Source organism: Canis lupus, chromosome 20 (assembly GCF_011100685.1).
Source record: "Canis lupus familiaris isolate Mischka breed German Shepherd chromosome 20, alternate assembly UU_Cfam_GSD_1.0, whole genome shotgun sequence".
NCBI lineage: Eukaryota > Metazoa > Chordata > Mammalia > Carnivora > Canidae > Canis > Canis lupus.
In genome coordinates, this window is record NC_049241.1 from 24,642,606 (window position 1) to 24,714,694 (window position 72,089).

Here is a 72,089-nt window from a genome sequence, read left to right on the forward strand (position 1 = left end):
TCTCTCTCTCTCTCTCTCTCTGTGTGTCTCTCATGAATAAATAAATAAAATCTTTTTAAAAAATTGAGCCTTAAAGAAACTAAGTTTTATATGGGAGACTATGCCAAGCCCAGTGAATAGGAATACTAATACTGCTAAAAGAGCTAACATCTGGTGAATTCTCACTCTGCACCTGACATTATGGCATCTCATTCTTATTGATAACCTATGGAGGAAAAGTCTGATTACTATCCTTATTTTTCTGGTGGGGAAACTGAGGCTCCGGTAGATGAGATCAGTTGCCCAAAGTTATATGGCTGATTAATGGCAAAGGCAGATTTCAGACTAACCTTTATGTGATTCCAGAGCAAAAGCTGGAAGATCATGCTGTAGGTACTAGAGAGGAGGGAAATTTTGCCGTGCACCTGCAGTAATACCAAATCACCTGGTTTGGATGAAGCATAGAGGGCATAAGGAGAGCCATAACGATGATAGTGATAATGACAGCTGTCCTTGGACTTAAAATCCCTTCCCATTGCCTGTCTTGCTTGATGGTGGTAATATGGATAGGCAACATTTACTGAGGACTTTATTGACGAAGCACCACACAAAGCACTTTTCATTGACCACCTATCTCATTTACTCCTCACCACAACCTCTAAATAGGTACAGTTATTATCTTCCTTTTGAAACAAAGAAAATAAGGCTTAGAAAAGAAAATGATAGTTGGGTAGCTACCAGAGCATAATTCCTAGAAAAACCTCTTCTTCCAGTTTCGTGAACACCATCCGAAGAGCAATAGCATGCAAACACACTCCTGTTGTGCCTGCCGCCCTCACGTGGACCTTCCAATCAAGCTTTTCAGTTGAAACCAGTTTCAGCCCATAGTGTGCCTGAAGGGAGCTTTCTCCTGAGATTCAAGATTCGGCATCTGAAAATAATTCAGCTTTATTTCTTTTCTTTCTTTCTTTCTTTCTTTCTTTCTTTCTTTCTTTCTTTCTTTCTTTCTTTCGTTCGGGAGGGGGAGGGAGGGAGCGGGGGGGAGGGAGGGGGCGGGGGGACTTTCGGGGCTTTTAGGTGCTTTTTTTTGGGGGAGGGAGGGAGGGGGGAGTTTTTTCTTTTTCTTTCTTTTTTCTCTCTTTTCTTTCTCTCTCTCTTTCTCTCTTTCTCTTTTTTTCTTTCTCTCTTTCTCTCTCTCTTTCTTTCGAGAGAGGTCCCCAGCACCTCCCCACCCCGACCCCCCATCGTGTGTCTCTTATTGACCTGGAGCTGCATTGCATGGTGACTCCGGATCTGCTAGACCAGAGAACACGGCTGTTCAGGTAGGTCCCTTTAGTGCGGGCTTCATCCTACCAGTCACATAAGCTGCAATGAACTTTCCAAAGAGTTGTATTTAGCTCACAGCAGTTTTCCTGTAATGCAGAGGCCACTTTTGGAACTTGGGTTGGTCTAAAGGCTTCTCTTTGAAAGCTTGGAGAAGGTGACAGGTGAGAGCAGCTCGAGCCAGAGCTGTCTGGAGAGCCTGCACGCCTGGCTGACTTTCTTCTGCCACCTAGCGTTGGTCGAAATTAAAGGTAAGGTCCCTGACTGTCTTCTCTTCCTTTTTTTTAAATAAAAATATTTATTTAGCAAACAGCACTATAAAGACCGAAAAGATACCACAGATATAGAGGAAATGTTTAAGATGTGTATACATCAACAACGGACTAGGATCTAGTCCTAATAAATAGTTCTACATAGTTCTATAAATAAGTTAGAATATAACAGATAACTAAATGGAAAAATGAACAAAAATTGAAACAAGCAGTTTCAAAATAAAGAAATAAAAGTACTAATGAGTGGTGCCTGGGTGGCTCACCCAGCTAAGCTTCCTACTCTTTTTTTCTTTTTCTTTTTTAAAATTTAAATTCAATTAGCCGGCATATAGTATATCATTATTTTCAGATGTAGTGTTCAATAATTTATCAGTTGCATTAAGCGCCTAGCACTCATCACATCACCCAATTACCCGATCCCTCCACCTGCCACCCCTCCAGCAACCCTCAGTTTGTTTCACATAGTTAAGAATCTCTCAGGTTTTTTCTCTCTCTCTGATGACTTCCCATTCAGTTTTCCCTCCCTTCCCCTATGATCTTCTGTGCTGTTTCTTATATTCCACATATGAGTGAAACCATATGATAATTGTCTTTCCCTAATTGACTTATTCCACTCAGCATAATACCCTCCAGTTCCACTCACCTCAATGTAAGTGGTAAGTATTCATCCTTTCTGATGGCTGAGAAATATAATATTTCAGTGTGTGTGTGTGTGTGTGTGCAATATCTTCTTTATCCATTCATCTGTTGATGGTCATCTTGGCTCTTTCCACAGTTTGACTATGTGGACATTGCTGCTATGAACATTGGAATTTAGGTACCCCTTTGGTTCACATGTGTATCTTTGGGGTGAATACCAAGTAGTGCAATTGCTGGGTCATAGTGTAGCTCTATTTTTAACTTCTTGAGAAATCTCCATACTCTTTCCCAGAGTGGCTGTACCAGCTTGCATTCCCACCAATGTGTAAGAGGGTTCCACTTTCTCTGCGTCCTTGCCAACATGTGTTGATTCCTGACTTGCTAATTTTAGCCATTCTGACTGGTGTAAGGCAGTATCTCGTTGTGGTTTGGATTTGTATTTCCCTGATGCCAAGTGATATAGAGGACTTTTTCATGTGTCTGTTGGCCATTTGTATATCTTCTTTGGAGAAATATCTTTTTATGTCTTCTGCCCATTTCTTGACGGGATTATTTGTTTGTGGGGTGTTGAGTTTGAAACATTCTTTTTTTTTTTTTTTTTAAAAAAGGATTTTATTTCTTTATTTGACAGAGAGAGAAGCACAAGTAGGGGAAATGGGAAAGGGAGAAGCAGGCTCCTGGCTGGGCAGGCTTGATCCCAGACCCCAGGATCGTGACTCAACCTGAAGGCAGACACCTAACCTGCTGAGCCGCCCAGGCACCCGATAAGTTCTTTATAGATCTTGGACACTAGCCCTTTATCTGATATGTCATTTGCAAATATCTTCTCCCATTCTGTAGGTTGCCTTTCAATTTTGTTGACTGCTTCCTTTGCTGTGCAGAAACTTTTTATCTTGATGAAGTCCTAAAAGTTCATTTTTGCTTTCGCTTCCCTTGCCTTTGGAAATGTATCTAGAAAGAATTTGCTGTGTCTGAGGTCGAAGAGGTTGCTGCCTGTGTTCTCCTCTAGGATTTTGATGGATTCCTGTCTCACATTTAGGGCTTTCGTCCATGTTGAGTTTATATTTGTGTATGGTGTAAGAAAACGGTCAATGGCCCAGTTTCATTCTTCTACATGTGGCTAATTTTCCCAACACCAATTGTTGAAAAGACTGTCCTTTTTCCATTGGATATTCTTTCCTGCTTTGTCAAAGATTAGTTGACCATAGAGTTGAGGGTCCATCTCTGGTTTCTCTATTCTGTTGCATTGATCTGTGTGTATGTTTTTGTGTCGGTACCATACTACCTTGATGATTACAGCTTTGTAATACAGCTTGAAGTCCAGTATTGTGATGCCATCAGCTTTGGTTTTCTTTTTCAACATTCCTCTGGCTATTTGAGGTCTTTTCTGGTTCCATACAAATTTTAAGATTAATTGTTCCAGCTATGTGAAAAATGCCTATGGTATTTTGATAGAGATTGCGTTGAATGTGTAGATTGTTCTGGGTGGCATAGACATTTTAACAATATTTATTCTTCTAATCCATGAGCATGGCATGTTTTTTCTATTTATTTTTTTAAAAGATTTTATTTATTTATTCATGAAAGACACACAGAGAGAGAGAGAGAGGCAGAGACACAGGCAGAGGGAGAAGCAGGCTCCATGTAGGGAGCCAGACATGGGACTCGATCCCTGGACTCCAGGATCATGCCCTGGGCCGAAGGCAGGAGCTAAACTGCTGAGCCACCCAGGGATTCCCCTGTTTTTCTATTTCTTTGTGTCAGTTTCTGAGGAAGCGTTCTGTAGTTTTTAGAATACAGGTCCTTTACCTCTTTGGTTAGGTTTATTGCCAGGTGTCTTATGGTTTTGAATGCAAATGTAAGTGGGATCAATTCCTTAGTTTCTCATTCTTCTGTCTCATTGTTAGTATGTGGAAATGCAACTGCTTTCTGTGCATTGATTTTATGTCTTGCCATGTTGCTAAATTCCTGTGTGAGTTCTAGCATTTTGGGGTGGAGTCTTTTGGGTTTTCCACATAAAGTATCATGTCATGTCTCACTGCAAAGAGTGAGAATTTGACTTCTGTTTGGCCAATATAAATGCCTTTTATTTCTTTTTGTTGTCTGATTGCTGAGGCTAGGACTTCTAGTATTATGTTGAACAACAGTGGTGAGAGTGGGCATCCCTGTCATGTTCCTGACCTTAGGGGGAAAGCTCTCAGTTTTTCCCCATTGAGAATGATATTTGCTGTGAGCTTTTTGTATATGGCTTTTATCATATCAAGGTATGTTCCCTCTATCCCTACACTGTGGAGAGTTTTAATCAAGAAAGAATGCTGTATTTCTTCAAATGCTTTTTCCTGACAGTGTCTCTTCTGCACAGTAGGAATCTAGTTGTCTTTTGCAAGGTGTATTCTTTGTGTTAGAGTAAAGGTTCATCAGCTCTAGGTGTTTTTCATGACTTTTGAAATGTAGCCATATCTCGATCATTCAGAAAATGGGTTTTGATACTCCAGTGCATCGAGAAATAAAACTAAACCGAGGTGGATTTCAGATATATTTGATGGATATGAGCTTCTTGGAATCCATTTCAGTTTCAGAGTCAGGTGTTTGACAATACAATGCAGGCTGCTTTGATAGAATTTTACCTGTGGTTTTTGTCATCTGGCTTTTCAGAAATCAATCCTTTTATACAGTAAGTATGATGTTGGACAAAAATGAAGTCAGAAAGCTCCAAGACATTTTTTGAACTTTGGCCTTCAGTCTTAGATACCTAGGTTCAGGGAGCATTTTGAGGAAAAAGATGATGTTCTCTACTTCAGTTGTTCCTTGGGAGAAATGACGAGAATATAGCCATTGTTCCTATTTACAGATACAGAAAAGCCCCTAAATTTCCATTTTCCCCTTACTGGAGTCTCTTAGTTTTCTGAGGGTGTGTGTGTGTGTGTGTGTGTGTGTGTGTGAGAGAGAGAGAGAGAGAGAGAGAGAGAAAGGGAAAGAGAGTTAGAGATTAAAGTCTCTGGAGGTTTGTTTCCTTGACCTCTGAGCTTTGCGAAGGAAAGGATGTATGTCTATGAAATCACTGTGATGATTATTATTGTCTATTTATATTTATTTAGGAAGCATGCCTTAAAAACCACAGTGTAAATCTTTATCTTTTGAATGCATTTTTTCAATCATTTTGAAGTGGCACAATGAACTTACTGTTATAATTAAGTATTCTAGTCACAAGTTAACATTTATAATAGATTTTTTAAAAAGTAATCTTTGGAACATTCAACTCATTTTCCTATGTTGACTTCATGTAAACTCCTTGAGATATAGTAATGCCTTGTAATTACCCCACAGCACAATAGATTTGGCCTAGCCATAACTAGCTGGTTGAAAGAGAAAATTCTAATGGGGTTATGGAGCTTCTAATGTTAACAAATGTCACTTCTTACAAGTGGGAACAATTTTATTGAACAACTTTATTGAAACATGGTTATCTGTACTTCAGTGGGGGAAGAAAAGCTTCCCAAATTATTAAGATTTTATATTAAAGAAAAATTAAAAATCATGTGTAAATGTCTCCAGAAAAGATCATCTAAAAATGATAGCCTTTAGAGATTCCAATAGGGCCAGCATCAGTTGCAGGTTCAAGAATTCAGCCAGGTGATGCTTATTACTACGTAAATGATGACAGCTGAAAAAAGATACTCAGTCTTCTAAGTCAGGGTGGATCTCATCCTGTAATTTTTCTTCCTGTAGATCTATTGTCATTTTATTTTATGGGCATATTGTGTAATTATGACAACAATAATTTTTCAGTTTTAAGTACATTGAAAGCATTAATTTGTTTTATAAAACCATTTGGTACATTTGTATTAAACAACAAAGAGATACATGAATTTATTTGGGATTTTAATTTAATTTTGTTTTGTTTGTCACATAGAATGAGTTCACCTGTTTGCTGTGTGGGATTGTAGAGCATTGATTCAATGTGGTATGGCTCTAAAGAAGCAGTCTCAAAATAATAATGATGATGATAGTAACAATAAGAAAGGTTTATTGGATGCATGGCACTATTCACAATATCTGTGTGCATTATCTTATTTAACTTGCATTCAATCCCATGAGGTGGGATTGTTCTTCTCTGCTTGACATATGCAGATTGAACTCCCTTTGACTTTAGTTGCAAGTGGTCAAGCAACTCCTAGATGATAAAGATGCATTCAGTCCTGCATGACAGGACCTTCTGGCTCTAGTGCTGTGCTATTCCTCTGCCATTTGACTTGCCTTTTTTGCCTGATGGTTAGTAACGAAGTTAACTAGAGCAGGTGATAATGAAGCCAGTCATTGGTTGGATCTTTAGCTTAATTTTTCTATCTTCTTATTTCATAAAGATAAGGAGTTCTTTCATTTACCTGAAAGAACCAAGATGCGTCAACATTGGCTGTGTATGTCCTCAGATACCACTCAGCTGCTTGGATTGGATGAGGCTGCACACTCCAGTTCCTCATGGTCTTTACTGCCTGCAGTCCCCCACATTACCTCCTTGGTCCTTGAAGACATTTTCTTTGGGACCCCAGCTTTATTGTAAGGCTTGCAGAAAAGCGAGTTAATTTAGCAGTGACCAGTTACATATTAGAGGTTTCTAATGTGTTAAAATTTGGTACATGACACATTGTTCATGGGATTTGCTCCTTTAATTATTGTTGTAAAATGGTTTTTTTAAAGATTTTATTTATTTATTCATGAAAGACACAGAGAGAGAGAAGCAGAGACACAGGCAGAGGGAGAAGCAGGCTCCATGCAGGGAGCCCAACGTGGGACTCGATTTCAGGTCTCCAGGATCACGCCCTGGGCTGAAGGCAGCACTAAATTGCTGAGCCACCCAGGCTGCCCTTAAATGGTTTTAAAAAAGAATGACAGAATGTTGGCAGGACATGTATAAACCTAAAACTTGGATTCAAAACTATTTTGAGATCAATAGTGAAATTCTTCCTCTCACCTTTCAATAAAGCAGACATTTTGAACTGCTTAATTTGAACTCAGGATACAGGAGAAATAGGTAAACACAAGGTTGTACACTCACGCCTGTGGACTCTCACACACATACACTCGTCATCCGTGTGTGTGTGCCAGAGACACCCCACATCTGAACCATAGAGGGGGCTCCAGTCTTGGCTTAGATACTGCTTGAAACAGGACCTTAAACCTCCAAAGTTATCTCAGATTAATATAATAATGTAATTGGTCTAAGTTATTTCTTTAAAATTCCCTTCCTACAACAGGGTGCTACAATTGTGGAGTTATGACATCTGTTTCTTTCATTATATCTCAAGAAGAAAAGGCAGCAGGATTCTTTTCATCAGAATTTTAGATGATAAGCAAAATGCTAAGCCTTCTTCCAAGGAAGGTCATATTAAAATGAAATGTAATGAATTCAGACGCTCAGAGTTTAAGTCTACAGGGTTTAGAAAAGCACCATCAGTACCTGAAGAGATGTAAGAATGAGTATGGTTATCATTCTTCATAATGGCACATGCAAGATTAAGTCTTCTACTCCATGTCTTAAAAATAGAGTTAAAAGACAACCCTAGAGAAATTTTAATATGTAGGAAAACTTCCAATGAAGATTAATATTTTATTTTACCCACACAAATTTAATTTTATTTTACTGGTAAGCAAAAAGAATTTTGTTATTCTTATAAACTACTGATAATTGCCTTAACTGCATTAGCTATGTTCAAATTTATATTGATCGAATAGACCTAAATAATTTTAATTCCATAAGCTTGGTTTTCTTATACCTAAGAGGAAATAGCGCAGAGTGTGTGTACTTTATTCTTTGCTTTCTGTGAGCTTTGTTGTTTTGAATATAAAATCTCGTTTTCCCTAAGGCAATGAAAATGTTTTTGGGTTTTTTTTTTTTTTTTTCTGTATGTGCTTTCATTTTTAAGGAAATTGGATGAGCCATGAAAATAGGCCAGGATCTTGATAACAAACGTGAATATATAACTTATTCTCACTATAGATAACTTTTTCATTAACTAGGAAAATTATTTTAGCTTTTGTTTTGAAGTGAATATTTTTATTAAATTCTTAAATTTGGTAGAGGAAGAGTGCTTTTCATTGTCACATTTTTGTTACCAGTATTAAGTGAATGGAAAATTAGGAGGAATGCAAATAAGGGAGGAAAGAGGAATGATTTGAATACCTGTTAACTGTCAGGCTTTTCCCAGACATTATCCCAGTTAGTCTGAGGAAGAATTCTCTATGGTAGATGTCACAATCCTTATTTTGCTAAAAATAAGAAGGCCAATACCAGGTCACAAGCTCCCCACTAGGCAGGATCTGACTTCAAGTGGCCTGGTTCCAAAGCTTGAGAGCTTTCCATTTCACCATCCTGCATGGAAGAAGTACATTTTTGTGTGAATACTATTTCCTATTTGTCTTCCCCATTAGACTGTAAGTTCCATGAGACCAGAGATGGAAATTGCTCTCTTCTATTCTCCAGCCCAGCACACTTCCTAAATCCCAAGGAAGTGCTCAGAAGAACACTGTGAATGCAAGAACACTAAGAGAAATAGAAGTTGAATGAATAAATCAGAGAAACAATGAACTAGAAACATAAATAATCATACAAACTTACTTCACTTCCTATCTTTTGAAATACTAATTTTTAGGCTGCTGCTTTCTCCTTACTAGAGAGAATGGCTGTAGAAGTTTAGGGCTAAGTCCAAGACTAATTTTAGTGAATATATGGAAAGGAATATGCGAGTAGCATTTAGAATAATTATCTTCTTTTTAGATCCTAAGTTTTAACGCCCAAAAAGCTAAGTGTATTACAACATCACTTATTAAAAAGGTTTGGAAATAAGACCTGTTGAACCACACAGTCTGTGCTGATTGAATTTCATCAAGTTAATTTGTAATAAAATAATGTACAACAGAATGTCTTCCCAAAATGGAGCACTACCTATGTGATAATAGCTTTTCGGCATTTCTTCTAAAACCAGGTGTCTTGTGTAGTCTTAGTGAACAAAATTGGTAACTAGAGAAAGGTTACTCAGCATCCTGAATATACTTATTTTATAATCATTGCACATATGCCAATGCCTTGGAGTCAGGAGCTGTGTTCCTAATACACAGGTTCTTGAACTGTCTTTGGATAAAACATTTTCACATTTTTTGTATATTCCAAGCTCGTTCAATTTATGGTAAGTAGCTCAGGGACTTAGTGTCTCAGTAAAAATATGCCTGTTTTGTACTTGGTTACTTTTAAGAAGAAGATTCTTGAAATTAATTGATTAAGTATATGCAGGATTAAAATAATATATACATATACTTCTGGCTTCTCTTACTCTTTAATTCAATGCAATCTAACTTTACAAATTATCACTTTAAATGGACCTCGTGTTGTGGTCAACAGCATTCCCTTTTTCTAACTACTGGGGCCACTGTTCATAAACTTTTAAAATTAGCATTTATGTTTTTTTCCTGAGAATTGTTTCTATTTCGTGGTTAATGCAGTCAGTGGAAAGACAGAGTACTGAATTGTGAATATTATATCCTTGTAATGATTACTATTTTAGCGTTTTGACTTGATGTTAGTTAGCTTCTTAGTTTTGTAATATTTCATACAAATGTATACAGACGAAACTGAAGGAATTTTGTTAAAACCCTGGCTCATGTGTGTTGAGGAGGATAAATTTATTTTACTCCACCCCCCAGAAAGAAATTACCTTATCCCACATCTCTTATTTGAGAATGTACCAATACTATACACTCTGTATTTCTAATACACAGGTGTTTAAATACACATTGCATTTTCCCTTCTAATTCTAGATTAGAACATGGAACATAACAGTTTTAGATCCTAATTATGTTATATTCTGCTAATTGTTATTAATCTGTCACCATAAAGATAATATAGAACCACTATAATCCACTTTTTAAAATTCCTACTTGAACTTTAGAGTCTTAGAGAAGTCACCTTTGATCTTAAGTGGTTAATCTCTTAGCCTTCTGTTTGACAAGTTTGTCTACTTTAATCATTTCCCTTATGTAAAAATAATTTATCTTTACTGCTAAGCCTTCTTACCTTACATCAGAGAATTCTATGTTCTGGGTCAATTTTGGAAAATTGAGTTTATATCTCAGAACCGTTTGGCATGATGTGCTTTTTATTACTGTTTTTAATATTCTTTTCATTAAATGTTATTTTTCATTGACATTTTAGCACAATGTTTATTCCCTGTATCCCATTACTTGGCATGATTAAAGATTATGGTTAGAAACTTTCTTACTAGGCAAAATATATATTTTTCCATTCCATCTTATACTTATCAGGTCCTGTGTAAGAGCTGAGGATCAAAGATGAATAACATACCAGCAGCCCTGGTGCCTAAATCTCCCTGAAAATAGTAATTACAGACTGAGACAAATGCAGATAGCATGGATGGCATGGGATAAGAACAGTGATAAGGATGTGATGAACATGCTCTATGGTCCAAGGGAGAGAAGGGACCAACTCTGTTTACTGTAGCTATGGAAGAATTCAGAGATGAAAATTGAGGCTTGACCTGAGGGAAGCATAGGGTCTTACTAGGTGGAGGGGGTGAAAAAGAATATTCAAATTGGGAGAGCTTTGCCAGTGGTACCTCTGAACCATGGAGGTCACACCATGTAGAAAGCCTGGAATCCAATGAGCAACCTCTTCAGCACTTAATGGCTCTCAACCCTTGAGTTGAGCACTTAATGTGCTTGAGCCTCAGTCTCCTCCTTGGTTGTGGGATTAAATGGGATACATACTAAACTGTCATCACAGTGAGTGACACATAATAGATGCTCATTAACTTTATTTTATTCTGTTACCTGGGTGTTCAGAAGTGATCAGTAGCTTCATGAAGTTGGAATATCATCAGATGATTGATGAGGAAGGACAGTGAGTGACCAAAGATAGAATGGAAAAGAGAGACTGGAGGCAGGGTTGCAAAGAGTCTTCTATTTATACTTCTATTTTATCTTAATGTCAATGAAAGTTGATGAAGTATCAGAGGGTGATGTGATCAGATCTATTGTTATAATTGCATTTCTTGGGGTAACTTGGAAGATGGACTAGAGGAAGATAAAGCATATTCTTCCCACCCATCAGGAATCCACTGAGCATCCATTTCGGTTGTCTTGGCTAAAGATGATGAGAAGTGGATTTCAGTTACCAGGAAGGGAAGGAAGGCTGCCAGGTGTACATACGCTGTTGCCTGAGGCATGGTGATTCCCAGGGGGCACAGAGCTAAAGAGGAGCAGCTGTGGGGTAGTCTCTGAGGCCTTGGGATCCTCATCAAAAGTTCCCATTAGCTGAGATAAGACAGGAGAATGCTTACCTCCAAAAAAATTGTATAATGCTCTAGAGAGGGAATACCTGTCTCAGTAATGTCCAGGGACAGAAATTCAGGGTTTATCCCATTATTTTGAACCTTCAAGCCTTTCAAACTAGAGAACTAGTCCTAATCTTGACAAGTAATGCTAGAGCCACATGTCATTGTAGGATTTTTTAAAATATGATTTTATCCCCCCACCCCCTCCCCTCAAGCAATCCTCAATTTGTTTCCTATGGTTGAGTCACTTTTGGTTTGTCTCCCTCTCTGATTTAATGAGCACTGGGTGTTATATACAACTGATGAATCACTGAATTCTGTCTCTGAAACTAATTATATACTATATGTTAATTGAGTGTAAATAAAGTCGAATTTTTAAAAAACCACTATGAGATACCACCTCACACCAGTCAGAATGGCTAAAATTAACAACCCAGGAAACAACAGGTGTTAGCAAGGATATGGAGAAAGGGAACCCTTTGCACTGTTGGTGGGAATGCAGACTGGTGCAGCCACTCAGGAAAACAATATGAAGTTTCCTCAAGAAGTAGAAAATAGTGCTACCCTACGACCCAGCAGTCACACTACTAGGTATTTATCCAAAGGATAGAAAAATGCTGATTCGAAGGGCCACATGCACCCCAAGATTTATAGCAGTACTAGCAACAATAGCCAAGTTATGGAAAGAACCCAAATGTCTGTGGACTACAAATGGAAAAAAAGATGTGGTATATGAGGTTTGCTGGCGGGGACGTATGTGAGGGGATGGGGTAACTGAGTGATGGGCATTAAGGAGGGCACTAGATATAATGAGCATTAGGTGTTATATGCAACTGATCAGACACTAAATTCTACCTCTGAAACTAATAATACACTGTATGTTAACTAAATTGAATTTAAATTAAAAATTGTTTTACTAATTTTATGTTTTTGTACTCTGAGTAACATGATATGATGCACACATGCTCTAACAGATTAAAAGAATGAAGAAATGATGCCACCCTGTTGCATCCAGTACTCCTACCTACCAATGCCTTTCCCTTTACAGCCACCCATCCTGAAAGAACATTCCACATTCACATTCTGTATCAGCAAGGGTTACAAGGAGGAAACAGATGGCACATTGAAATTGGGTCCTTTATCAGTAAAGGAATTATTTTGAATGTGTGGGCAGAAGAGAAAAAGACCACAAAGAATAGTGCCATCTCAAGTTGGTATATTGTGGAGTTGTAAAAAAAAAAAATTACTTTTTTTCTGTGCATACAGAAAATTGCACAGGTTACTTTTTCTGTGACATAAGAAAGAACTTCAGATATGTATTAAAAGCTTTTAGAATTTTGACAAATCTCCATTTTCATAAGTTGAAAGACCATAGTTATTTAGTTTCATTTGTTAAGTTGTTTTATAGCAATGGGTATTTTTCCTTGTGAGGGTATACTTTGTGTTTTATTCCTGTGTTATTTCTTTCCTCTGTATTTAGTTGAAACAAACATGTGATGAACAAAATAGTTAATAATTAATAGTGCTAATAGTTGCTAGTGTGATTTACAATAATGGGTAATTAATGCAATTCAAATATAACTGCTCAATTTCAGATTTCAGAAGAACTGATGGGAAATAACTTGACACATAAGAAAATATTTAAGGTTGAGGAGCAGAACAAGCCAAAGCTTTTGCTTTTCCCTTTTTCCCTGGTGTTTCCAAGTTTTTCTTATTCTCAATCTTAGCTGAGAAATTTACGTACCTCCATAAGGCTCCAATTTATCTGTTGCATCTTCTGCACCCTTGTGGCCTTTTCTCTCAATTCTTAAAAAGGTAATTTGCCCTTTTGAACTGTTTTTACCTTGCTTTCTTTTGCTTTGTCTTTTTATCCCCTTCCCTGCATGGCTTCATCTTTAAGGTCCTGTTTTCAGTTTTATCTTTATTGATCTTCCTCTTCCTTATTGATCTTGTCTTTCATTACATGTGATGTATTTGGGGATGATAAAGATAATTAAGTGTTGAAAACAAAGTCATTGATTTAATACTGGAAGACAAATAGAACAAGAGCAAAAAGTTTAACTAGATTTCAACTCTAGAGTCCCACTTATGTCCATGAGTAAACTGTACATCTGGGAATTTAAAGCCTCCATGAATGTGAGCAGTGTAATACCAGCTGAACTGCAGGTGACACTAAAAAAGATAGAGTATCATCGCCTATAGTTTGGGATTTTCCCCTCTGGTGTTTACACTTGGGTGGAACCCTGTTTGACTCCTGGGTGCTAGTACTGGTTTTGTCAATAAATTGCTTTGACTTTCCCTATCAAGCTTCCTTCATCTGCTCTAAAGAGAGATTTAGGTAGAATCTAGTGTTTGAATAAAATTGTTTTAACCTCTTTTTTTTTTAACCTTTTAACCTTACATTCAATGGCACAATACTAATTCATAGTTAAGATAGGATATGAGGACCTTCAAACAGTCTGCATTTCACATTCTTGTCTATTCAAACTACTTGATCTTAGGACTAAACTTTTAAAAATTGAAAATGTGGATAGACACATACCCAAAGATATTCCCATGTGGATGTACCTTGTAACATTGTTCACAAGAAGAAAATATCAAACAGCCTAAATTTCCATCAATAAAAGACTGATATCCATTCTTAATTTTTAAAATTCTTTTTTTGCAAGATTTTATTTATTTTAGAGAGTGTGTGCACAAGCAGGGGGAATGGCAGAGGTGGAGGGAGAGGGAGAAGCAGACTTTGTTCTGCCAGATGTGAGGCTCTGGGGCTCATCTCATGACCCATAGATCATGACCTGAGCCAAAATCAAGACTCAGTCACTTAACTGACGGAGTCACCCATGTGTTCCTGACCGGATATCCATTATTAATTCAAACAAAAATATTATGTGAGTATTAAAATAAATGTGTTATGCTGCTATATAAATAGCTCCAAAATATATTCAGTAGGAAAAGAGGAAAGGTATAGCGGTTAATATAGGATAATCTCATTTGTGTGTAAAAAAGAGGCTTGTGCTTGCATGTTTGTACAGGCATAAAAGTGAAACCAGTGAGGGGACACTGAGGTCCTCAGAATTGCCCGAATTTTCATGAGTTATGTGTGTTACTGTGTTATTTACAAGTATGTAATGAAGATTGTTTGCTCTTTCCTTGATTATAACTGAAATTTGGATGGAAACATGAAGCTGAAAGACCTGGCACAAGGTATGAAGCCCAAGTGGGGTGAGAAGGGATCCTCTCAAAGAATCAGCCTGGTGTCAGAACAATATAGAAGAGGCAATGGCTCCCAATGGGGATCAAGAGCTTATGTGGAGTGAGGAAGGTATCCACATGTGTGTGGTCTGCCAACGGGGTCTTAGAGCCCAAGCTGAGTGGAAAGGGCTTCCTTGTTAGAGGGTGGTCCAACAAAGAGTCACAGCCTAAGTGGGTTGAGAAGGCAATCAATGGGGTTGGGAAGTGATAGTGATTAAAAATTGGTTACACAGAGGGAGACTGATCAAATGAGTATTATGGGAGTCTGGTTTCTCATTCTCTCACAAGGAAAATACAAATATGGAAAGGGAGAAGACTAGAATGAATCCTGTGATGTTGGAATGAAATTAAATGTATTGGTTGCATTTATAGATTTCAATATATACATAGATATTAAAGTCAACATAGAGAGATACATAGTTCCATTTATATAGATGTAAATATATATCTATATTTAGTAATGGATGGATATATATAATATATATACACATTTATATTAACACATGATTTTGTGTGTATAGGTATGTGTGTGTGTGCATTTGTGTTCCCTAGCTCTGCCCATTGGGAAATCTGGCAAGCAACAGCACAGCTGGCCCCCAGATCTTGGCTTCTATTTTTTTTTAAAGATTTTATTTATGAGAGAGAGAGAGAGGGAGGCAGAGACATAGGCAGGGGGAGAAGCAGGAAGCCTGATGTGGGACTTGATCCTGGGACTCCAGGATCACACCCTGAGCTGAATCAGGCAGACACTTAACCGCTGAGCCACCCAGGCATCCCAAGATCTTGGCTTCTAAATATCATCTTCCACTAAAAGAATCAGGGCTTCTTATATACATGGCTGATTCCAGGGCTTGGGCAGGCAAAGTAGAAGAATCTGGGATATCTGGTTGTGCTAGATAGCAAGAAAGGGCTCAAAGAATGATCAGGGCATGTCAGCTCAAAGGTACTCTTTTTGGCCAAATTAGGGACAAGGTGAATGTCAAAAACAGATTATAATCCACTGAGTAAAACAGAAAACCTGACATCATACTGATAAAGGAATGGATAAATTGAAACTATAATGAAGAGTCATAGATTTGTATGGTTTAAAGTACCTCTGCCAAATACTTATAAATTACTAAGAGAAAAAGAGCAACTTGACTTCAGAGAGATCTGGCAGAGACCACTTACTCAAGTGATCAAAATAAATATCCTTAGTAATGGAGCAAATAGAAATCATGAGACATCTGATTGGATGCAGTGGAAACAACATAACCTCTGTCTTGCCAAAGATGCATCACCTGAGTCTAAACTTGGGGAACATCAGACAAAAACAAACTGAGGGAAGGTCACCAAAAGAACTCCTCCATAATCTTTAAAAATGTCCAAAAAAGACATACAAATGGCCACCAGATACATGAAAAAATGTTCAACATCAATTGACATCAGGGAAGGACAAATCAAAACCACAATGAGATACTACCTCACACCAGTCAGAATGGCTAAAATTAGCAAGTCAAAAAACAACAGATGTTGGTGAGGATGCAGAGGAAGGGGAACCCTCTCACAGTGTTGGTGGGAATGCATGCTGGTACAGCTGCTCTGGAAAACAGTATGGAGGTTCATCAAAAAGTTGAAGATAGAGCTACCAACGACCCAGGAATTGTACTACTAGGTATTCACCCAAAGGATACAAACTTAGTGATTCAAGGGGACACCTGCACCCTAATGTTTATAGCAGCAATGTCCACAATAGCCAAACTATGGAATGAGCTGAGATGCTCATCAACAAATAAATGAATGGATAAAAAACATGTGATACACACATGTATAAGCATCCACACATACAATGGAATATTATGCAGCCATCAAAAGAAATGAAATCTTGCCATTTGCAATGATATGGATAAAACTATAGGGTATTTTGCTAAGCAAAATAAGTAAGTCAGGAAAGACAATTATCATATGATTTCACTCATATTTCCACATTTAAGAACCAAAACTGAGGATCATAGGTGAAGGGAGGGAAAATAAAATAGGATGAAATCAGAAAGGGAGACAAACCAGAAGAGACTCTTGACTATAGGAAACAAACTGAAGAGTGCTGGAGGGGAGGGAAATGAGGAGATGGAGTAACTAGGTGACAGGCAGTAAGGAGGGCACATAATGTAATGAGCACTGGGTGTTATATGCAACTGATCACTAAATTCTACTTCTGAAACTAATAATACACTGTATGTTAATTAAATTTAAAGAAAAAGGGGATCCCTGGGTGGCGCAGCGGTTTAGCGCCTGCCTTTGGCCCAAGGCATGATCCTGGAGACCCGGGATTGAATCCCACGTCGGGCTCCTGGTGCATGGAGCCTGCTTCTCCCTCTGCCTGTGTCTCTGCCTCTCTCTCTCTCTGTGTGACTATCATAAATAAATAAAAATTTAAAAAAAAGAAAGTTTAAAAAAAAAAAGAAAAAAAGTCACAGTCAAGAAAATGTTAAAAAGTGCAGAAGAAATATTCTAGTCTGAAAGAAACCAAAGAAATATTATGACTAGATGCAATATTTCATTATTTCCTGGACCATTTTTACTATGATGGACAACATTTGGATAATTGGAGGAACTAGAATAGAGCTTGAAGATTAGAGGGTAGTAATAAATCAATATGAATTCTCCAATATTGCATACATATTATTATATAGGAGAATGTCCTTTTTTGTGGGAAATACACTCTAGGGCCAGGGATATCAGGCCAGCAATTTATTCTCAAAGGCTCAAGAAAAAGAAAAAAAAAAAAGCTTCTTATACTTAAAACTGTTGTACATTTGAGATAGTTTCCAGATAAAAACTAAAAACAAATGTGATGTATAATATGGATCAAAATGTGTTAGACGAATCCTGTATGGTAACACTGATATGTGAAACCTAAAAAAGCCAAATTCATAGAAACAGAGACTAAAATGGTGATTACCAAGGGTTGGGGGTGGAGAAAAGGAAGGGATGGTCAGACCATGCCAACTTCCATTATAAGACAAGTAAGTTCTGGGGATCTAATATACCATATGGCTGATTATTATTAATAATATGTAGAATATGCTTGAAAGTTGCTCAGAGAGTACCTTGCACATGTTCTTATCACAAACAAGAGAATGGTAGTTATGTGATGGGTTAGCTAAGGCTACGTTGGTAATCATTTTGCAATATAGAAGTCTATCAAATCAGGGGCACCTGGTGGCTCCCTCAACTAAGCATCTGACTCTAGGTCATGGTATCAGAGTCATGGGACTGAGCCCTGGGTGGGACTCCATGCTGGATGTGGAGCCTGCCTCAGTTGATCACTCTCCATCTCCTGCTGCCCCTCCCTGCCCCAACTCTCTCAGCTTGTGAGTGCCCCCAAGTGCACATGCTTTTTCTCAATCTCTCTTTCTCTCTCTCTCTCTCCCTCTCTCTCTCAAAAAACGAAAGAAATATATCAAATCAACACATGGTACGCTTTAAACTTACACAGGGCTATATGTCAGCTATATCTCAAAGTTGGAAAGAATGTGTTTTTTATTGTTGTAAGCTCTGCAGTGTTTCATTATATTGGACTTCGTGTAAGTCTTGAGTGAAAACACAGGCAAAACGAAATGCTTCTACTAATGAAGTGTAATTTGTTATTTTAATTACAGTAATGAATGAAATCTGGAAAAATACATGCTAAATTTTGATTAGACATACAAAAATAGCCAAAAACGATTATTCGGTATTGAGACTATAATATAGTCATTTTGGAAAAATGCTCTTGACATATAGTTTACCTTTATGCACAGTATCCCATTCTTTTATAGAGCAAGTTCTTATATAACTAAGCCATCTTGGGCTCAAATACATCTCTAGATATGAGATTTGAATTTTGATAAAGTTTCAAAATAGCTTCTTTCCTGACTGCATCTGCCAACGCTCGTGCTTAGTTTTTCCTCGTTTCTGCCGAATTCTCTCTACCTTGTGCCTCAGTCCCCAGTCAGATTAAGTAGGGTTCAGATGAATGATGACAGAGCTGTTTCTGCCACATGTGAGAACAAGCAGGATATTTTCCTTGTACTGAACATAATTACATTATTGAGTAGTTTGAGAATAAAAATAAACAGGACACGATCTCTGCTTTAAAGTATGACCGGTCTTTGCTAACAATGTCAGCCAGAGGTTTGCCTTGATTAGGGGGTAAATAAAAGTATCTTCCATTACCCAGAGTCAAATGAAGGCCACCCGAAATCCTCAGGTGCTATACCCTGTATTCAATCGAGGGGTCTTTTTAAATTAACAAGTAATTATCCCAGAGTGGAAACTGAGGTAGGAGAGCAGTGCATTACATTGCAGAATGTTCTTCCTGCCTTGCCTCCAAACAATTTTTAATTCCTACTCACATGTTACTGGGCCTTTTATCACTACAGTTTTTGATGTAACTGAAGGCAGAGTTTGTGGAAACCCTCTGTATAAAATCACCAGCTAATTACTTCCAATTAGCAAAGCATTCCTAGCATTATCATTCCAGCTAGTAAATTTCACAGGCGTCTGAGTGAAATTGAGAGGTTAAGAAGAAAAAAGAAAAATGAATCACTATATTGATCTCACTGAACTTTAAAATCTTATCAGATAAGAGTCTTAAATTTTTGCATCATAGGAATTAGGCCCTCAACACAAAACATTCTCTAGAACAAGAGAGGGCAGTAGAATTGGCTCCACTCCTAAGATGGGCGCAGAGCAGACCTTACCTGGTGTGCTACATCGCAGCTCTTTAACCAAAGGGACTGAACCCCAAGTGGGGAGCAGGGCAGAGAGAGCAGCCTGTGGGACAGCCTTAGCACCAGTTTCAATTGCAGGTCAAGACGGAGCCCAGGTTCACACGGGGCCGTCTGTGCTCATTAAAAATTTTCTGCAGCATCAGTAGGGAGGATGCTTATTTTAAGTACTTGGAAGAATGCAAATCACGCTGAGACTGTGCTCTTTAAATATCTAACTGTACATTTCATACCTTTTGTTTAAATTTAGATGGAAAGCAAAATCGTACTTCAAGCGTGTGCATCTATCTGTGTCTATTTACAAAATACGCACTTAGAGCATGGTCCCATACATACACATCCATCTAAATGATGCACGGGATCTCATCATTACTCTCCATTCTTTTAAATGTTTTTAACAGCTTAACATCTTAAATAGATTTTTAGAACTTGAAATAGTCTTTTTTGATCCTCACTTTAGGCATCACAACATCTATCATCATGCATTTCTACACCTTAATATTTTATTTTTTTAATATGGCAGCTTTATTTTTTTTTTGACCAACTTTATTAATCTTTGCTTCTATTAGGGAGAAGAAATGTGATGACACAGGACTGTCACTTTTTTTGTGTGGCAATCTTTAAAATGATTATTTCCTGTCAGCAGTGGGAATTGGAGATCCTCTCCCGGCAAATACACTTCTGCAGGCTCTCCCTTCAGCAATGTTTATCAGCTGCATGATAATGAGTCAATTTCTATGTAAATATAATCAGTATTTGATGGTGGTGAGGAAACCTTCTAGATTAAATGATTTTTGTGGTTCCTTGATTAACATACTTTATGAAACCATTACCATATACGCTGCCATTGCACATTTGGAAATAGCTTAGCTTCAAGTATGTGGTCTTTCTAAAGATATGTGATCCTCTTTCTAGAGAAAATATGTGTGCTCCTGTGCCAAGAAACTCAAAGACACTGCACTTTGATGCACATGTATTTGTCCATTTAACATTGAATAATTCTTATTATCTACTACATGCCAAGTATTGGTCTAAGCATGGATACACCACCCCAGCATCATCCAGAAAGACAAGGTCCCCTGATCTCATGGAATATCTACCCTAATGGGAGAGAAAGAGAGCCATGAAAACAAATGCTCTTGTTTTCTATAGTAATAGGAGAGGGAAACGTATGGAGTTTCTTTCCCTTGGGTGATCTGGAAGGTTTTTCTGAACTAACTAACATGTGCTGAAACTTGGTTGGTCAGGAGTCAGTGAACATAAGAAGGTAAGCGATACAGGAAGGTCACAGGGCAGGTGCAGAGTCCAGAAGAGGGAATGAGTGCAGATATTCAGGGCATACAAGGAGGAGGAGCAGTGACAACAGAGTAGTAGGAAGGGGCATAACCCTCACCCCCCTGCCCCGGGCCCTTGCTTGGGGCTAATGGGGTGTCAGTTTTAGCAAATAAAAATAGAAGAAACTGTTAAACTTGAATTTCAGATAAATGATGAAAACATTTTTAGTATAAGTATGTCTTGTGCAATATCAGGTATTTTATATTTAATCTGGCAACCTTATCCTTATCCTTACAGTGCAAACTAGAACACTTTTTTTCAGGACGCCTGGGTGGCTCAGTGGTTGAGCATCTGCCTTAAGCTCAGGGCGTGATCCTCAATCCTGGGATTGAGTCCCCCATCAGGCTCCCCGCAGGGAACCTGCTTATCCTCCCTCTGCCTATGTCTCTGCCTCTCTCTGTGTCTCTCATGAATAAATAAAGTCTTAAAAAAATTTAGAGCACTTTTGACTGAAGGGGTTGTTGTTAACAGCTGGTGTGAGACAACAGATTAAAACCCAGTCTGACCCAGGCAAACCAGGGTGTGTGGTCATTGTACTTATAGTTTGGACATTTTTTCTTTTCTTCAAATTTCTGTAGGAAGCCATTGGAGAGTTTTACTTGGTGATATATCTGATTTAATTTGCTGTGGTTATTGTGGGGAGAGTAGATTCCACATGAAATAAACTGTAACCAACACCATTAGGTAAAAGATGGGGTGTGGATGGCAACGGGATGAAGGTAACACAGGACTCTTTCTTTTTTTTTTTTGTCATTGATAAATGTTTGATTGGTTTGATTGGTGTATAAATATTATTGACAAAAAAGCCAGTTTTCTTTTAGAGGCCCCTCTCTGCATGGTAGCAAATATATTTCAATGTACACACATCTTTAATAAATCTATATATAATTAAGAGCTGACTTTCGACTGACTGATAAGCCCAATGTTTTGTTTTTTTTAGACACCTAAGTAATCCTTTCTATCTTGCAGCTTGCTCTGTATATTTTTCTAGTCCCTTTCTTCTCAAAGCATTTTTAGAGCACTTTGAAGAATTCGTAGGACCAGCACTTTAGGCCCACATAGCACCTACTGTTAGAGCTGGAACTCCATGGAGGGTGGCCAATTTCTCATCCTGTGCCCTTAATCACTATTTCACTAAAATGTATTTTTGCATTACTGAAGCTTAACAGTGTATGAGAAATATTGCCTTATACTATGCAATCCTTTTCTCTGGGGTCCTCAGAGTGTGGTCCTTGAATTAGCATCACCTGAGTATTTGTTAGAAATGTAAGTTGTCAGCGCTCACCCCAGACCTACTAAATCTAAGACGAGATGAGGCCTAGCAATGTGTGATTCTGATGCATGCTCAAGTATGAGAATCTGCTTCATATTTGCTTTTTTAATAGCTGTGTAATATCATATCAAGTTAACATACCATGGTTTTGTTATTTCAATTTTTACGTTATTATATACAATGTTGGCAACAGGCTTATTCATATATACGGCTTTCCTCTATTTTTCAATTTTTCATCAGAATGGAATTATTAGGGCAAAGAGTAGGATCATGTTTATATCACATTTTTTTACCTAATTATTTTCCAAAAACATGTTTATACTGCTGCTTCAGAACCCTGAGTGAATAAGTTTTCCTATAACTGAACAAACCTGAAGTGTTTTCCTTTAAAGTAGATCATTTAACTGATAATCTCATAACTTAAAGTGATACCTTATTTCAGTTTGCATATTTATTACTAGTAAAGGAGAATATTCTGTTTGGAATTAATATTTTAATTGTGAATTATATTTTAATGTCTCCTATCCAATTATCAATTACTTTGTAGTTCTTAAAGATTATTTTTTAAAATTCTATTTATTTACTCATGAAAGACACAGAGAGAAAGGCAGAGACATAGGCAGAGGGAGAAGCAGGATCCCTGTGGGGAGCCTGATGCAGAACTCGATCCCAGGACTCTGGGTTCATGATCTGAGCCAAGCCAGATGTTCAACCATCAGGTGCCCTAGTTATTAAAAATTAAATGAGAGTTTTACATATATGTATGTGTGTGTATGTATTTGCACATAGTGCTTCTTGTCTCGCTTTTACTATTTTTTTTAACTTATCTTTGTGTGACTTTGACAAAGTCCACGGGATTTTTAAAAATTATAATATAGTACATTTCATTTAGAAGATGTATTTGTGGTTTTGAAATTAGGGAATAGACTCTATTGTACCTTAAAAAATAGGTCTTATGAATGTGAAATAGGCTAGGCTTGGGTCAGCTTCAGTAACAAATTTAATCAGAATCTCAGCAATTTTCACACAACAAAGGTTTATTTTGTACTGATGTTACATGTTCAGTATAGCTCAACAAGACAGCTCTGTATTCAGACACCCAGGCTCCTGAGAGTGCTACCATTATGTAGCTGTGCCATCGCATAACAGGGGTGCTCTGTGGAAGGGTAATTGAGTGTGCAGGTAGCTTAAGTGCCTTGGCTCTGAAATAATCCATACTCTGCTTACAGATAAGGCCTCATGGCCAGTATTAGTCACATGGCCTCTACTAACTACAAAGGAAAATGAGAAATATGTGAAAATGCAACTATTTGGCAAATGTTAGTATTTTAATTGTTCTCACAGTGTGATGAACTATCTATAATACATATTATAGGCATTCATTTATTCGTTTACTTGTATCAGGAAGGGTTCAGACAGGGACAGTGGTACTTCCCTCTATTTTAGCTGTGATTAATTTTTTAAAAAGATTTTCTTTATTTATTCATGAGAGACACACACAGAGAAAGAGAGGCAGAGACACAGGCAGTGGGAGAAGCAGGCTCCATGCAGGGAGCCTGACATGGGACTTGATCCTGGGTCTCCAGGATCACGCCTTGGGCTGAAGGCAGCGCTAAACCACTGAGCCACCCGGGCTGCCCAGCTGTGATGAATTTAAGATAGGAATTGAGAGCTTATTCAAATATCAGAAGTTCTGGTGAAGTAAAGATTGGGGATGGTCACACAGATTCCAGCTGAGAGTTTTGAAGCAGGTGGTCCAATTGAGCTCCTCGACCCTGTTGGAATCCTCACATCTCTGGGAATTTCCTACGAGCTCCCTCTGTAGGAATGAGGTATGTTTTTTATGAACTCACCAGGAAGCTGCTGCAACATCTCTGACCACATGTCTGGCTATAGCTGCCTCACAGAATCAAGTATTTTCCTTTTCTTTCATCTTCCAAATCTTATACTTGTGCTTCTGGAGTGTCTACTCTAATCCAGAATGATGTGAGGATGGGGACCCAGGGATGTAACCCCTAACATCTCCTCTACAAAACAGAGGAGATCTTGTAAGGCTAGCAGTGAGGCCAGGTTGGCAGGAGACAGACTGGTGTACTCCTTCATTAGCAGGGGGCAAAAAAAGAAGCTCATAGCACCGAAGGTAATGTGTATGTCTGGGTCTCTGTTGCATCACTTTCTGAGTGAAGTTGACATTTGATATTATTCACTTGAATAATAAAATATCTTCTAGCACTAGTTTGAAATAAGTGGTAGTCTTCTCTCAAGTGGCTTTTCACACATTCTGAAAACCACAAGGTCAGAATGAAGATAGGGATAGTCTAGTCCTTGCCTCAACTGTCAAAGAGCTAAAAACCTTTATATGAGGACAAGACTTAATATAAGCAAAGTGACTAATATTTCACATAAGATTATATATAACTGTATGAAATGTCATGCTTCAAGTCACAGTTGAAGAAATAAACACCTGGATGAAGAGCTATCATACTTAGAGCTCAAAAGACTAGGAAAACACCTGTGTGTTTTTTTTCTTAGAGTGTAAGAGTGAAATGTGGTATCTCTTGTTTGCTTGCAGTTCACACAGGGAAATAGAAATTATTCTTCTCATTTTCAGGTACAAAAAAATTGGAGATAGAAATTAAGGATTAAAATTTGGAAGCCCTGGAAAGTAAAGGTCAAGGATGCCACTGCCAAAAGTCAGGAGAGCCAATACAGAGATCTTGGCCAAAAGCTTCGAAGCAGATAGGAACCTGTTGTTAATGAGGTAAAAAAGCTATTAATCAAATAAACTAGTTGACAATGCAGAAAACTAGCTATTAATGAGATAAAATACTGACACTAAGCTGTCATGAAAAACACACAGAGGCAGGAGCCCAGGCATAATACTAATGCTGAAATAATGGTCTGCCCCCGCCCCATCTACCACCACCACCACCACCACCACCACCACCACCACCACCACCACTACCGCCATATTTTTAAGATTATTTTATTATTATTATTTTTTTAAGATTTTATTTATTTATTCATGAGATAGAGGCAGAGACATAGGCAGAGGGAGAAGCAGACTCTTTGTAGGGAGCCCGATATGGGACTTGATCCCCGGACCCGGGATCACGCCCTAAGCTGAAGGCAGATGCTCACCACTGAGCTACTCAGGTGTCCCTCGTTAAGATTATTTTAATGCAGTATTTAACAGGGAATATCTCTAAGGCAGCCTCTTGGATTGGCCTATAACTGACCTTGCATTTGGACATAACTTACCTAAGAGTACAGGGATGGGTATAATTTTCCTCTAGCATGGAGGCTCAGGATCAGCAGTGGCTTCCTGCCAGACTGTGTTGAGAAGGATTCTGAGCTACATCTGAATTCAGCATGAAAGGCTTGGTTTGAGTGCAATGGCTATTGTTGTGTAGAAGGGGCTACTGTGACTGCCTTCCATGTATTTGCCCTCTGTGACTTCTTACTTTAATCTTCCTACCTTCTGAGGAGCAATGATTCTTTTTTGCTAGGCTCCATGTGACCTACTAATTTAATGCCTTTGTTCCCCTGTCTTTGATACACTGTACATTAATATGCCTACTGTGCCTGTAAAACATAGAATATAATATGATTTTCAAGACAAATAATAGATTGCTTTGCTTCTTAGATCTTTGAAATCTTTTCTTCTCTTGCCACACAGCAAATCCTGGAGACACCAAGAGGGACCCCAGGGATCTTATCAAGATGGCCGAGCAAAGGTCTTGCCCCCTTTGAGTCTCAGTGTGATGAAAGTGAAGCCAATTCCAAACAAACAATATTATTAAATTCAAGACTCAGATCTCTTACCCTCCCCATACTGACATTTATTATCTGTAGAATCACAGCAAGCTACAATATCCAAGCAGTTGATTGGAGTTACTCAGTAAATAACATCTGATGAAAAGAAAATGAGGTGGTAAAGAGACCCTTGAGAAATTAGAAAATAGCCTTCTAGGCTTTGAACCTATTCATCATTTACGAAGGCGTTGAATAATATAGCAAGCCTAAGAACCAGCAGCAACCTGCTTCCAAGTCCTGAAAATACTAAATCAAATAGTTGAATAGTCCAGCTTGAGGAATTGTTCAAAGTTGAATCGAAATAAGCTTTGATTAAGGACGAAAAAACCAGAAAAGTTAATCTTCAAGTTTAACAGAAAGGCTTAAAAGAGCCGTTACAAACAACATGAATTATTCAGGGTAGGGATATTGTGACTTGCCTTTTATACACATAAGGCTCAAATGTCTGGTCTCAAACCCAGTGCAAATAAATTGATTTGTATCAGTTGAGCAATGTTTGGATGAGAAGAAAAGATGAGCCCATCTTCCTTAGTACTCTAGCTTTGTTTTCTATAACAATAGGTAGTGAACTTTCAGCCCCAGGCATTTTTGTTATTGCATTAGAATAGGAGAGAAAAGCCCTCATGCAACAGACTTCTGTGGGGCAAATGAATTCTTCTGGAAATGTCACCCCTAAATCATTTCTACGTACAACCTTGGATACCCAAAGGAAGCAAAACAGTAAAATCACACCTCTGGGCTCCTTTGAGCACATAGTAGGCTTGGTGATTAGATCTTGATATTAAAATGTTTTTCATGAGAGCAAATAACAGGTAACAGACATCCTGTTGCTATTCTACCCCCATCTTTTCCAAGCAGACTGCTCTAAGTCTCCCCTAGCTGCCCCCACTTCTAAGTTCTTATAACACTTTGGACATCCTTCTACTGGATATTTCTTAGGGGCACTGTGGGGTAAGCAGAGCATGACCTTTGGAATTAACACCAAACCCAACTATGCAAGTTATCTGTCTTCTCTGAATCTTCACTTCTTTGTATAAAAGCTTTATGAGATCATCCTCAGGATGATGACAGTTGCTCACTAAATGGGAGTATTTACTATTAATTAAGAGTCCTTAGGAATAGGGGTTCTGACTTAGTGTACATCCCATATAGGATACCAGCACATAGAAGATATTTTTGGAATAAGTGGTCTTTGTGGCTCAGGTGTCATTCCAAGTAACTACTTGTTCTTTGCAGTGTGTTTCCATAATTTGAGGCCTTCTTCTCCTAAAGCCTTCTTTGCAGGGTATTTCAGAGCTGGTGTACATGTCATTCTCATGCCCACAAATGAGTTTGTAAGGTCTTACTCTGTTACATGTGTCATATCTGACACACTACACGGAAACAGGACCAGTTAGCCAAGGGAGAAAAGGGGAGATAGGTAAGAGAGGGCTGGATGATTAGAGGGGAAGCCTAAAAGCTTAAGAAGTTCAAGTGCTAAATGTAACATTTATTTTTGCAGTAGCTTATCTGTAGTCACTGTACCTTCATCCTTGCACTCTTATTTATCCATTTATCAAACATTTACTGAATTCTATTGTTCAGGGTAACATGCTGGGAGATATAGGAAAGCATCAGGGGAAGGGGGCAGGAGGAAGAGAGAGCAAGTAAGCGAACATGTGCCCAAGGATTTAAAGTTTCCCAGGGAAGGTAAAACATAGATTATAATAAAATAGACTCCAAGTTCACATGATGCTATTCCTACTAGAAAATCTTTTCTGGGTTCTCAGGACTTCTCATTTCTTTTAAATTTTATTTATTTATTCGAGAGAGAGAGAGAGAGAGAGAGAGAGTGAGAGAGACACAGACAGAGGGAGAAGCAGGCTCCATGCAGAAGCAGACTCGATCCCAGGACTCCAGGATCAGGCCCTGGGCTGAAAGCAGGCGCTAAACCGCTGAGCCACCCAGGCGTCCCAGGACTTCTCATTTCAATCCAACTTTTTATTGTTGTGATTTCTTTCTTAAATTCCACTTCCCCTCTACAATCTGTTCTAGCCAGTTCAACTAACTCTCCTTTGAAACATGGCCTCTTTGCATCTTCCATTCTCTGTCTGAAAACTCCCTTATCCTTCATCTCTGCCTGACTTAATTTTCTCCACATTCTTGAAAGGCCAGCTCAAAAGCCACTTCTTCTGTGGTGTCCTCCCTGAGTGCCTGAAGACCCAATCTTTCTCTCCTTTAGGTGCTTGAAGTACTATATACCTATTGTTCACAATGGAAATGAAAGTTGAGAAGCTATCTAAATTTTACAAACTGAGTGTGGTAGGATGTTTAAGTCACCATGCAAAAACAGAGGTGTGGCGGGAAGGACAGAGTTTAGGGAGATGTGGTTGGACAAGATGCCTGGTGAGCACTGGGGAGTCCAGTCTGCAACTCAAGAAAGGCTATGGCAGTGGTGTGGATTTGGGTCTCATGCACAGAAGTGGAAATGGATGTTTGAAATGAATGGGGCACACAGCAAAGAGAATAAGCAGAAGACTGAGCAGAGAGACTTGAGGAGTGTCTAAGTTTCAAGGCTAAAGAAAAGGAGAGGAACTCGTGAAAGAGATTGAGCAGGTAAAATGAAAAACTACTGCATATAGGGAAACCAAAGGAGAAGTTCAAGCAGAAGTTAGGAAAAACAGGAAGACAGTAAAGAAAAGTAAGATGACTATACCATCTACTTCCTGGACAGTCAATTATCTTATGTCCTTGAGGCTCAAGCGATGTGCGAATTTATATTGCCATATGACCATATAATTGCTCTCAGGTCACTGTTGCAATACAGGTCATAGCAAATGTTGGCTGGAAAGAGCTCCCACAGGCAGATCAGTCCAGAATTATATCTGCACAAGTTAACATTTCTTGAAGGAGACATTTTGGAGCTGCTTAGAGGAAAGTCATCAGAGTTAAACGGAAAAAAAAAAAAAAAGAAGAGGAGATAAGACTCCTATATTCTTTCCCTATGCTTGGAGTCTAGTGAGCACACATAAACATGCTCCAGGTTTTAGCTAAGAGGACTTTACTAATTAATATGGATAATAGGTACAAGACATATTTAGGGTAAGTCAGTGACTGTAAATAACTAAGATGAGATGTCGCAAGGTCAAAAAGAGAAAAAAATGGAAAGAGGGAAAAGAAAGCCTGTTCTTGGGTTAAACATCTGACTGACAAGTGTTCTGTTGAGATTGTAGAAATGAGTCAGCTGAATGAGTCATCCACTCAGCCTCCAAAAGTCTCACCAATGAACCTCCTAATTTGAACATGTAATTGTTTACTTTTATAACTCTGCTCTGAGATAATTGCCTGTAGACGCATAAAGATTGATGTCACTGAGAGAAGGACAAAAAAAGGACTTTACATCCCAAGTTCCTAGTGTTCTCAAGTGAGAAAGGGTAGGCTCCTTCCTCACTAACTAGCAAACTCTGCTGAATAAAGTCTAAGTCGGAGACGAAAGGCACAAGGTGCAAAGAGTAGAGTAGGCAGCAGGTGAGAGAGATTATTTACATGACCCTGGGTAAGCCAAGCATAGTTAAAAACAGTGCTGATACACATGAAAAGATGCCCAACATTACTAATCATTAGGAAAATATTAATCCACATTTACAACGAGATACCAGGATTATATCCGGGAGGATGACTGCTGTCAAAACAAACAAGGAACAAGCTCAGTGTTGGTGAGGGTGAGGAAAATTAGAATCCCTGTATACTGTTGGTAAGAATGTAAAATGATGCAGCCACTGTGGGCAACAATGTGGCTGTCCCACAGAAGATTAAAAATAGAATTGCCATGTGATCCAGGAATTCTACTTCTGTCTGCTAGCAGATAAATTGATTTTTTTTAATGTGGTATATGCATACAGTGGAATAATATTCAGCCTTAAAAAGGAAGGAAATTCTGACACATAGCTGAGCCTTGAGGAAGTTCTGTTAGGTGGAATATGCCAGTTACAAAAAGAAAAATACTACTTTATTCCACTTATAATGAGGTACCTAGAGTGGTCAAATTTCATAAAGAAAATAGAATGGTTTCCAGGAGCTGAGAAGAGGGTGGAATGGGGTGTTGTGGAGTTGTTGTTTAATGGGGACAGAGTTTTAGTTTTGCAAAATCAAGAGTTCTGGAGATTGGTTGCACAACATTGTGAATGCATTTAATACTACTGAACTGTATATTTAGAAATAATTAAGATGGTAAATTTTATGTTGTCTATTGTACCACAATTTAAAATTTTTTGAAATGATGACAATAGGTATATTCATTCATTTAACAAATATTTGAATGGTCACCATGAGCCAGGCACTCTTCTGCTGTTGGGGAACACAATCAGTAACCCAATATGCAAAAAAATCTTACCCTTATGGAGTTGACGGTATAGAAAGACAAGCAAAATGAATAAAATGTGCTGTATTCAATGGAGAAAAGTGCTCTGGAGAAAAAGCAGAGATTAGGGGGATAGGATGTGTCCGAGTTGCCAAATGTAGGGGTAGGTTGGGAAGACTTGACCACCCAGGTAATGTGTGAACAGAGTCCTAATGGTGAGGGCATACAGCATGGACATAACAGGAGAAGAGGAGTTCCCTTGGAAGGAAGCCACTGCAAAGGTGGGAAGCTGACCTGCTGCATGTAAGGGGCAGCCAGAAGGCCAGTGTGACTGGAACAAAGTGAGGTTGGGGATGAGGGCTAGGGGCCGAGGAGACCAGCAAGAAACTGAGGTGGTAATGCCCAGGAAAGATGTCAGTGGCATGGATCAAGGTAGTAACAATGGACAGAGCAAGAAAAGTTCATTATCCAAGTAAAGCTAGCAGGATTTATTGATGAATTAGGGGGAAGAGTGTAGGGAAAAAGAGAGGAGTCAAGAATGCTCTAACATAGTGGTTCTCAACCAGGGATGATTTTGTCCCCCAGGGAACATGTTTCAATGTCTGGAGAGAGTTTTGGTTGTCACAGTGGGGGGCGTGAGGTACAGTTTGCTACTGGCATCTAGTGGGTAGAGGCTAGGAATATTGCTAAAGATACTATAAGGCACATGATAGCCCACACACAACAAATAATTATCTGGTCCAAAATGTTAGTAGTGCCAAGATTAAGAAATCCCGCTCTCAGGTATTAGGCCTAATAATTAGGATAAATGACAAAGAAGGCCAGAGAAGGTAATTAATTAATTTGAGGTCAGGCTCAAGACTCCCAACCTGGAAAATGAGAGAATAGTCATAATAATAGCTTACTTTTATTAATACACATACTGCCTCAGGGATGATGAGCAACACATTGAATGACCCCTCTAATCCTTACAGCCATGCTAGGAGGGATGTTTTGACATCCCCCAATATATAGATGGGAACACAGATGGTTTAACCATTTGTAGTACACAGAGGACCTTGGATTAAACCAAGATGTGTTGAAATCTAAAGTTTAGGGTCTTAACAGCGTGCCACACAGGCTTCCTGAATTCATCATGTTCCCAAGTAAAGTCATACAATGAAGGCAGTACGAGCAAAAGATATGCATACATATATTTATTTTTATGATAGTTTTCTAAAACATGAATCCAGCAACATGAAAGAACATTTTGTGCTGAATTGCCGCAACCAAGACACTGAATGACACTGTTAGCTGCCTAGAACAATAAGAATGGTGAGAAATTCCTACCATCAAAGACCTGGCACCGTGCATCTGACTCCCACTTGGGGAGCTGGTGGTGGAGAGATCTCCGACCTTCTCACAGTGTCTCTGCTTTCCTGGCCTCCTAGTTAGCTCCTAACTCAGCAAAGCTCAGAGTCACCTGGGTAATTTTTAGGTTTACAAGAGAAATGATGAACAAACTGAAATTTTCCAGAAATTCAGATAGGCAGCTCACGTGTGTGTGTGTGTGTGTGTGTGTGTGTGTGTGTGTGTGTATTATTCTACACTGACTTTGGGGTGATGGCTGGGAATGGGTTGAGACCTCAGCAGGGAACATGGTGAGACTCCTCATGAGATGGACAGCAGGGAGCGGACGACCGTGCCTAATGTGTAGCCAGCCTCCAGGCCGGGCAACAAAGGCGAAGGCACCCGTTCTGCATGCAGAGACAAAGACAGCAGCATTTCTGTCCCTCTGCATTTCCACTCCTTCCCAGAACTTTTGAATCATATTCAGAAAGGAAATGGCAGAGAAGAAAGGGACTTTGTCCACTCTCCTTTTCTGCCGCTACACCATCTGTTTTCAGAATAGAGACTATTGCTTAATTATTTCACCTCGAGTTTTGCATTTCCATACATGTTTTTAATTATAGGAAATACCCAGCAGACTTTTAAACTGAGTTAAAGTCAGTTAAGGATTTGCTTTATGCACAGCCCTCTCCCCAGGACCTGCCCTGTAGGAGATAATGTATAAATAGGCACTAAATTTAATAAGCCAACCTAAACTCTACATGCTTGGAGTGAAAGTCCCCTCCTCCATGGTGCCATTGGAGGACCTCTCTGCTCTGAATCCCATCGGGTTTCTTCCCCTGCATCCCATCATACTCTACTGCCTATGCTGCTCATTCATGAGAAAAAAATTTTATTGAGTACTAAATCGGTGCCTTCTACTGTTCTAGAAACTGAGGATATAGCAGTGACAAAACTTCCTGCCCTCCTAGAGCTGATGGTCCAGTCTCTGAGACTTATTGAATATGCCCCATGTACTGGTTAAATTTTTGTATATATCATTTGTCTCTGCAAGTGGATTGTAAAGGTTTTGAAGTAGATTTATATATGTATAAATATATATACATGTTTGTAGCTTTACAAATATACAAATATATATACAAATATAGAAATACAAATATAGAAATATATATATATATATATAATTTTTTTGTACCTGTGCTTTCAATACTCTATCTTAAGAGCAGTAGATGCTCACTAAATGTTTGTTTCAGAATTCGGGTACATTAGAATTCTCAAATCCTGCTAGTAGTATACTCATGGGAGATCATTGTCAGTGGTGCCCACCCTGGTTGCGTGATTATTTACACTATAGTTAGCAATGTAAAGTACCTACAAGGGGTGAGTTTGTAAAATAAACATCATCTTCCCAGCTGTATAAAACACTATGTACAGAGGGGAAAAAATATAAAATGAGGCCAGCATCACTACTTAATGGGCGATCTAAGTTCCTGCTTATTTTTCTTGTTTTTCACTTCTAGGAACTTCAATAAGCTGGTTCTACATCTGAAGAGTGGAGATTTACCAGGTCGGCTGTGATGTTACTGAAGCCCCATGAGATAACATCTGGTGACAGAACAAGGCAAGTGCTCTGATCACCATGGACAGTTATATGTGGCTTTGGACAATATGCAGCCCATGGTGGTTACATGGTGATTTGGGCAGCTCCTTGCATGGAAAGCTCTTGGTCTTAGAGTTGCTCTTCTGGAAGAACAAGGAATTATTTGAAGAGCCCAAATCTCAGTTGGTCTTGATTGGTATTTATCAATGAAATGTCTTTGGGAGAAGGGCTCCAAGAGAGAACTACCTCAAATAAATTTCCCGTCTGCTTGCTGATGCTTCAGGCAGGGCATTCTTTACCCTAATTAGACAAAGCTAAAAAATGCAATTATGAAAAGTCATACATTCCCTCCAAGGGAAAAAACAATTGATTAGTAAAATCTTTAAAGTCTTCATTCATACCAAAGACAGGCCATCTTAGATAAATCCATACTTTATAATCTAGTCACTATTTGTATAAAGAAGAAAATATCTTGAACAAATGCCAAATCCATTACTTATATCAGAGTTATTTGATATATATTTTTTATGCCAAAAACACGGTAAATCTGTTTCAAATAATGGAAGTTGTAAGGTCAACTTTTTAGTCCTAAATAGTGTTTTCTAGTGTAGAGTTTTGGCAGATAACCATAGAGGATATATATACAGTTTTCCTTTTTCTTTTCTTTTTTTGTTTTAAAGACTTTATTTATTTATTCATGAAAGACACAGAGAGAAGGCAGAGACATAGGCAGAGGGGGAAGCAGGCTCCCTGTGGGGAGCCCAATGTGGGACTGGATCCCAGAACTCTGGGATCATACCCTGAGCCAAAGGCAGATGCCCAACCACTGAGCCTCTCAGGCATCCCAGTTTTCCTTTTTCTTAGTTCCTCATCCATTTTTCTTCAAATATTACCAATGAGTAACCTCTCTTTTCCTACTTCATCTGCCTTATAACATAGGCAAATTGAATTTAGCTCCAAAATTTTTGTTGACTGCTGGTCCAGTGTTTGGTGCTGTGCAGGAACCCAAAAATAAGTAAAATGAGACCCATGGTTTCTGAGAGAGAGTTCTACTGTGATGTAATAAAACTGGATCCCAAGTGGTCACAAAAACTGAATTATTCAGACTGTCATTACAGGGAAAGTATCGTACTTGAAACTCAGCTGAACTTGCAAAGCAAGTCGCCTAAGTTTGTATGTTGATATGCTGATTTGTTTTCAAATCAAACTGTTTTGAATAGATATGTATGTAAGATTTCTTTTCACAAGTTGTTTCCTCTTTGTACCTGCTCCAGCAGCAGTTTGCCCATACTTTGACTGTTGCACCTGTTTGGTTGTACTATGATTATTTATTAAATAAATGAGTTAAATTATGTGTTCAGTCGCCTCAACTAGATACTAAACACTGCCAGGCCAAAGATAGTCTTTCTTGTTCATGCTCATTTTTGCATCAACAGTATCTAGTGCCACAGCTGCTAAAAAGGTGGGTTCAGGGACGCCTGGGTGGCTCAGCGGTTGAGCGTCTACCTTAGGCCCAGGGCGTGATCCTGGAGACCGGGGGTCAAGTCCTGCATCAGGCTCCTTGCATGGAGCCTGCTTCTCCCTCCGCCTGTGTCTCTGCCTCTGTCTCTCTCTCTCTCATGAATAAATAAATACATAAAATATTTTTTAAAAAAGGTGGGTTCACTGAATTCTTTATACTTCCAGTGTCCTGAGTTCATACCCAACAATAAGAGTTTTGGTCATAATTCAGTTCTTTCTCACTACAAGGACAGATTCAGAGCGCAGAAATCTTTTCCTCACTTCTTAAACCAGGATTAGGTTTTTGAATAGGAGTCGGTTGGTTTATGTGTGTTGCATAGAATTATTATAAGTAAAAATAGAATTTTCCCCTGACGGTATCTTCTTCTATTTAAAACAGAATGTCTATCCCCCAACTATTTTATGTTTTCCTTGTAGTTTTTTTCTCATCTCTTTCTCAGTATCTCATATGTATAATAATAGAAATCTTTTCTTATTCTCCTTCATATGGCTGCCTTAAGCTTCACTGTCTTTAAGAGTACATTTATATTCAGAGGCTCCAATGGTAAATAATTTCAACAGGATAAAGCTCTTTAATCCTATTTTATATCTAAAAGGCATGCTCAACACTATCTTCTGGCATCTCCTGAGAATCCAATTTCCTAAGGTTATATCCCTGAGACTGAGTGGAAATTTTCAAAACCCAGAGTTCAAAGTTAAGTATCAAATTCAAACAAAGCCCAAACAATCCACCCTGAGACTGATTTGTGTGGCCATAAACAGCAACAAAATCTTCCAGTGGCTATTGGTATAATAACTGTGATTATAGTTTAGCAAAGGCAAGTCTCTCTCCTCTACCCCTAAGCATCTAGGGGCTGTTTTTCCTAAACAGAATTTTTAGAGAGCATAACATTCGCGAGAAAAGCAACCAGAACATGATAGCAGATATCTGTGTAAGTACTAGGTATCAAAACAGTGAGACACAATTTGAGAATAAATTCAGATATGAATCAAAATTCTGTTACTGAAACACAGCAAACTAGCAAACTGGCATCTAGATGGAATCCTAGTGAGTACAGCTAATCGAGGAAGCTTCTGTCACTAGCTGCTAACTCTCTTGACCTACATGCCAAGGGCAAGTGATCTTTTCTAACTGTTGTATTTTTTGTTGTTTATTTTTTATATTTTTTGTTTTTTGCTTTTTGTTTTTTTTTGTTCATGACATACAGAGATGAAATAATTGTGATTTTTTTTTGCTAAATGTAACAAAAGTTAAAAAATAAAAATAAATTAATCAGGCAAACTATAGTTTTCTTTTTTAAGATTTTTATTTATCCATTCATGGAAGACACAGAGAGAGGCAGAGCAGAGGGAGAAGCAGGCTCCATGCAGGGAGCCTGATGCAGGACTCCATTCCAGGACCCCAGGATGAAGACCTAGGCTGAAGGCAGGCACTAAACCGCTGAGCCACCCAGGGATCCCAGGCAAACTATACTTAAGCTTCTAATTTACTGGAAGTTTCTAGCTAAGAGTTAATTCTAAAGTCACTAATTGACCAAGACAATTCCTTAGCAATTCCTTACAAGCATCCTTACTACCAATTAGATTTTTAAAAACTCCTTTTGATAAACTGGATCTTGGGACACCTGGGTGGCTCAGTGGTTGAGCATCTGCCTTTGGCTCAGGGTGTGATCCCAGGATCCAGGGATGGAGTCCACATCAGGCTCCCCGCAGTGAGCCTGCTTCTCCCTCTGCCTGTGTCTCTGCTTCTCTCTGTGTGTCTCTCATGAATAAATAAATAAAATCTTAAAAAAAGAGAGAAATTGGATCTCCTTATGTTCTTAGGAAGCATATCTGTATCACTGACTAGCATAATTGAAAAATTTTGCAAGCGTTTTGCCGGCCTCATTCCTGGGGGTTATTAACCACTTGTGCTATATACTTGTTTTTTTACTGAAAATTCTCAGTGCTCTAATGGTAATGGATTAGTGAAGACACTTCCCTCTGGGTCATGGGGAAAGTTAGAGTTAAGACTCTCTGCACTTCAAAGTTATCATTACAGGTAAATATAGAAAGAAGCCCCAAGAAGTCAGCTTTTCATTTTGGAAAGTCCTGGATGAGATGTAGGCCAAATAAGTGTGAATTTACCAATATCCACTTATCCAGTCCTAAAGCCCCTCAACCAACCCTTAAGCTATAATAAGAGTAAAGAAAGAAATAAAAACCTAGATAAAATAAATATTTAATAAAGACGCCAGGAACCATAAAATAAATAACATTACAATCTTTTTTCAGACAAGGTTGCTGTAATACTCTAACTTCCAAATATGCAAATTCCATATCTTCAGAAGCTTGAATCATCTATATAATTAGAGATGGAAGAAAATATGCCATTGCTGTAAGTCCCATCCTAGACATAATAGGACTCATTAGCTATTCTTCTCTGAAAGGGGCTTTACTTTAACTATGCATAGCCCAAAGTCAGTCTTTGCTCAAAATGTTCTGGTGGAAAGGACTCTGCTGCCCTCTACTGTCACCAAAAGCAGAGAAACAACTTGAATATTTCTGAATGGGACCAGATGGGAATTCCCTATCCCTTACTTCATTGCAAGGCCAAACAAGGCCACATCCTTCCCAAGGGAAAAGACCTCATAAGGTTTTTTACACTACTAGCCTGTTTAAGCTTCAACCTAACTGAACTATGTGGTACAAATATGGATGGAACTAAGGTAGGTTTGAAATGTCAAGGCCAAGAGATGAAGTAGTCCACTGAGGTGGGCAAACGTTTTTGTTTTTGTTTTTAAATTGGGCATTATCCAAAACTTGGGTTACGAGAAAATACAAAAACTCATTCTACCCATCCATTCATCTGTCCACTTATTTCTACTATAATATAAGCAGAACAATGACAGAGGATAAAATCCTAGTTTAACTATTGAAATGAAAAATAAAGCAGAGTAAAGGCATATAGAGACAGTGTCTACATAGAAGGGTTAAGGAATGTTCCTCTGAAGAAGTCAAGAATGAAATAGAGAAATAAGCCACGGAGAAAGAACATTCCAGGCCAAAAAAGCAGCAACTACAAAGGCCCTGTGGTAGGAACATGTTGGATGTTTTAAGAAGAACAAGTGTATTGACAGGGAAAGTGAGAATATAAGTCTGGGAAAGAGAATAAATGGGCAGAAGATGGATTATGTAGAATGTCATTGTCCAGTAAACATATAACATGAGCCACATATGCAATTTTAACTTTTCTAGAAACTACATTTTTTAAGGGAAAATAAATAGAAGAAATTAATTTCAATAATTTTTTTTATTTAACCCAATATTTAAAATAGTATTATTTGGGGGTGCCTGGGTGGCTCAGGTGATTCCAGCTCAGGTTATGATCTTAAGAGTTGTGAAATCAAGCCATGCGTCAGGCTCCACACCCAGCTTCTCTCTCCCTCGCCAATCAATCGATTAACAGTTTTATTTGAACATGTATCAATAAAAGAAATACTAATGAGATACTTTACTATTTTTACTGTACTAAATCCTTCAAATTTGATGTGTATCTTACACTAATAGCACACTTCAGTTTGAACTAGCCACATGTCAAGGGCTCAGTAGTCAAACGTAGCTATGACTACCTTAAAAAAAATTTGTTGTTGTTGTTGTTCTAGGTGTATTTGAATGTTTAAAATATTTTTTTAAAAAAAGATTTTATTTATTTATTCACAAGAGGCACAGAGAGGCAGATTGAAAGAGAGGCAGAGACACAGGCAGAAGGAGAACCGGGCTCCATGCAAGGTAGCCCATCGTGGGACTCAATCCCAGGTCTCCAGAATCATGCCCTGGGCCGAAGGCAGGCACTAAACCACTGAGCCATCAGGGCTGCCCCTCAATTCTTTTTTAAGTTAATTTTTTTTACACACACTTTGGAAGGGACTCTTGGTGGTGATGACCAAAGGATTTTAATAGAACTCAGTGAAGATCAAGTGAGCAGGAAAACTTCCAACTCACAGGGACTCAGTTAATCCTGAGTCCGCAAGCTAGGTCTCTTTTGAGCTTTCTTCTACTTTGAGCAACTTTGGGGAATTTAGTCAGCACAATCCTGGAATGTCTAGATAGGAGTAAATTAAACCTAGAGGTGAGGAGAAGTCATGTCTGGACTGTTGACCAGAAAGGGTGAGGGAAATGTGAATGAGTGGGATACCTAACCCTCATGTAGAAATATACTTTCTTACCCCAGCTGCAACCAGCCTGCTTCTATGAGAGGACATGCAGTGCTGTGGTTAGGAGTTGTTTTTTTTTTTTTTTTTAAGATTTTTATTTATTTATTCATGAGAGACACACAGAGAGAGAGGCAGAGACACAGGCAGAGGGAGAAGCAGGCTCCCTGCAGGGAGCCCGACATGGGACTCGATCCCGGGTCTCCAGGATCACACCCTGGGCTGAAGGCAGCACTAAACTCCTGAGCCACCAGGGCTGCCCTGTGGTTAGGAGTTTAATGCTGAGCATTGACCCCTGGTTTTGCTATTTAATAGCTATGTGACCTTGAGTGGGACACTCAGATATGTGCTTTAATTTTCTCATTTGCAATGAGAGGTAGTTGCAAGGATTACAAGCTATATCAAATGCTTCAAATAGTTCCTACTGTATAATAAATGTTCAGTAAAGATAGCTCCCCATGTGGGGCATCTCTTGCCTATTACTATGGTATCCTGTCAGCCTGGACTGTCCACCCCACCACTGCTTGGTGACAGCTCCGTGCAGGTTTTGACAGGCTTTGCCCAGGTACAGTGGCACAGCCCTACACTTGGGCCAGAGCCCTGTACCTTTGCTTTCAGCCCTGAAGCCTCTTGGAAGCCACATTGTGAAGACACCCTTGGGAACCTGCTTGGCATTCACAGTTTCTCAGCCCAGGAAGGCAGAGGAGTTATCCAGTGAACCATCTCTGACCTAGGAGAAAGGGAGATGAGAGATAAACGTTTCCCTTTTTGCCCATAGGTAGGCAGTTCTGAAATGTGTTTTATGAGATTCTCAGAAGGTTTGGTAAAATTGAGCACCATAGAGGAAGGAGGCATTATTGTATAATGGAGGCCAATCCCTTGTATTCCTGTGTTATGTCCATTTCCAGGATGGTCTTGACTGTTTACTTGTCCTAGTGACCTTGACCCTCTTTCTGTGCCATTGCCAGCCTTGCTCCTTTCATCGTTTCCTTCTCAGGGTCTTCTGATTCCTGCAAACCCTCATCACACAGAGAACTCCCCCTGAGGCTGCTGCCCAATTTCTCAATAGACCCGTCTGCTTTTGCAGCCTGCATGCACTCGGCTTTTCTTCTGGCCCCAGCCTGCTGTACTGCAGTATCTGTCTCCACTGCTCTAAAGCCATTCTCACGGGGACTGTTAAGTGACCACTCCAGTCACTTCAGAAGAAGTAAAGTGGAACCGTTAAGCTGTAGCAGTTGTTACATAAACTGGAATCCATTCTGCAGAAAGCTTTGTGTCTAACAAGAATAACTATGATAATATGAATTAACAGGTAATGAGCCCTTGTGCTATTCCAAGAATGCTGGAAGCTCTTGAAGCTAAGTGCTTTCTATGCATTCCCATTTCATATTCAGAATAGACCCATGAAATGAGAGCCGTTGTTATTCCCATTTTGTAGTTGAGAAAATCAATTCAGAGAGGTTATCTCATTTGAAGACACACAGCACAAAGACAGGTCTGTCTTCCTTAGAGGCTGAGCTCTTACTCAATTCACTAAGACCGTCTAGCTCTGACCCTAGTCCTAACACCGTCTGGATTCCTCAGCACTGAAATAGAGATTTTCTTTCATTGGTTTAAAAAGCAAGGATTCAAAGAATGCCACTATATAGTGACAGAAAATAGATTAGAGGGTGTTTAGGGCTGGGGACTTAGAGAGTAATGAAGAGTGAATGGGTACAAGATTTCATTTCATTTCAGGTGATGAAAATGTGCTATAATTGATTCTGGTGATTTTTGCACAACTCTGTGAATATTCTAAAAAGAAAAACCAAAAAACAAACCTTTGAATCCTGTACCTTAAATAGATGAATTGAATGATATATGGATTATATTCTCAATAAATCTGTGATGGAAGAAGAAGAACCCCATTAGAGGTATTTCGCTTATTTGTCTGACAACCTAACACACCACAACATGTAGGAAGTGGCAGATAAATGCCATTGCTCTTTATAAAATTCACAGCCACTAATTGTTCATAAAGTGGTGTTTAGTTTCCACTTGCGCGCTGCAGGACTTGGAGTTCCAAGAGGTATTGCCTTTTAGGTTATTGCTGAGCAGGCATAGGGATACCAAGATCCATTAGCTAGGAAGCCTGCAAGCAGCTCTGGGTGCAGCCAGATTCTTCTGTCACTTGTAAAAAAAAAAAAAAAAAAAAATGAGGAAAGATAATCATCTCCCTGAAAGAAAGCAGCATGGTTCATTTGAATGCCTGCCAGTGATAGTAATGGTCTTGATTAGAGGACCACATTCAGATATCTCCAGGCAGTTTCAGTGACCACATTGCCTCCTAGTACACGTTCTTGGTCCTAATTCTCAAAAACAAATGGGAAAAGAAGTGCAGGGTAATTCAGTCCACCACCAGCATGCTGCTCATTGCTTTCCAGTATGTGTTGACCATAGGGAAGCCACATGATAGAGAGGACACCTTTCAACTTTGAAAAATTTGGACTGTATGGGACACATGAGTGGTTCAGCGGTTGAGTTCCTGCCTTCAGCCCAGGGCATGATCCTGGAGTCCCGAGATCAAGTCCTGCATCAGGCTCCCTGCAGGGAGCCTGCTTCTCCCTCTGCCTATGTCTCTGCCTCTCTTTGTGTCTCTCATGAATAAATAAATAAAATCTTTAAAAAAAAAAAAAGAAAAATCTGGACTCAAAATCTGGACTCAAAATGAGCCTCGGCTCACCCAGGGGAGGGGCAGCAAGCAAAAGAAAGATGACTAGGTTGGCAAGACCATTAAGTATCAGCTTCTCCTGGCCCTATTACTTCAATATCTTGATTAATTTCTCCATAAACATCTAAGCAGAGGCAAATGCCTGACTTCTCTCCACCTGTGACCTTCCTAAGTCATGACTGCTCCAGGGTGCCTCCCTGTCCTAAACAACCTTTATCCCCAGCAGTTTTCCTTCTTATTCACAGAATTAGATCTGATGCATATAGCAGCACAGAAGGGCTGTATCAATCTTGTGTGAAGGGACTTTTTTCTCAGCCTTCCCCCACACTCCTGGCTCATGAAGAAGAGAATCCCAGAATTATAGGTAGTGTTCTCCCTACTTAACACTCTGTAGAGAGAAAAGATGCCTTGTAAATCTACATAATAAAGGACAGAGAAAGGGCTGAAGGGAATATTGTGGAAAAGAAAAGCAAGATCCTCTAGGTGGTGGGGGGATGAGGGTATATAGGGAACGCCATGGTGGCATGGAGGCATAAGTGAGGCAAGCAGAAAAGGAAGAAAGGGATATTGTGGTGTGCAACAGAAGTCCCTCTATATTCCTGAGCTTTGAAAGACAAAAATAAGGGATTTGAGCTCTCGACAGTTGCTGGGATGTGAGTCCATCAGGTCTCTGCCTGCCACCCTGCCTTGAGACTGACTAGAGTACTTCCTAAGAGTATCCTTTGGATCTGTTTAAAAGCATTTAGGTGGTGTATTTAGGTAGCAAGCAGAGGGTTTTAGAATCCCGGGGACAAAATATAAGGACACTGTCCTTTCCCTAAAGGGAAGTGGTTTCTCTTTGGTGCACTGATTTTCATAATCAGAAAGACTGAACAGGAAAAAACACCTTGCTTCATGAGGTTCCACCTAAATGGATGAAACTTCTAGAATGGATGTTGAATAAGTAAACAAACCATGGTATTTTGTTGGAGAAGGGTTTCTGAGTCCTCATTGCACAGGAATTCTTAAAGTCCTTCTGTGCCAGTTTCTATTAATAGAGGGATTGTTGACTTAGAGACAGGGAAGGTCTGAGCATGAAGGCTTGACCCATGTCCTAGCTCTGGAATGCTGAGCAGGTCAGTTAACCTCTCTCATTTTCCCTTTCTTACATGGATAAAGAAGACAAATCTTTCACCCACCTTTCCCACAACATTATTACCGTATTTGCTTTATACGTACCTACTACATAAAAATATACTTATTATATGTAAAAGAGAAAGGAATAGAATCTACTGAGTTCTCCTACATAAGGAACTTTATCTTCATCCTAAAAATGAGCTGGTTGGCTCACAGAAAACTCATTTATAAATACCTAGGATTTGGCAAAATTGGGGTTCAAACCCATCTGTCTCCTTCCAAAGTGTCTTTTTCCAGGGGTCATTGTCCCTGTAAGCAGTGATGTATCCTACGTGGCACAGTGTCACTTAATTCACCCAATTTTCACTCAGTGATTTCTTCTTTGTCTGAAGTTTTGTTATAATCAAGAGCTTTTTCTCTTCAGCCATGATCATTACAGTGTTGCTTCTGCAATATAATTTGTCAATAGCTCTGCTTTAACAACTTAAGTCTTCAAGGCTCTACACCACCTACCACTAGCTGAGACAGTTGTGAAAATTCAAGTGGAATTTTGCCCATCGAGCAGGATCACATCGTTAACCTTCCCTTCCATAACTCCCATGCCCTAAATGATTAAACGGCTTCTTTGTAAACTCAACTTGAGCTCAACTTGAGCTTGCAGTGTGAATTGACTGCAGAATAATAGCATATTTATAGAAACTAAGAATTTCCTTATTGTTTTACTTTTTCTTATCTGAAATAAAGACAAAAAGAGTATTTGGAGAGACCAAAGTCCTTGTCTAGCTCCAGGTAACAACTTACCTTCTTTAGGCATATCTAACGACAAGTTTTACCCTGTGTCCTAAGTCAGCTGATAAAAAAGGTTAAGGATTATTCTATCAGCAACTTAACCTCAGTTAACAAGCAAAACTTTGATTCCTTCTGCAGCTAACTTAAGTACCCCATTAAAAAAGTGAAAATATATTCAAATTAAAACACCCATTAAATTTAAAGGAAGAGAATGAGGGGAGGCGGGAAAACTTTGAAGAGGACTGGGAAGAAATGCATCAGTAATTTCTCTGGCAGGTAACACGTTCTTAAACTGGTCCGACAGCCAAAGATGAAATAGAAATTTCTTTATCAAACAGGAATACGAAGGAGGGCTGACCTTTGATCAAATGTCCGTTTGTAGTTTTGACAAGAAAATTTGCATGAAAAAAAAATGTGCTGGACACTTACTACATGAAAAAGTTAAGTTCCAGCAATGTAAAGAAAGCCAGAGGTCAAACTTCTTAAACAGCTTGTCAGATAAAAGCTGGATTTCTTCCGCTGTGTGCGTGAGAAGTTTTCCAAGCTGTAGAGGGTTGTAAGGAGGATAAGTGAATTATTTCTGTTCCTGTTTCACCACAAAGCACTTTCCATCTTTTCAGGCTCGAGTTTGGGCCAAGAATTTTTCCTCTTACATTTATCAGGAATTGAAATAGAGAAAAACAAAAATGGTCAAAATAAAGGTTGTCAAGTATCCAGTTTGCTTTTAGCTGGTATTCTGCAGGAGAATTGGCTAATGCTATCAGCCTCTTTTTATTTTATTATTATTTTTTTATCAACCTCTTTTTAGTGACTGCCTTTAACATGCTATCAGAAGACCAATAGCGGTCCTTTAAGAGTGAGCCAAAAAAAAAAAAAAAAAAAAGTGAGCCGAAAACGATTCATGTTTAGGTAACAACCCAAGTGAACATGAGGACATTTATATGTAAAAATCATTATGATACAGAAATGACTATTTTGCTTATCAATATGTTTGTTTGGCAGTTGGTAATAAACCTATCTGCAAAAAGATTTTTTTTTTTTAAGATTTTATTTATTTATTCACGACAGACATAGAGAGAGAGAGGCAGAGACACAGGCAGAGGGAGAAGCAGGCTCCATGCTAGCAGCCTGATGTAGGACTCGATCCCAGGTCTCCAGGATCACGCCCTGGGCCAAAGGCAGGCGCCAAACCGCTGAGCCCAGGGATCCCTGCAAAAAAGATTCTTATCTTGAAGTCCAGCTAAAGTTCTTACTCAAAATAGTTAAAATGATGCAATCCACTTTCTCTTGACTTCTCACCCTATTCAATTTTCCATTCAATTAAAACACAGGTTTGAAGAGTATGTTTCAAGCACACGGTAGGCACATAATACATACTTGTGGAAAGAAAGAATATTGTACACAGTACTCATAGTTACTTGGAAAAGGCAAGCAAATGAAGGATGCTCTGCCTTTGTCCTTTTAATAGTGGTCTTCACTGCATGCTATCCATTTTTATTTGGATGATAGATTGTTTTTAATTTGAGGAGGCAATGTAGGATTATGGTCAAGTGCATGGGCTTTAGAAGCTCATATCCTGGTGCAAATCTCAGAAAAACCTTACTGACTTGGTTACCTTGAGTTAGTTAATAAGTCCCCCTAAACTTCAATTTCTTTCTTTTTAAAAAGGACACAATGGCGTCTACCACATAAGGTAATATATACATATACCACACTTTATATTTGAATATATATATTTATATATGAATATATATATTCCAGGCTTCATTCCTGAGATTATGTACCCCACCACTAGCCTTAGCTGATACAGATGGTATTCCTGATAGATAATTTTATGTCTTATGAGGCAATTCTGATCCTGGTGCCGGTTGTCCTCAAAAAAGGGGTTTGGGTGGATTATCTCAAAGTCAGTACCATTTTTACTAAAGATCAAGAGCTAAAATAAATGGCTAACTCCTGATTATTGGTTTATTTCCACTATAAATTTTGTATGCAAAACACTTTTCTTTCAATAATTTCTCCAAAAGACATAAGGCACCTTAAAAAGATTTTTCAATATGTGATAACTGGTTTCTTCAAATAGCCTTAGGCTTTTTTTCCCCTCATTCTTCTTTTTCACATCTACTTAATCTAAGAAGTCAAAAAGAAAGCAAACAGGGAAATGGAATCTGAAATTAGCATTAGTGTTCGAGGCCTGCAGCTCTTCATGGTGAAATATTTATTTCATTACTTATCCTTGGAAACTTGTTAGCCTAGGGTTTTGAAAGTCAGCAATCCATAATTTAGGAATCCAGATGAGCTGATCTTACGAAGACCAACATCTGGCATAAAAGAATAAAGAAGATGCTTGCATGTGCTTTCTTGATTTTAACCAAGAGGGTTAAAAACCTTGACAGCTGGTCTACTTGTAACAATACTGACCTTCTATTGATAAGGTCATATCATATACCGGACATTTGGCGATCAGAAGACCTCTTATAATTTTTGTAAAGATCCTTAAAATCATTGTTTCATTGAACATTTACAAAGCCAGAAATGATCACACCTAGTGAATGTTGCTCGTTATGGCCAAACTAAAACATCCTTAGAAACACCCATTTCTTCACTGACCAATTACCCTGAATTCAGACATTGAATATTATTTTCAAGAAAACAACTCTTGATAAATGATTCCAAGTAAAGTATAAATACTTGCACATCTCTTACTGTGAAAGAAATAGGGGGAAAGCAAACTAAATTCCCCATGATCAATACATTTAGACTGCTCTGTCACAGGTTTTCTTAAAAACAGCTTTTTTGAGATATATTTCACATGCCAAAAAATTCAAACTTCTAAGGTGTAAAAATCAGTGGTTTTTAAAGTATGTACACAGAGTACAACTATGACCATTAATTTCAGAACATTTCATAACCACAAAATATTGTTGCTTTCAAGATTATTTGGGCTATTCTGTGTCCCTTGCATTTCCATATGAACTTTAGGATCTCCTTGTCCATTTTTGCAGTTGCAACAGTTGCAACAGATGGATTAGATTGAATTTTTAGATCAGTTTGGAAAGTCTTGACATCTTAGTAGTAAGTCTTGTGATCCATGAACACGGGATGTGTTTCCATTTATTTAAGTCTTCTTGAATTTCTTTGAAAAATATTTTATGGTTTTTTCAGTGCTAAGTTCTACACTTCTTTTATTAAATTTATTCCTAAGTATAGGGGTGCCTGGGTGGCTCAGTCAGTTGAGCAACTAATTTGTTGGGGTCCTGGGATCAAACCCCAAGTCAGGCTCCATGCTCATGGGGATTGTGCTTGAGGATTCTCTCTCTTCCTCTCCCTCTATCCTTCCCCCACTTACTCTCACACTCTCTCTAAAATAAATATTTTAAAGAATGTATTTCTAAGTATTTTATTATTTTTGATGCCAATATAAATATAGTGGTTTATTTTATAATTGTTCATTACTCGTGCATATAAACATAATTAATTTTTTTAATTGAGCTTGTATTCTGCAGCCTTTATAACTCACTTATTAGATCTAATAAAATTTTAATGAATTCCTTAGAATTTTCTATATATAAGGTCACGTGATCTACAAATGGGGATATTTTTACTTTTTCCTTTTTTTAATTTGAATTATCTTGTATTTCTTTTTCTTGCCTAATTGCCCTGACTAAAGCTTCCAGTACAATATTGAGTAAAGGTGTCAAGAATGAACATCCTTGTCTTGTTCCTGATCTTAGTGTAAAAGCATTCTTTAACCATTAGGTATAATGTTAGCTGTTACTTTTTCATTGATAGTATTTATCATATTGGGGAAATTGCCTCCTGTTTCTTGTTTGTTCAATATTTTATCCTGAAAATGTGTTGAGTTTTGTCAAATATTTGTGTTTCTTGGGATCCCTGGGTGGCGCAGCGGTTTGGTGCCTGCCTTTGGCCCAGGGCGCGATCCCGGAGACCCGGGATCAAATCCCACATCGGGCTCCCGGTGCATGGAGCCTGCCTCTCTCTCTCTCTGTAACTATCATAAATAAATAAAAATTAAAAAAATATTTGTGTTTCTTGAGATGATCATGTGAGTGTTGTCCTTTATTCTATTAATATAGTGTATTACCCTGATGTTTCACATGTTGAATTATCTTCCATCCCTGGGGGGATAAACTGCACTTTGTTGTGGTGTATAATCCTTGTTTATATCTAGCTGGGTTAGGTTTCCTAGTTTTTTGTTGAGGATTTTTCCATTTTTAAATCTTAAGGGATATTGGTCCATAGTTTTCTTGTCATATCATTATCTGGTTTTGGTATTCGGGTAATGCTGTCCACATAAAATGAGGTGGGATGTGTTCTCTCTTCTTCTATTTTTTGGAACAGTTTGTGAATATCAGTGATAATTCTTCCTTAAACATCTGGTAGATATCACCAGTAACGCTATCTGAGCCTTAGTTTTTCACATTAAATTATTGGGTTATTAATTCTCTCTCTTGTTATGTTACCCTTCAGGTTTTCTATTGCTTCAGTTTGTGTCTACTTCTATTGCAGTAGTTTGTGTCTTCCTAGGAATTATTCTATTTCATCTAAGTTACCTAATTTGTTGGTGTAAAGTTGTTCATAGTATTCCTTTATAATTCCTATTATTTCTCTAAGAGTGGTAATGTTGTCCCTCTTTTATTCCCAATACAGTATTTTGAGTCTTTTCTCTCTCTCTCTCTCTCTCTCTCTTTTTTTTTTTTTTTTTTTTTTTTTTGTCAATCTAGCTAAAGGCTTGTCATTTTTGCTTGTCTTTTTAAAGAGCCAACTTTTGGTTTTGTTGATTTGTTTTTCCATTCTCTGTTTCATACATCTCCACTTTAATCTTTATTAATTACTTCCCTCTGCTTGTCTTAACGTTTTTTTTTTAATTTTTTTAAATATACAAGGTTAGATTACTGATTTGAGACTTGCCTTCTCTTTTAATAAGGCCTTTACAGTTCTAAATTTCCTGTTAAGTACATTTCATGTATTGTTGGGTTTTCATTTTTGTTCTTCTGAAGGTATTTTCTAGTTTTCCTGTGATTTCCTCTTTGATCCATTGTCTATTTAAGACTGTGTTGTTTAATGACCACATATTTATTAACTTCTAAAATGTCCTTGGGTTATTGATTCAATTACATTGCACTGTGATTAGAGAACATACTTTTAAACCTTTTTGATTTACTCAGGTTTTTTTATGGCCTAACACACAGTTAATCCTGGAAATGTTTCATGTGCTTTCCAGAAGAATGTATGTTCTCCTGTTCTTGGGTGAAATGTTGCATGGTGTCTGACAGTCCTAGTTTGATATAGTGTTTTTCAAGTCTTCTTTTTCCTTCTCTGTCTTCTTCCTAGTTGTTTTATTCATTGTTGGAAGTGAAGAGCTGAAGTCTGCAATATTATCATGGAATTATTCATTACTCCCTTCAGTTCTGCCACTTTTTGTATCATCTATTTCAAGGTTCTTTTGTTAGATGCATATTATGTTTACAATTGTTATGTATTGCTGATTAATTGATCACTTCATTATTATAAAATGTCCTTGCTCTATAGTAGCTTTTTAGTATATGTGCTGCTGAAGCAAGCACTATAGTTGCTTTTTAAAAAATATTTTATTTATTTATTTGAAAGAGAGAACGAGCGAGCATGTGTGCAAGAAAGTGTGAGTGGGCAAGGGATGGGGAGTAGGGCAGAGTGATAGAAAGAAGCAGACTCCCCCCTGAGCAGGGAGCCAGATGTGGGGCTTGATCCCAGGTCCCCAGGATCATGGATCATGACCTGAGCTGAAGGCAGACGCTTAACCAACTGAGCCACCCAGGTGCCCCTATAATAACATTTTTTTGTCATAAAATATTTTTTTATATTAAACACTTACTTTAATACTATAACCCCAATAATGTTTTTTATTACTGTTAGCTTGATATATCTTTTTCTTCCTTCTGCTTTCAACCTATTCATTTTTTGAAAGCCATTCTCCCATAAGCAGCATACAGATGGATTATAATGTTTTGTCCATTCTTCCTGTTCCTGTTTCTGCTTTTTAATAAGAGCATTTAGCCCATTTATATTTAATATCATTATTGATACGATGAGATTTACATCTGCTATTTTGTTATTTACTCTCCATATGTTTTATGTCCTTTTATACTTCACTATTTGTCCATTAATGATTTATTTTGTGTTAAATAGATATTTTCTAGTGTACCATTTTAATTTTTTATTTCTTTCATTATGTGTTTTGCCTAATTTTCTTAGTGATTGCCCTGAATTATAATTAGCATCTTAACATAAAAATCTAGTTTGGAATAATAAAAATTTAATTTCAATAGCATACAACATTTTGTTCTTTTATAGCAGCATTTCCTCCCTGCTCCTCTGTGCTATTATTGTAATAAAAATCACATCTTCATACATGATAAGCCAATCAACACACTTTTATAATTCATTCATGGCTGTCTTCTATATTCATCTATGTAGTTAGGTGCTCTCCATTTCTTCCTGTAGGTTCAACCTGCTGTCTGGTATCCCTTCATTCCAGCCTGAAGTACTGCCTTTAGGATTTTTTGTAGGTCTGTTAGCAAGGAATTCCAACACTTAAAAAGTCTGATGTCTTCGTTTTTTTTTTTTTTTTAAAGGATAATTTTGTCAGATATAGAATTCTTGGTTGACAGTCTTTTTCTTGCAGCACTTTGAGTATGAATTCCCACTGCCTTCTGGACTCCATTGCTTTGGATGAAAATCAGCTATTACTAGGAATTGTTTATTTCTGATGAATCACTTCTCGTTACTTTCAAAATTTTTTGTCATTATCTTTTGACAATTTATGTTTTTCACTTTTGTCATTGGCTTTTGATAGACCATGACATACCAAGTGTGTATGTCTTTGAGTTTATTTTATTGAGGATTCATTGAGCCTCTAGAGTGTATGAACTAACATGTTTCATCAAACTTGGGAGGTATTCTCTTGGGAATACCTCTTGGGAGGTATTCATTATTTCTTCAGATATTCTTTCTATCCATTTCTTTCCCGTCTCTCCTTAAGGGATTCCCATTATGCATATATTGGTACACATGGCAGTATGCTACTGGTCCCTGTGACTCTTTTTTTTTTTTAAGATTTTATTTATTTATTAATGAGAGACACACAGAGAGAGAGGCAGAGACACAGGCAGAGGAAGAAGCAGGCTCCATGCAGGGAGCCTGACGTGGGACTTGATCCCGGGACTCTAGGATCAGGCCCCGGGCAGAAGGCGGCGCTAAACCGCTGAGCCACCCGGACTGCCCAAATTCTTCTAGTGATTTTTAAAAATTTATTCTTGTGCTTTCCAACTACAAAATTTCTACTTTCTTTTTAAAATGATTTTTCTGTCCTTATTGATAATTTCTGTCTGATAGACACTATCCACATAATTTCTTTTAGTCCTTTGGATACTGTTTTTTACTTATTTGGATTGGCTGAGTTAAACCTTTTGTCTTGCAAGTCCACTATCTTCCTAAAGACTATTTTTAGTGACATTTTCCCCCATGTATAAGCCATACTTTTCTATTACTTTATATGTCATAAAGTTTTTTGTTGAAAACTGGATGCTTTGAGTAATGTAATGTGGCAACTCTCTCTTTTTGGAGTCTTTGCTTGTTACTATTTGTTGTTCTTTCTGTTGTTGTTGTTTGTTGAGTAATTTTTGGAACTAATGCTACGAAGTTTGTATTCTTTGTTATATGTGGCCACTGAAATCTCTCTCGGGGATCCCTGGGTGGCGCAGCGGTTTAGCGCCTGCCTTTGGCCCAGGGCACGATCATGGAGACCCGGGATCGAATCCCACGTCGGGCTCCCGGTGCATGTAGCCTGCTTCTCCCTCTGCCTGTGTCTCTGCCTCTCTCTCTCTCTCTCTCTGTAACTATCATAAATAATAAATAAAAATTTTTTAAAAAATCTCTCTCGGTTAACTTAGTAGTCAGTTAATGATTAGATAGAAATTCTCTTAACTTCTTTAAACAAACAAATCTCACAGCCTTTGCTGAGGGGCTCTGTATGCTTGCTGGGGCATGCCTTCAATGCTCTAGCAAGCAATGAACAACCTTGTTTGAACCTTCACTTCCTGTTTGTGAAGAGCCTCAAGGTCAACTAGAGATGAGAGAATAGGGTCTTCTGAGGTTTTCTTCTGTGCAGAAGTACAGCCTTAAACATATATGTGGCCTTCTAGATCTCCTAGAATTATATTGGAACCCTTTAAAACCCCCAAGAAACATCTCATTCTTCTGTTTTTCCTTTTACATTTTTTGGTCATTCTTTTGTTTGCTCCAACTGATGCCTTCACCTCAGAGAGCTGTAATGTTGAACAATTACCACTGATTGTTTCAATAAATGCTTCTGGGCTAAGGCTGTTTGCATTAAGCAAGCTCTGAGTCAGGTCAAATAAATAAGAGTTCTGGAAGTGGGGATTCTCAGGAAGATGCCAGGCAGGTCAGATATAGAAAATTCTCTAGGAATGAGGATTTGGGAAGTTCTAAACCCTTTCTATCCCCTCCAGTGACTGCTATGCTACAGATTTTCACAGTTACCTTAGTTGTGAGGCTGTTAATTTTCAAGGCTACTGTTGAACTGGTCCGAGGTGGGGGTTGGATGAAGCAAGATAAAATATTCTTAATTAAGCATCCACCATTCTTCTTGCATAAATGCTCCTTGAATTGTTGCAAGCCTTTGGTTAATTTCCAGAGTTCTGAAAATTTGATTTTGAACACTTTTTGCCAGTGTTCTCATTGGTTTTATAATGAACATATTTTCAGAGGATTTTACTCTTCATCGTTCTGGTATTTTTTTATACAGGTTATTTTTAAATGGAGAATTGAAGCAACTACATTTTGTTTTAGCATAATTATGCAGGTGCTCCTATTTTTACAGTCTGAAACCAGTTGGTCCAACAGATGCATTCATAGGCCAAACAAAGGAAGTGATTCATGAGGACCCAGGCCCTTCTCTGACAGAATAGGACCACTTCTTGTTGGATTAAAGAAAAGACTCAGTTGTGAGTAGAAAGCTTAGTGACTTCTAATGATTTTAAAGTAGGGACAAGTTGCTAAACGATCCCTAACGCCTGACTTGCGTGCCCCATGGGCAAAAATGTTCTTTAGAAATCTAGCTCCAGATAGCAAATACTCAACCCTCATGGGCTTGATCATTGGCACACAATTAGCTTCTGTGCCTTATTTTAAAATAAGAAAATCACCAAGATCTGGGGGAAAAAAAAGTATAGATTGTAACTCTTAGGGAATTTAATGTCTTTTAAGGAGAAAGAATATATTTTGTCTTCATTTAAAGTATAATGAAACCAATTCTGAGGATCTATTAATTTGAATTGTTAGAGGGACATTTCTAAGAAAAATAATGTGAGAATGTAAATGCTGAGAATCTTGTTTATGGATTAAGATTTGTCCAGTAATAAACACTTGGAAATTTAGGTTTTCTCTAAATGAAAAATACATTCCATGCATTTATAAGAAACTACAAGTTTCTTGAAGAATAGCCAGCATTTGTGTCCTTTCGGTTTTTGTTTTTTAATTGGAACAGAAAGTAAATGACTGGAATGACTTTGAAAGGAAAGAGAATATAAGAAACAAGGTGGTAGCATTCACAGTACAAAAAAAAAGTAAAAGAAAAAAAAGTCAGATTTACTGACATGTGTGACAACGACCTGAATAGCCAAAAGGGGTTATAAATCACTGTACACAGATCACTGTCATTGAAGAATTCCATCAGTTGCAAAAATACAAAAATACTGAAATGGAAACCTGAATATGTTTCCAAGTTGGGAGACTTGGTACCAGTTTCTAAAAGAGGAAGCTACTCAAAAATAGAGCACCATCTATGCCTTGTTTAATTTCCAGAATAGAAAGTAGCAAGGTAGGAATAGAATGGTTTCAGCCAGTGATATTCAGAACTGAGGTGAACTGGGCCATTAAAAGGGGTGAGGAGACATTCTCAGTCATATGTGATGTCCAAATCATGAGGAACTAAGTGATTGTGACACCTGATTACCCATTTTTGACTTCTGATCCAGGTTCTATTATGACGGTCTAATTATAGAACTCATTGCTAATGGTTGAAAAAATACAGCTGTTTGAGTTATTTGGAGAAGAGCATCAGTATTTAAATATGATGCCATTTACAAAAAAGCACATTGTGTTTCTTAATACCTTCAAACTTAAACATGACTGCTGAGAAAGAGATACATTTTCATAAGCCTAGATGGCTTTTCTCTCCTTCCACCCACTGCTCTCTCCATATTGTTAGGAGTCTACTCTCCTGTCTTTAACTGGGTTATTTTTCTTGTATTCTTGGTGTTTCTTTGTGCATTATGCTTTCCTTTTGATTTTTATTCCTTGTTTTATCCCTGAATTCATTTTCAATATATTTGATTTACTTTATCCTATAGTAGCCTTATCAGAAGTCCCCATGGTTCTAATCCTTCTGTTTCGTTTTTGTGGTGGTTTTTGTTTGTTTGCTGATTCTTGCTCAGGATGGATCATTTTTTCTTATGTTTTGTTAGGTATGGCTATGTATTTGTATTATCTATAGATTGTTTTATGTATGTGTATGTAAATTCCATGTAGTGGTCTGGGTAACCAAAATGTCATTTCAAGGTGGGTGTTATGGTCCCTTCTCAGGCAGACCAGGAGTATCACTTGACCATACAAGTTTCTATTATTTTCTCATTTGGTAGGGTTCCTGTTATATTTGAGTCATATATAGTTTGACTCTAAAAGCCACAAGGAGTACAAATTCAGAGTTCTGATTTATCTCAGGAAAATTTAATTTTACTTTTTCCCAGTTAAAGCCAAGGTACAGAAATAAGCTCCCTTGTTACTTCCTTGCGCTGGGGTAGTGATCATCTGTTCTATTTGCATCAGAGTCCTACTGTTGGAAGGGCCAGTTTTATTGAGAGTCTTGCCTCTCTCTTCCTTCCTTATCAAGTCGCAGGTCTCATTTTCTGTTCCTATAGCATAAACAGCCAAATGAGAGCCCCAGTAGCCCAGGAATCTTTCAGGGCTGGTGCAGGGTCATCTCACTTGCCTGACAGTTTGATACTCTGGACTCTGTGTTGTTTATTTTTTCAACTTGGGGATTTGCCCTTCTTTCTTACAATTTCAGCCATACACTAACAATTTGTTAGTACTGGCTGCTATGATAAAATAACATAGACTGGGTAGCTAAACAACATTTTATTTCTCATATTTCTAGAGATTGGGAAGTCCAAATTCAATGTCCAGTGAAGGCCTATTTCCTCATTTGGAGTTGGCCACTTTCTCATTGTATGGCTACAACATTCTCATTCCTCACATAGCAGAGAAATAACATGGTCTCTTCTTAATAAAGATATTAAGCCCATCAAGGGGGCTTTAGCCTTATGATTTCATCTAAATCTAATTACCTTCCAAAGGCACCACTTGTAAATACCATCACATTGGGAATTAGGGCTTCAAGATAGATTTTGAGGGGGACACAAACGTTCAATCCATAACACAAGTTATATTATCTTTTTATCCACTATTTCTAGACACACTAGTTGAGTGTACCATCGGGCCACCACAATAAGGTTCCTGGGCTCCCACTTACTTCTCATGCCAGCAGGCAACATACTTGTAGATGATGGTTCCTACAGTACCCACATCCTTTGTGTAAGATTTAAGGGGTCTCAAATCTCCCTTCTTCTTAGATGGTTCATTTTGATTTTAAAATCACATATTAAAGAAGTTCAGTGATGTTATAGAACACAAGAACAAAATACAAAAATTAATTGTATTTCTATCTACTAACAATGGATAATTCAAAAATGAAACTAAGAAAACAGTTTCTTTTATAATAGAATCAAAAAGAATAAAAATGTCCGGGAATATATTTACCAAAAGGAGTAAAAAACTTGTACACTGAAAGCTACAAGAAATCATTCAAAGAAATTCAGAAAAATGAAAAAAATGGAAAAAAAAAACCTCTGGGCTGATGGATCAAAAGACTTAATATTGCTCAGGTAGTAAACTGATTTATAGATTGACTGGAATCCCTATCAAAATTTTAGCTGCCATTTCTGCAGAAATTGCTAAACTTACTCTCAAATTTGCCTAAAATACAAGGACTCAGAATAGCTAAAGCAATCTTTAAAAAGATCAAAGTTAGAGAACTCACATTTCATAAATTCAAAACTTACTATAAAGATACAATGTTTGGGTGCCTGGGTGGCTCAGTCAGTTAAGTGTCCAACTCTTGGTTTCAACTCAGGTCATGATATCAGGATTGTGAGATTGAACCCTGCTTCAGGTTCCATGCTCAGTGTGGAGTCTGCTTAATACTCTCTCTCCTCCCTCTCCCTCGCTTTCTGCCCTCCCCCTGCCATACACGTGCTTTCTTTCAGTCTCTCAAAGAAAAAAAAGCTACAGTGTTCACAACAGTATGCTGTTTCATGAGGATAGACATTACTGATCAGTGAAATACAAATGAAAATTCAGAAATAAACCCTTTAATTTATGGTCAGTTGATATTTGACAAATGTGCCAAGAAAATCTGTTCAACAAACTGTCTGGGACAATTGAATATCCACATATAAAAGAATGAAGTTGGACCCCTTCTTCACATAATACATAAAAATTAAATAAAAATGTATGGCATACCTAAATTTAAGAGCTAAAATTATAAGAACTTTAGGAAAAAAAACATAGGAGTAAATCTTTAAGACCTTGTATCAGGTGATGGTTTCTTAGATATATTATCAAAAACACAAGTAACAAGGGAAAAATAGATAAATAAATCAGAATTAAAAATAGTTGGGCTTCAAAGAACATTATGAAGAAAGTGAAAATATAACCCATGGAGTGGAAAAAATATTTGCAAATCATATATCTGATAAGGGACTTGCATCAAGAATATAAAAAGACCTCTTACAATGCAACAATAAAACTGAATAAATAACCTTTGCCCCAAAATGGGTAAAGAATTTATATAGACATTTCTCCAAAGAAACATACAACTGCACAATAAGCATGTGAAAAAGTGCTCAACGTCATTAAACATTAAGGAAATACATTTCAAAATGACAATGAGATATCCTTTTACATTCAGTAGAATGGCTAAAAGGAAAGACAATAACAAGTGTTGCCAAGGATGTGAAGAAATTGGAACCTTCACATATTGCTGGCAGGGATTGTAAAATGGTGCCACTACTTTAGTAAAGAGTTTGGCAGTTCACCAAAAGTTAACATAGAGTTTCTATATGACCTAGCAGTTCTACCCCTAAATATATACCAATGATAAATAAAACAAAAATAAATAAAAATAATCACCTGAGTTGATTGTTCATAGCAGCATTATTCATTATAGCCAAAAGCAGATACAGCCCAAATATTCATTAACTGAAAAATAAATAAATAAAATGCGTTGTAGCAATATAATGGAATATTATTCAGCCATGAAAGGAATTAAGTATTGTATACGTGATACAAACTTGAACCTTCAAAACGTTATGCTAAGTGAAAGAAGCCAAGCACAAAGGTCTGTATTGTGTGATTTCATTTATACAGCATCTCCAAAATAGGCAAATATATGTAGATCGAAAGGAGATTAGTTGCTAAGTGCTAGTGGGAGGGCAAAATGGGGAATGCTTGCAAATGGGTACCAAGTTTCTTTTAGGCCTTATGAAAATGTTCTGGAATTAGATAGTGGTAGTAGTTGCACAACTCTATGAATGTGCTAAGAACCACTGAATTGTACACTGGAAAAGAATGAATTTTATAGTACATTAATTATATCTTTATAAAATGCTCTTTAAAAAAATCACACAAGACTGTACATTTAGAAAATAAAGATGAAGATTAAAACAGCTAGCAATTCCACAATTTAAAAAGTCTCCTGGGACAATTTAATGTGCCTTCTGCTTGCATTTTATTATAATTATGTGTGTACATTTTATTATTTATAATTTGCATATATATTTAAGTTTCTATTTAAATTACATTTAAATTTTTATTCCATTTTTCACATTAGTCATGAGTGATTTTTTTTTCATTTTGCTTCCTCATCTTGATAACTGCCATTGATGATGGATTTAATTTCCACAAGTGGAGATAGCACATTTTACTTGACAATTCCTCTGTTTCCCATTTGATTTGTTTCTATTTCTTTGCTATTACACAAGTGCAGCAATACCTGTATTTGTGTATATAGTTTTTCTCAGTATATGGATTATTTATTTAGAGTTGTTTTTACAAAAAACTGTTAATGCTGTGTCAAAAGCTATGAACATTTCCTAATGCTTGGTGAATATTGCCAAATTTTCTTTTAAAAAAAAAGAGGTTCTCTGTCATTCTAGTAAGTATTGTATAGCCAAGTAACTCTCTGTTACCACTAACATTATGCCCAGAGGACTTTGTATAGACCCCACATGTTCAGATTTACCAAAGGCCTTGAAGAACTTGGCCATGTGCCATTAAGAGGGTGAGAACAACCATGAAATTGGTTATGAACAGGTGCATTGCACAATTGATTATCCAAGCTTTAGTCTCTTCCATAATTAATCATGGGCTCTTCACAAGAGTCATGTTGCAGAAGAGCCTACCACTTAACAGAGCCAGGAAAACACATGGTACCAGGAATTAGGAAGCGATGGAGGATAAAGATGAACGGAAGCAGAGAAAACAGTTTGGAATGTTCTTTCAGAGCAAGCAGTTCCCATGGGTCTGGGAACTTCACATTGTGGCAATCCCCCAAACTGCTTCCTTTTGGTAAGCAGAGGTAAACAATGTTTAGCTTATCAGAATACAAGCCTATTCTGTTAAGGGATTCCTTTATTAAGGAGGGAACCAGGTTCTTTTGTGCTAGGTCCTTGTAGATTTTGGAAGTCACCTTTGGAAAACACCTACCCCACTCCTAGCCAAGAGTTTTCTACAGGCTGTTTTCATAAAGGAGAGTTTAGTTATGAACTTAAGTATTTCACCTGGCCATGCATATCATATGGCAGCTCAATGGTTTCTTTGAGGCTAAGAAAGAAGCCATTTCCTTATTTCTTTCAATGCAGAATGGAGTCTAAGGCCCAATTCTAGGTGGTCCACCAAAAACAAATGGTGGTGTCAAATTGAACAACTGGCATCTTTTGCAACATGAGCTCTCAGGGAGAGGAGATTAAGGCAAATCACCAACTGGCAAAGCATTCTAATTTTTGATGTATGTATTAATCACAGTTTTTCATTTCCACATACTCACACCATCACTTCACTCTTGGATACATAATTTATGTGCTTAGTTCATAGTTCACATTGGTGAAGTCTCCAGGGTGGATTCAGATACAGTTTTGATTGACTGATCTCCGAAGTAGTTATATTTTCTGGGTCTCTGACTCAATCCTGGAAAAGTCTACATTTCTACCATAAATGTGAAGATGATTTGCCTGTTTTTGTTTCCTTATCATTAGAGCATGAAATATCTGTGGCCATATTTTTCTTACCATCACAGCTTTTGGAGAAGCTTCTTATAATTTATCAATTACCTTTGTATATAAGGCATCTTGTCTATCATTCTTCATGTTTTCAGAATTCACATTGAATCTGTATCTTTGAATATAGTCATCTGAGATTTTTTTCCAACAATCTTGTCCATAGCTTTTTTCTGTCCTTCATTTCACACCTGTTTATCTCTATCTGCTAAAATAGAATCATTTTTAAACTTTGGTATAATAACAGTAATCACTAGAGTAACTTTATTTTTCAAGACACCTCAACTTATTTTTTATTCATTTATTCAACAATGTTTTTATGGAGTGCCATCCCTGCACTTTTGTGGAGCACTGAGGAGCTAGTGGTAAACACAGAGAAATCATATCCCTACTTTCATGGAACTTATAGTCTAGAAGAGGTGACAGACAGATGAGAAAAAAAAGAACAAGAATTTTTTTTAAAAAAGCAAAATTCCAACTGCCATAAATACCCTGAAGGAGATTATGGTACTGAGGGAGTGTGTATAAGAGGAAGATATATTTAAAAAAAAAAAAAAAAGAGGAAGATATAAACTGTAAGCCATGGAAGTGACATTTTTTTGAGGAAGTGACATTGAGCTGATATGTAAAGGATAAATAGGGATTACTCATATGAATGGGGGAAGGGAGATAAGAATGTTCCAGGCAGAAGGAACAGTATGAGCAAACTTTATCATGGAAGCAGGAAGTGTCCAAGACTCTGAATCAAGGCCAGTGCTGCTGAAGTGCATGGAGGAGGGGAGGAGTGTGATTGGTGGTAGGAGATGAGGTTGGCAAACAAGGCAGTGGCCATATTAATATTTGTCTTCATCCCAGGAGCAGGTGCATTCATTTCAATTAGAGCAGCAAATGTTGATAATATATAACCATTAGAATTATTATCTCAGCCATTGATTTTGCAATATCCAGCAGCAAGTTTAAATTTAAAAACCCATATTGCCTGGTATTAATCTTGCTGCTTGCATATAATCTTTCTTAAATTTGATATTGAAGATATTTTAAACTACCCAATAAGGTTTTCTGATTCTGTATTTTTTCTACCTAATCTTCTGTCCTAGTGGTGCCTAGCACAGTGCTTTCTGCTTAGCTGATGGTCAATAAACATTTGCAGATTGACGAGTAAGAATAAGTGTGAGATAGCCAGAGTCGGCTATGTGAAGAAGTCATTTAAGAGAGCCATGTTCTGATAGTCACCCACAAATTTATTTCTGATACAACAAAAGAAAAAGAGGATGGAATTAGGAACGTAGTCTTAAACTGAAATATATTTCCCTCTATACATCATTACTACTTCTTCCATTGACTTTTGCCTTCTAAAACGACTCCCGTCTTTTTACACTCACTGTTGCTGTTATCTGTGTCAGGTTTGACCAATGTAATCAGAATAGACAGTATGCCCATCTGTTTGAAGATTTCTCCTGCCATAGGAATGTGAGAGTACAAAACATCAAACAGCATTGCGATACATCCTTCACTCCTGTGTTGGAGATAATTGTTTCCCCAGAGTGGTGGGAGGCTTTATAATAACTTAGCTAAAACCCAAGAAACTACTTAAACTCATTTCAGCTCTGCAAATCTTTACAGAATGGTTTCTGTGTGCAAGACAATATCCTATGTGAGCCGAGAGCTGCAGAGATGAAGGTGCTGCAATGCCAGCCCCTTTGAGGAGCTCACAATCCCATGTACAAATCCACACTAATTCAAAGCAGATGTGATATTTACTGCAGAAACTGGGCACATGGAGAGCTTTGGGAATGCATGGGAATGAACTCTGTAGATAAGGTTAACAGTTGGTGTCTTCGTCCCAAACCATTTATATTTTGAACAAATTTGTTTATTCAACCACATCTGTTGAGTGATAAGTCCTGTGCTAGATGCTAGAAATATGAAGATGGGCATTCCTTACTCTTAAGGAGCTCACAGACTAGCAATGGAGACATAGATTATCATACAATATGGCAACTATGGCATCAGAATTATGTATATAATCCTAAACAAGTGCAAAAAGAAGAAGCCTAAAGCTCAGGGTGGACTGAGGTTATTTCTCAGTTATTTCTCAGTAATTCACTCATTCCTGAAGGATGAGTGAATAAGGGGCAGGTTGATAAGAACAATTGAGAGCAGTGGGAAGAGATTGTGCAAAGACACGAAGGAGTAAAGTATGTTCTGTTTGAGGAAAGGATAGTCAGCCTAGATTCCAGAAATACTGTGGCATAAGTATATAGCAGGCAGAGATGTTAGACAAATTGCCTGCAGGATTCACAATCTGCATTTACAGTTGAACTAGTGGATTTGGATAATATAGGGCAACTATGAGTTACTAAAAACTTCAACCATTGACATAATCAAATTCACATTTTATCTTTTTAAGATTTTATATATTCATTCATGAGATACACAGAGAGGGAGAGGCATAGGCAGAGGGAGAAGCAGGCTCCATGCAGGGAGCCCAACGTGGGACTCAATCCTGGGACTCCAGAATCACGCCCTAAGCCAAAGTCAGCTGCTTAACCTCTGAGCCACCCAGGCATCCCCAAATTCACAGTTTAGAGGAAACATGGAAGAGAGGGGTCTAAGGCAAGATATAAGATGAGAGATAAAGTCACTGACCAATTAAGAAAAAATGAGAGCAGAGCTAGAGTATCAATATCCATGTGGCTGCAACCCCATCTCCCTGTCCCATGTAGACAAAAGAGGAAAAGGTTTTTTTGCTGTTTTTCTTTTTCTGAACTGGCTGCCAAAGTACACACAAATAAAATATAGCATGTATTATGTTCCTCGGAGATTTGGCCAGTGTAGTTAAATGAGACTGAGGTAATTTTCTAAGTGAGCCAGGACAAACTCGACTGATCATAGGTATGGATAAGTTTTCAGTTCTCATCTGCAAAATGAATATAATAATAGGACCTTCCAAATAGGGCTAGTCTGATGATTAAATGAGACGATGACTACAAGATATCTGACACTGTGCTGACCCATTGTATACACACAATAAGTGTTAACTTTCATTACTGGTTTAGGGGATAGTTAATAAGCATCTAATCTGAGCTGTCAGACACTAAACCAAAACAGTAGAGATAAAGGAAACAGAAAGGAACAGTGTATCTGATCTCCTTAGTCACATGGTCCTTTGGAAGAAAGTAATACATACAGAATGATTACAAGAATGGGACAAGTGCAGACAAAAGGTATGAGGAAGAGGGCACCTGGGAGCCTTAGTCAGTTAAGTATCTGCCTTCAGCTCAGGGCATGATCTCAGGGTCCTGGGATAGAGCCCTTCATCCTGCATCAGGCTCCTGCTCAGTGAGAAGCCTGCTTCTCCTTCTCCCTCTGTTGTTTCCTGCTCCCACCTCCTGCCCCCCACTCGTGCCCTCTGGCACTCTCTCTCTGTCAAATAAATAACTAAATAAAATCTTAAAAAATAAAAGGTATGAGGAAGGTATTAGAAGTTATAGGAAATCCTATATCCACCTCTGACTAGAGGAACAGAGGACAGGAGTTTGGGAGAAAGGGCCATTTGAACCTAATCACAAAGAGTAAACAGTTGCATAGAGCCTACTTACTCCAAATCCACAAGTGACTTATGTCCATATTAAAACTTGAGAAGCAGTGTAAAGGTATAGTAATGAAAATTAACATGATGAGTACAGAATGTGTTTATTTGCTAAGTCCAAATGACCTCTTCTTAAAAATCGAAACATAGCAGCTGAGAAGTTAGCATTTTTCCCTTCTATAATTAATCTTTTGGACCAAATTACACCTCAAAATGAACCTATATGCCTAATTAACCAATGGATCAAATATGTCACAAGAGAAATTAGAAAATGCTTTGAGATAAATGAAAAGGAACATAACCTACCAAACTAATGGGATGCAGCTAAAGGAGTTTTCAGAAGGATATTTATAGCTGTAAGTATCTATAGTGATAGAGAAGAAAGATCTCAAATCAATAAACTTTCCATATTAAGACACTAGAAACAGGAGAGCCAACTAAACCTACAGCAAGCAAGAAGAAGGAAAAAATAGAGATTAATAAAGAAGTTAATGAAATAAAGACTAGAAAATAATGCCAAAAAATGACTGAGACTAGAAGTTCGTTCTTTGAAAAGATCAGCAAAATGACATTCCTTTAGCTAAGCTAATCAGGAAAAAAGGTAGGGGAGAGAAAAGATAAAAATTATTAAAATTGTCAATGCTCAGTGAAGTACAGGGAATGTAATAGAAACACATTAAAAGTATTGAGTAGATAAATAAAGAATAAGTTGAGGTTTCATAAAAAATAATATCATCATAATGAATACCATTATAATGTTAGAGTTTGAAAATGATTCCATGTTAGCAGTAGGATATAAAAAAGTTTGAAGTGAATGAAAAAGGATGTCTGGAGAAGAATTTCAATTGAATATATTTGGGTATATAGAATTCTTGTTCATGGATCAGAAGACAATACAGTTAAGTTGGCAATACTCCCCAAATTAATCTTCAGATTTAATGAAAGTTCTATCAAAGTCCCAGCTGAATTTGTTTTTACAGAAATTGACAGATGCATCCTAAAATCCATAGAGAAATGAAAAAGGTACAGAATAGTCAGAACAATCTAGAAGAAAGAAGAACAAAGCTGTAGAAGTCATACTTTCCAATTTCAAAACTCAGTAAATGCTACAGTAGTTTGGTACCAGCCTAAGATAAATCAGTAGAAAAGAATTGAGAATCCAGAAATAAACCCTTATATTTATGATCAAGTAGTTTTTGACAAGAGGGACATCAGGAAAAATAAAAATAGTCTTCTCAAGAAAGGGTACTGGTACAAATAGATATCCACATCCAAAAAATGAAGTTGGACCCCTTCCTCACACTATACATAAAAATGAACTCAAAATGGATTATAGACTGGAGTAAAAGAGCTAATTCTAGAAAATGGTTAGAAGAAAACATTGGAGTAAATCATCATGACCTTGTATCAGACAACATTTTTTCTTTTTTAAAAAGATTTTATTTATTTATTTATTTATTTAGTTAGTTAGTTAGTTAGTTAGTTAGTTAGTTATTTGAGAGAGAGAGAGAGAGAGAGAGAGAGAAACAGGGGTAGCAACAAAGAGCATGAGCAGGGAGGAGAGGGAAAAGCAGGCTAATCGCTGACCAGGAAGCCTGACATGGAGCTCTATCCCAGGCCCCTGGGACCATGACCTGAGCTGAAGGCAGATACTTAAAAAACTAAGCTACCCTGGAGCCCCAACGTTCTTTTCTTTTTGATATGACACCAATTGCAGAAAGAAAGAAAGAAAGAAAGAAAGAAAGAAAGAAAGAAAGAAAGAAAGAAAGAAAGAAAGAAAGAAGAAAAAGAAAGAAGAAAGAAAGAAAGAAAGAAAAGAAAGAAAGAAAGAAAGAAAGAAAGAAAGAAAGAAAGAAAGAAAGAAAGAAAGAAAGAAAGAAAGAAAGAAAGAAAGAAAGAAAGAAAGAAAGAAAGAAAGAAAGAAGAAAGAAAGAACTGGACTTCATTAAAATTAAAAACTTTTGTACTTCAAAACTTTTGTACTTCAAAAAGTGAAAAGACAATCCAGAGAATGAAAGAATGTATTTACAAATACATTTATATAGTTTTACATATATATATATATGTACTTGCCCAGAACATATAAAGAATTCATATAATTCAATAATAAAAGGACAACCCAATCAAAAAAAGGACAAAGGACTTGACTAAATATTTTTCCTAAGAAGATACACGAATGGCCAATAAGCACATGAAAAGATGCTCAGCATCATTTACTATTTAGGATGTACAAACCAAAACTACAATAAGATACTATTTCATCCCCTTTAGGATGCTAAAATAAGCCTTGCTGAGGATGTGGACAAATTGCACCCTTCATACTTTTCTGGTAGGAATATAAAATGGTATAGCTACTTAGAAAAACAGTTTGGCAGTTCCTGAAAATATTATGGATGGAGTTACCATAAAGCTTAGCAATTCCACTTCTCAGTACATACCGAAGAATTAAGATATACATCCATACAAATACTTGTACATGAGTAGTTCATGGCATTATCATTCATAATGGCCAAGAAGTGAAAAGACCTCAAATGTTGGTCACCTGGTAAATGGATAAACAAAATGTGGTCTATTCATATAATACAATGCTATTCAACAACAATATAAAGGGATAAAGTACTAATATGTCATGATTAGTATTACTGATACTACATCATGGATAAACCTTAACAGAATTATAAGAACTACTTACAGAATGATCTAAAGAAACCAATAACAGAAGATCACATACTGTATGATTCCATTTATATACAATGTTCAGAATAGACAAATCTATGGTGAAAAAAATTAATTAATGGTCACCTAGAGCTAGGGGAGATTGGGGAAAATGAAGAATGACTTACGCAAGGCTAGCTAGCTGTCCTATATAGTAGCCACCAGCCACATGTGACTCTTTAAATTAAACTGAGTTAATTCAAAATGTAATTCAAAACTTTTTGCACCTGCTATATTTCAACTACTTGATAGCCACATGTAGCTAGTGGCTGCCATATTGGATAGTACAGATAGAGAATATTTTTTATCACAAAAAGATCTCTCAGCACAGATCTAGAGCACACATTGTAAAGCTGTCTCTGGATCCGTGGAAACCTGAAAATATGTACAAAACCTTGAACATATTTGCATCTTTTTCTAAGAAGAGGCCATGGCTTTCATAAGATTCTCAAAGAAATCAGGTACCAATGTGAACACAGCATTTCCTAAAACCATTAGACAGAGCTATTAATAAAATATCAAAGTAATGTCCTACTACTCCTATAGGGAACTGTAATTTCATTTTATTTGTGGTTCTGATTTAACCACCTTATTGAAGAATCTAGAGGACTGAATTTTGTTAGCTCTGTGCTGCTTTTACCTGAGAAACAAAAGATTCCATAAAAACCACTTTGAATTATTATTTTAATTAAATCAGAACCAACAAATGATTATGAGCCAAAGCAGTAATAATTATGCCATAGCCAGCATTTGTGAGGCTCAGAAGGACATTGACCCACAAAGGAAAGTGAAAGCAAATGTCACATTGAATTTGAATTGACACGAAAGTGGGTGTATTGATGAATGATGATGATGAGAGCAGGCACAATGGCAGAGGGCCTCCACATGGGAAAATGTGAAGGATCTTTGACAGCCTTCAGGAGGTGTAAGTACCTTACTGAAGCCACTCTTTGAAGCTCCCTGCTACAGAATCAAGGTAAATTCCAGAGGGGGTGCCTCTGAGAAAGGTCATCACAAATCATACGTTATTGTGGAGATGCAAAGACTTCACATCTGAAACTCTTTAATTTTATTGGGCATACTATGCTGTCACCAGCTTGACTTCAAAAATTGAAATCTGCCACCACAGCTGTCCTTCCTGCTGTTTGTTTCTAAAATATCAACACCTGGCACCCTACAGTTGCTCTCTGAAAACAAGGAATTACTGCTTTGACTAAAAGGATAAAGCGTGGCAACAGCAAGCACGTGTGACCATGGCTGACAAATGGCTGATGTCAAATTGTGTGGAGATAAATATGTGACCTTTCTTGAGGAGACAGCACAGATGGATCCTCTTATGGATGCAATCTCTTCCCTAGGCAAGGCCAGTGGTGATTGCTATCCAAAAAGATGTTTGCTTAGATCACAACCCTTTTAGATTTTACCTCTCAATGACAAGGAACTAACATTTTTGATAGTGACTTCTCTTCACCTCTAAACCACACCACCAGGAAGACCCCAGCCTATCAGTTCCAATATAAGATCATGAGGTATGCTGGTGGCTTACAGACAAGACAATCAGGTATCATAGGTACATATGCAGTAATTCCTAACAATGCCATTTAAAAGAAGAAAAACATCCCCCCCCCCCATTTGGCATAATACTTATTCAACATTTCAAAGTTTTCAAGAAACCACAGTCTACTTTCTTTTTCCTTCAGATTCACCATGAAATTATAAACATGGTAAGGTAGTTAAAAGAATGAACGATAGGAGACTTTGATATGAACCCTAGCTCTGCCATTCCCTGGCTCTTTGTGGGCTTATACTCTTCTCTGAGCCTCCATTTCCTTGTTAGGAAAATGCAGTTATGATAGCATCTATTTTAAGGGACAGTAAGTATCAGATAATGTGATATGAGTATAATTCATAACAGTGCCCAACTCAGTGTCAAACCTCAAGAGCTGACACCTGTACAAAAGTCCCAATGTTGCACTACCTGGCTTTCCATATATTATCTCATTTAACCTTAATCTTGATGCCAACTGATAAAATTTCTTAAAATAGCAATTGAGGAAGGAATGTGTTCTGAAATTATTTTTGTAAGAAAAACTACATTGATATAGCCAATACACATCTTAGTATTTATGTTTTAGAAGTTTGTATGTCTAAGTTTCCATGATACATGGAGGAAGTAAGTTTTTCCCATTAATTATGTATTCTCATTGTGTCTGATGAATTGAACGCTAGAGGGAATTGGTCTGAATCTTTTGATATTTACCCTTTCACCACATGAACTGACCATTGTGCTCAGCTCAAGGCCACTGACCGCAGGGCTGCAAAATGATGTCATTAAATTGCAAAAGAGATGTACTGTAGAAAAAGCAGAAATAGGTCAGGAGTAACTTTAGAAAATTTGTGGTTTGGGTGGCTTTTGGAGGTCAGAGGAATATAAGATGAGGAGCTATGATGAAAAGATAAATACATCTCAGGACTCAGACTATTTTAAATGAGACATCTATTTTTTCTTTGTGCTTCTTCGGTTATACAGATGAACCTAGGAACTAGAAAATTTGAATAGTTGCCAGCAAAAAAAAAATCCAATAAAATTTATGATGAATTTTTATTTGACGCAAATTTTCCTTGGCAATCCGAATTAATCTAAAACTCATTTATAATGGCTAACAAATAAATTACATTTGTTGCTGACCTCTTTGGAATTGGTCCATAATTAGATTTCAGTTAAATGACAGGAGAGCTATTTAATAATCCTGACCTTTGGAGCTCTCCTCTTGAATGGTAAGATCATTAGAGGTACAAAAAAGGTGCTGGATCCTCCATCATAACATGCATACCATAAGATGTCTACTTCAAGGAGTCAAGATGGAACTCAATTCCATCTTACCAATCCATTTGAGGGAAATGATTATTTTCAAGAAAAAGAGGTCTTGAGATGCATCTACTCAATTATCAAAGCATCTTTTTCCATTTTTTCCATTTAGAACTCCAACCTATGAGTGGAATACTTGAAGATCCCCCACCTCCTTACTTTTACAGATATGCAATAAGCTCAGAGAAGGAAAGTAATTTGTCCACAAATACATAGCCGTTTTGTAGCAGAACTAGGTCAAGCAGTAAGGACTTCTGATTTTTGATTCAGTGCTTAGTACAGTTAATGAAATGACTGCAAAAAAAGTTTGCAGGATATTTATAATGTGGTATCTGTCTTTCAGAAAATAGGGCCAGAGATCCCTGGGTGGCTCAGCGGTTTAGCACCTGCCTTTGGCCCCGGGCATGATCCTGGAGTTCCAGGATCGAGTCCCATGTCGGGCTCCCTGCATGGAACCTGCTTCTCCCCCTGCCTGTGTCTCTTTCTCTCTGTGTCTCTTGTGAATAAATAAATAAAATATTTTTTTAAAATAGAAAGAAAAAAAAAAGAAAATAGGGCCATACTGACTTACATTAGTCAGTTTATTTAAATCCTACCTAATCACTCACCTATGTGACCTACAGAGTCCTTCTCTAAAGTGACTTAAGATATGCATAGTTTAATATTAACTGGTCTATAGAATAACTGAGTATATAGCCTTGATGTATTAGTTAGGGTTATATAGTTACAAGCAGCAGAAATAGGGCAACTTAGACCCAAATTGAATTTGTAGAGGCATATAGGAGATCACACAGAATCTAAGCAACACGGAAAAACAAGACTCAAAAAGGTATAAACCAGAGTAGCTTTAGGATCTGAAGATTTGGGTAGCAGAATTAAATCAACAGCTTCTCCAAATGAGTATGCACTTTATGTTGATGTTGAGGGGGGTGTGTGTGTGTGTGTGTGTGTGTGTGTGTGTGTGTGTGTGTCCTTGCATTATTCTACTCAAAATTTGAATTCCCAACAGGGTAACTCCAAGTGGCATAACTCAGGCCACTTGCCTGCCCCTTCTTATCAGAACAAGACTATGCATCATAAGGAAACAGTAGATAAGATGCTTCAAAAAAAGTTCAGGGTGCTATTACCAATGGAAGTATGAGAGAATGCTGAGCAGCAAAAATTACCACCACCACCTTTGGCTTCCCTTATGGTGACCATACCATCATCTTGGTGAGGACTCTCAAGGTTTAAACATCTTTGGTTCAAACATATCTTTTAGAAGATGGGGCATGAAGAGAGGGACCCCATTCTGTGTGTCTTTTATTACTTTCCCATCACCCTCTCTCCTCAATTGTGCAACAAGGACTTACTTGGTACTCATTAGTTGATTGATTACTTACAATGGACTGAACCACTCAATAACCTTTTAAAGCTCATGGTCTCAGGAATACTAGAACCAGACAAGTTTCTTTGTAGATAGTTCAAGTAAATACTCTGGAATCTGCAATGCCATGCAAATGCAGCCTTTAGTGTGCTAGCGTCATCATTATCAATGCTAGGAGGAATTGAAAGCACATGGGCTGCACCCATGTTTGTTGCAGCATTATTCACAATAGCCAAGATATGGAAACAACTTGAGTGTCTGTCAACAAATGAATGGAAAAAGATGTGAGATATATCTATAAATATACAGAAAAAGATATATAAAGTTAATTCAGTATTGGGACTCAAAAAGGAAGCCACCCTAGTGGCCTGGCCCACATCACAAATCTGAATCTAAGTTAGCCTGCACTAAAGAGAAATGTCTCCCTGCCAGGAAACCTAACACATATCAGTCACAACCCTCCAACTCAGCTCTAGCTAGTTTACCCAAGAAAACAGGACCTATTAACCTTATAAAGAAATTTCCAACCCCCTAGTCAAGCCTGCCCCTTTTCCTCCTTGCCTTTTATAATGCTCATAAAATTCAATCTTTCCCAGAATTTCTTAGGAATATGCCACTGTTTGGGAAGCACTGTATTCCCCAATCTGAGCGTTTCCTCTTGAATAAAGGGCATCAAACTCATTACTAAATTTGGTTTTGTCATATGACAATATACAATGTAATATAATTAAGCTGTAGGAAGGAAGTAAATCCTACCATTTATGACAGTGTGAATGGACCTTGAGTGCATTATGCTAAGTGAAATGAGGCAAACAGAAGAGGACAAATACTGTATGATATCCTTTATATGTGGAATCTAAAAAAGCCAGACTCATGGAAACAGAGAATAGAATGGTGGCTAACAGGATTGGGGGGCAGGGAAGTGGGGGATGGCAGGGAAAATGGGAAGATGTTGGTTAAGGAGTATAGGTTTCCAGTTAGAAAATGATGTAGTTCTAGGCATGTAATGCCCAGCATTGTGATTATACATAACAATAACTGTATTATTATTTTTTAAAGATTGTATTCTTTTATTCATGAAAGACACAGAGAGAGAGGCAGAGACATAGGCAGAGGGAGAAGCAGGCTCCTCACAGGGAGCCTGATGTGGGACTCGATCCCCAGACCTCAGGATCACGCCCTGAGTCAAAGACAGACACTCAACCGCTGAGCCACCCAGGTGTTCCAACAATAACTGTATTATACTCAAAAGTTACTAATAGATCTCAGAAGTTCTCACCACACACACACACACACACACACACACACACACACAAATGCTGATAATGTGATGTGATAAAGATTTAGCTGCTACAATGGTAATCATATTGCAATATTTAAGTGTATCAAATCAGCACTGCACCTCAAATGTATATAATGTTACATGCGAACTATATCTCAATAAAACTTGAGGGGGTGGGAAGCACATGGGCTAGAGCCAGATTACCCAAATAAACTAGCTGTGTGACTTTAAGCAAGTATTTTAAGCTCTATACACCTTGTTAAAATGAAGTTAAATAATCATTTATTTTACATTGTTTTGAAGAATAAACAATTGAATATATGAAGAGTGCTTCAAGTACCTAGCTGATGGCAATCTAGCTATCCTCCTCATCATCACCATCATCACACCCTGAGTCAGTGTTGACATTTTGGTAAAGGGGAGTTGTTTCTCCAGCTTTTGTAGCCATTTTTTGGAACAGGTAGATTGAAACAAACAAGACCATGTTTAGGAGGCTAACTGCATTTACAACTTGTGCTGAAAGGTTGCTTTTCCCCACGTGTCTCATAAGGGCTTCCTCAAATTTGCTTTTGCAATTTTTACATTCTTTAAACATACTGAACTTACAAGCAAACTCAGCTGAACTCGAGATGGGTCTGCATTTCTTTCTTTCCAGGGGTTTGAATCTGCGCTTACAATGGCCGTACATTTAATCACTGAATTGTCTTGTGATTATTCACTGCCCATTTATCAGTTTGCCCCCTTAAACGGTGACAAATGGTGGTTCCTTTTAAGTTTCAAAGAGGCCAGTTTAATCTGGGCCCTCTGTTGCTTTGTTAGGGAAATCGAATGCCCAGAATTGTTCTTCAGCTTTCCCTTGTTGCTCAGAGGTCATGGGAAAGTAGATGTGAGAACTCCAGTGTGATTCATCATTGCCTGATGAAATAGTGTGACATCTGGGTACAGCATTCTCACTGATGGCACTCACATTCTGTCTCTCTGCAAAATGATCTGCTTGCAAGTCAATGTAGCAGTGACTCTGAACAGGAAAGGTAATGCGTGATCACACCTGGGGTTATAGCTGTTCCCACCTAGTGTAATAGAAGTGACAAGTTGATGGGGATTTTCAACCACACTTTGTGTCTGCCTTGGTGAAGCACCTTCCCAAGACATTTTGCTTTCTTTCCTGAGTCCTTATTTTCCATGCATTAGTAGTAAAGGCTAAA

General features: G+C 37.8%; 1 long non-coding RNA gene across 1 annotated transcript; it reads left to right on the plus strand.

Moving 5' to 3' along the window:
* Window positions 1–1,158: 1,158 nt before the first annotated feature.
* LOC102157163 lies at window positions 1,159–33,987 on the plus strand. The gene is made up of 3 exons (XR_005374430.1): window positions 1,159–1,301; window positions 1,403–1,553; window positions 33,176–33,987. It is a non-coding gene; the product is annotated as an uncharacterized LOC102157163 (long non-coding RNA).
* The last annotated feature ends 38,102 nt before the right edge of the window (window positions 33,988–72,089 follow it).